At 41.2% G+C, this 62,795-nt stretch overlaps 1 protein-coding gene across 1 annotated transcript; it reads right to left on the bottom strand.

Moving 5' to 3' along the window:
* Positions 1-21,867: 21,867 nt before the first annotated feature.
* Positions 21,868-51,278, bottom strand: GAD2 (glutamate decarboxylase 2; the record flags this gene model as incomplete). The annotated part of the gene is made up of 8 exons (XM_039220509.1): positions 21,868-22,206; positions 29,552-29,641; positions 30,213-30,320; positions 36,753-36,902; positions 41,065-41,143; positions 47,186-47,250; positions 49,271-49,387; positions 51,224-51,278. Coding segments are annotated over 8 exons (838 nt in total), but the record flags the coding sequence as incomplete, so codon positions are not given.
* Between the last annotated feature and the right edge of the window lie 11,517 nt (positions 51,279-62,795).

Here is a 62,795-nt window from a genome sequence, read left to right as displayed (position 1 = left end):
TCTGTGCCTTTTTGTGTCAGTTGGCGGCTGTATCCTAATTTGGGAAAAAAATTCAAAAGAAAAAAAATAACAATTCTTAATGGTTTTCAAGCCTGAGTTGTGGCTTCACTGAGAAGACATTGAAGGTCAATGCTGCCAGAGTAAAGTGATTCCACAGAACTAGAAACTCTCTCTGACCTTTCACTGGATCCATTAATAATGGAATAATTTTACAGCTTATATGAGTGGCTTTCTCAGAATTCACATTAAAGTAGTTACAAAAAGCCAACCAGTAAGAGGCTTTAACTATGCTATTTGAATTACAAAGCCTATTCTAAATTCATTCATTATCATTCTCTTCGAGTCTTGTGTGGGAATTAGTGGAACACTCCTGTCCTTCCAGAAGGTCCAGTTTAAGTAAGCTCTATGTCCAACATGGCACTCAAACTCAGGACTCCAAGATCAAGAGTCACATGCTGTTCTGACTAAGCCAGCCAGGTTATTGGAAGGCATGGCTTAAACTGAGAGTCTTACAGAGTGTAAAAAAAAATCAGCTGAACTCGGTCAGGATGAGGAAGAGTCATGTCATTTTATATCAGAATCAGTGTATGATTTAGAATTTTTGCATTCAGTTACCTGACACAGTTTGAATTTTTTAAAAAATGTTTTTACTTTTTTTTTTTGAGATAGAGAGACAGAGTGTGAGCTGGGGAGGGCTAGAGAGAGGGAGACAGAATCTGAATCAGGCTCTAGGCTCTGAGCGGTCCGCACAGAGCCCACTGGAGGGCTCGAGCTCAGGAACCTTGAGATCATGACCTCAGCTGAAGTCAGCTGCTTAATCAACTGAGCCAGCCAGACACCCCACCTGATATAGTTTAATAAAGCTTAATAAACATTTATTGAGCAAGGTATTTTGGTAGGCACTAACAGAAGTTCCAGAAATGAGTAAGGTGAAAGTCACAGCTCTCAAATGAGCAGGGAGAGGGGAAGACAAAGGAAACTTCTGAACTTGTCAGTTCAGATGATTCACATTGCTCTGAACTAGCTAGGCGGGATATTAGTATTTTACTACAGTCCACATGGACATCTGGTGATATTGATTATTGTTCTCAATTCTTTACTTTCCTCCTCACTTTAATAGATTTATATAAGTTTTGTATTTTGCAGTGTCTCCCATTGTATTAAAAAGTGTGTGTCTTCCTGCCCCATTGATGTTGGATTTAGCCAGGTGATTGTTTTGGCTAACAGACTGTTAATAGACATGACACAAATAGAGGCTTCACATGTACTTGAATACTGTAACTTGGCCTTTGTGTTTCCACAACTCGTCATAGAAAGAACATCCATGGTTTACTGTCAGCTGTAGGGTCAGAGATAGTGAAACATAGCTGAACCCAGGCAGCAGCCTGGAGACAAGTCCAGCCAAGTCATAGTTGACTTGGAGACCTGTGAGCAAGGAATAAATGACCATGGCACATCTAATTTCAGGGTCCGCCCCCCAGTCAATGGCATCTTGGCCATTCTCGATGGTGTTGAAGCTTTAGAACTTCATTAATCTTTATTGATGTTCTGGAATTGATTCAAATTGTAAAATGAAAGAAATTCCATTTCTGCCTGCAGGTATTCCCTTAACCCTGCCTTTATGTAGAAGTAAGATGGCCAGCAAAGTGGGATGCGGGAATATTCTAAATGACTGCAAAAGTCTAGCCATACTTCCCAAGTCAGGTTCTGAACCAAGATTCACATCAGAAACACATGGAGCTTTTTAAGGATGCACTTGTCTGGCCTTCTACCACCAGAGATTGTGATTCAGTAGAGACCAAGCCAGTCTTAACATACTTTTTTTTTAAGTAGGCTTCACGTCCAGCATGGAGCCCAACATGGGGCTTGAAAGCATGACCCTGAGATTAAGACTTGAGCTGAGATCAAGAGTCAGGGGCCTAACTGACTAAGCCACCCAGGTACCCCTGCACAGGTTTTTTAAAAATAAATGTGTATGCTTGGGAGTATTGCCAAAAATCCAAAGCTAAATAATCCCTGGATAGAAATTTGCTGTCAGAGTGAATCTACCAACACATTAAAGGTCGCCATGATCCCATGAGAGGGAGAAATGTGTGTGTGTGTGTGTGTGTGTGTGTGTAGGTGTAGGTGATAGGGCAGAGGGCAAAAGAATACATGCCTTGAGTATAATAATAACACGGAATTATCAGACCTCAAAGTACAAGGCTCTGAGCCACCTGATAGATCTTTTAAGCACCTTTGAAGTCAGGCTTAGTCGAGTCCTAGCAAATAGCTGTATAGGAGAGCATGGCAGAGCTCTAGGAGGTGATATTCATGTAGACTATGATATGGATGTTGCCTCCTGGGATTACGCAAAACAGCAGCTTCAGCATGAGGTCTTATTCCTCTTTAAATTCTCTGTCCCTGCAAACCAGCATTATACAATAAATCTCTGTTGAGTCAATCAAGAGTTTGTTTAGCTTTTTAAACAAGCAATATTGTCAGTTCCTTTCTTTAAATTTTATTTATTTATTCATTTATTTATTTTTAATGTCTATTTCTGAAGGAGAAAGAGACAGAGTGTGAGAAGGGGAGGGAGACACAGAATCTGAAATGGGCTTCAGGCACTGAGCTGTCAGCACAGAGCCTGATGCAGAGCTCAAACTTATGAGCCATGAGATTATGACGTGAGCTGAAGTCGGATTCTTAACCAACTGAACCACCAGGCACCCTGAGTTCCTTTCTATCACAAACATTTGGCTCATTCAACTAGTTTTTGACAGAGTTCAATCCTAATGAGGCATTTTAATATATCTCTCTCAAAAACTGACATACAGGATGTGGCGAAAAGGGAACCCTGAGCTCTGTTGGTGGGAATGTAAATTGGTGCAGTCACTCTGAAAAACAGTGTGGAGGTTCCTCAGAAAATTAAAAATAGAAGTACCATATGATTCAGTAATTCCACTTCTGGGTATTTACCTAACGAAAACAAAAACACTAATTCAGAAGGATATATGCATCCCTATGTTTATTACAGCATTATTTACAATAGCCAAGATATGGAAGCAACCTGGGTGTCCATTGATAAATGAATGGATAAAGATGTGGTATGTATATGCAATAGAATATTACTCAGCCATAAAAATAATGAAATCTTGCCATTTGTGACAACATGGATAGACCTAGAAGGGTTTAATGCTAAGTGAATTAGGCCAGAGAAAGACAAATCCCATACAATTTCACTTATATGTGGAATCTAAAAACAAAACAAATAAACAAACAACAGAGAGAAATAGACTCATAAATACAAAAACTGGTGGTTGCCAAGGGGAGGTGGGTAGAGGCATGCATGGGTAAGAGTTATGAACTTATAAAATAAACAATCTTGAGGATGAAATGTACAGCATTGGGATTAGTCAATACTAATTATAATACACTATATTGTATAATCCAATAATATTGTAATACATTAATAATGGTGAGCATTTTGTAAAGTTGTTATTATTGAATCATTATGTTATATAACTGAAACTAATTTAATATATGTCAACCAATTTTCTCTTAAAAATAAAAATATTTTAAAAAGAAATCACAATTAGAACACTGATATACAAAGCAGAAAATAAATGGATATTTAGCATTCATTCACTAAATATTTATTAGATGCCTACCATGTTCCAGGAACTGTTCTTTATGCTGAGTGTTAAAGCAAGGAAAAAATTATAAAAAATCCTTGTCATTGGGGTTATATTACAGTGAACATAGAGGATTTAAATAGCAAATTTTAGGGGCACCTGGGTAGCTCAGTTGGTTAAACATCTGACTTTAGCTCAGGTCATGATCTCATGGTTCATGGTTTCAAGCCTGGCGTCAGGCCCTGTGCTGACCGCCCAGAGCCTGGAGCCTGCTTCGGATTCTGTATCTCCCTCTCTCTCTGCCCCTCCCCTGCTTATGCTCTGTTTCTTTCTCTCAAAGATAAATAAACATAAAAAATAATAAAAAATAAATAGCAAAGTTTACAATTAGATTATATATACATGTGGATAAGTATCATATATAACATGCATATGTAAAACTTGGGAATTTTGTTCATATATAAATTTATGTACATATGAAATGGGAGTTTTTACATATGTGTATAAAATGGGAATTTACATATGCCTACACATAGAGAATTATATCTAAATCCATGCAAGTGACTATGAAATATCTATGGAAATCAGTAAATGTCACTATCATTCTATTATACAGCCTATGTTTCCAACCATGTCTCATTAGAATTAGAAAATAACGAGAGAATAGTCAAAAATAACTCATCACTTGAAATTTAAGAATACAGTTCTATATACTTCATTTATTAAAGAGAAAATAAAAACTAAAATTACAGGCAATTAAGACAAATAACAATGAAAATATTTTAAGTTAATATCTGTGAAAAGGGGAGAAAGCAGTGCTCAGAAAAAAATCCATACACTTGCATTTACTAGATGAGAAAGAAGACGAAATGGAAGTAGGGGGAGCAGTTAACGGGATTATTGCAGTGGTGTGGAGAGAGCCCTGAGGGCAGCAGGTGAAGGTGTTAAGGTATGGATATGGGTTAGATTTTGCAGAAGTGCTGAGTGAGTTGGTGAGGGAAAGAAAGCTTCAGTCATTGCGTAATGACATTTCAGTGAAATGAACTCCAGCCAATTTGATAATTAAAGCAAACATTTGCAATTCAAGCTCCCACCTCCTCCCATTGGAAGAGAAAGGCTTAATTTCTTTTTTTTTTTTTTTTTGGAAATTCTAAAATTTATTTTTATTTTTTTTCTTACAAATAGTTTATTGTCAATTTGGTTTCCATATAACACCCAGTGCTCATCCCCACAAGTGCCCTCCTCCATGCCCATCTCCCACCTCCCCTCCACATCCATCAGTCCTCAGTTTGTTTCTCAGTATTCAAGAGTCTCTCGTGGTTTGCCTCTCTCTCTCCCCCACCATTTCCCCCCTTCTTCTCCCCCACGGTCCTCCATTAAGTTCCTCCTAATCCTCTTATACGTGCAAACATATGATATTTGTCCTTCTCTACCTGACTTATTTCGCTCAGCATAACACCCTCAAGGTCCATCCATGTTGCTACACATGGCCAGATTTCATTTTTTCTCATTGCCTTGTAGTTTTCCATTGTATATATAAACCACATCTTCTTGATCCATTCGTCCGTTGATGGACACTTAGGCTCTTTCCATGTTTTTGCTATTGTGGAGAGTGCTGCTATGAACATTGGGGTACATGTGCCCCTATGCATCAGCATTTCTGTATCCCTTGGGTAAATTCCTAGCAGTGCTATTGCTGGGTCATAGGGGATTTCTATTGTTATTTTCCTGAGGAACCTCCACACTGTTTTCCAGAGGGGCTGCACCAGTTTGCATTCCCACCAACAGTGTAGGAGGGTGAGAAAGGCTTAATTTCAAATTGAAGGCGTTTCAGGCATCATTAAGAACATAAGTGAAACTTTGAGGGATGAGGAAGAGTGGAAGTCTCTTGAGATAACTCACCCAATTACAAGTTCTATCTGAAAGTTAACTGGACTTATTTCTTTCAGGATGAGATGTGGTCATGGTAGCCTGGGAGGTAGGAAACAGGGATAGAGCTGCTGTGTGGGTCCTTACAGAAGAGAAAGGAAGGAGAACGATGCGCAGGTGCACAATTAGCCCTTCCCTATCCTCTGTATGGCTGGAGCAGGGGTGCACCCAGACGTGGCTCTCAGATTTACTGGCTGTGAACAGTTTTCTGAATGGGGTCTTTCATGGGTTCTCCCTGGAGGAGGAGATGAAAGCTTTATTCTCTCTGAGGCTGCTTTCTCTGCTTCTTTCCCCATCTCTTGTCTGAATACATATAAACCATCTGCTCTTCAGGCTTCCTTCCTTCTCCCACAAGCTTCCCAAATGCGTATTCTTGTTTTCTTGCAAATCTGTATTATTTTAATTAGTATTCAGTAATTTCCCACACTAAAACCCCACTTACAACCATCCACGAATTGCTCTCTGACTCTTGGGTAGGAGATTCTGGTTCAGATGTTGCTACCCATTGGCTTGGTGGCCTTGTTTGTCTCCTGTGCCTCAGTTTCCCTATCTGTCACGAATGGGGTTGAGTCAGGTGATGTCCTCTCGAATGCCATCACTTGGTTTCCCACAATTTGGAATAAAATCTCTCAGAATGAAAAATTTGTTAGAAAGCATCCCATTTCTTCATATCATGTTACTGTAACCTTTTTAATTTGGCTCATTTTGATTTTCTTTGGTTTCCACATGATTTTTCCAATTTGAAAAGTCTACATGTAAAAATAGGAGGGGGAATTTTCCAAAAGCTGGTTTGGAGAAAAAAATGCTTGGGAAGAAAAAAAATTTTTTTTTAATTTCTGAGAGAGAGATAGAGGCAGTGTGAGCAGGGGAGGTCAGAGAGAGAAAGAGACACAGAATCCAAAACAGGCTCCAGGCTCTGAGCTAGCTGTCAGCACAGAGCCTGACGTGGAGCTTGAACCCACAAACTGTGAGATCATGACCTGAGCTGAAGTTGGATGCTTAACCGACTGAGCCACCCAGGCGCCCCGAAAATTTTTTAAAAAGAGCAAAAAATACTAGATTTTCCTTGTTTAAAGGAGAACAATTCTGAAAATAACTATTCTTTTGTCATTTATCTGTTTAGCTTACACATAAAATAACCCAGGGACCAATTACACTTACAGACAACCAAAAACTTGTGTCTAGGAAGTCTCTTTTTTCTTTTAAGAGTACACTCAGAACATTTACATTCATGAAAGTATATAGATGCTACCAAACTAAAAACCTTTTGTAAAATGGTTTTTATTTCAACCATAGCTTAATATTTTTTCTTTGGCTTTATCTTTACGATGATGCTTATCTGAATCTCAGACTTGATCCTATGCCTTTAGGATCACTGTGTTCAGAGCGCGTTAAAAATGCCTTTGGTTTCGTGGTGACACATTAAAGAAAAAAACCTGTGTGGAGTCTGCTTTGTTTCCGTACTTCAGAGTAAAACAATATACTCTTGGAACCTAGTAACTGAATGAAATGTATTTTGGAATTTCTTGCCATCATCTGGAACTCTTTTATTAGGCCACTCTCAGTAAAACACGGAAACGAATGTCTGTTTTTTGTAGTTTCCACTTTCTCTAAAGAAATTGTAGCAGAGGGGTGGGGGGCACCTGGGTGGCTCAGTTGGTTAAGCATCCGACTTTGGCTCAGGTCATGATCTCCCGGTTTGTGGGTTCAAGCCCCACATTGGGCTCTGTGCTGACAGCTAGTTCGGAGCCTGGAACCTGTTTCAGATTCTCTCTCTCTCTCTCTCTCTCTGGCCCTCCCCTGCTCACGCTATCTCTCTCTCTCTCAGAAATAAATAAAACATTTAAAAAAATAAAAAGAAATAAAAAGAAATTGTAGTAGAAAATATGTTCCTGTTGAGTGGGTATTCTGAACATAGTGCCCAGTGATGCTGCAGTGACGGTGCATTCACGCTCAAGTGCTTTCCACTGAACTTTCGTATCTACCTTCCACTTTTCTTTTTTCTTTTATAATGTTTTAAGTGTTTATTTATTTTGAGACAGAGAGAAAGAGGGAGACACAGCACAAGTGGGGAGAGGCAGAAAGAGAGGGAGACAGAGAATCTGAAGCAGGCTCCACGTTCTGAGCTGTCAGCATAGAGCCCGATGCGGGGATCAAACTCATGAACCATGAGATGATAACCTGAGGTGAAGTTGGATGCTCCACCGACTGAGCCACCCAGGCATCCCTACCTTACACTTTCCTTAACTTTTCCTCTCTTTATCTCTTCCTTATAGTTTTGGGGACAGGGACTTGACCAATTTTTCCAGGTATTGGTTGGTTCTTGGTTTGTATTCACTCTGTTCTTTAGCATATTCTGTTGAACACATTATTACAGTTATATATTTCATAACTTTTGTCATCTGGTTTCTTTTTGTAACTGTTTTCTCAATATCCTCCCTTATCTCTTTGAGGATATTTCTTAGGCTTATCTTTACTTTTTTTTTTTAATGTTTTATTTATTTCTAGAGGAGAGAGGAGACAGCGAGAGCAGGGGAGGGCCAGAGAGAGAGGGAGTCACAGACTGAAACATGCTCCAGGCTCCGAGCTGGCAGTCAGCACAGAGCCCGACGTGGGGCTCGAACCCACGAACCGCGAGATCATGACCTAAGCAAAAGTCGGACGCTTAACCGACTAAGCCACCCAGGCGCCCTTTTACATTTTTTTTAATGTTTACTTTTTTAGAGAGAAGAGGGAGGGAGACAGGGTATCTGAGGCAGGCTCTGTGCTGCCAGTGCAAAACCCAGAATGGGGCTCGAACCCACCAACTGTGACATCATGACCTGAGCCCAGCTGCTTAACCAACTGAGCCACCCTGGCATCCCTCTAAGGCTTATCTTTTTTTTTTTTTTTAAGGTTTTTTTTTAATTTATTTCTAGAGAGAGAGAGTGAGCAGGGGAGGGTCAGAGAGAGAGGGAGTCACAGACTGAAACAAGCTCCAGGCTCTGAGCTGGCAGTCAGCACAGAGCCCGACGCGGGGCTCGAACCCACGAACCGTGAGATCATGACCCAAGCGAAAGTCGGACGCTTAACCGACTAAGCCACCCAGGCGCCCCTCTCTAAGGCTTATCTTAAAGCTTCGGTTTGTCTGGGTTAATTATTCCTTTTCTTCTAATATAGGGTGTCCATTTTTTTGTTTTTCTTTTGTAATATCCATGCTGCCAAATATCTCATTAGTTTCCTATGGAGTGCACAGTCCCATCCAGCCACGTTGGCTTGTCAAGTATGCTATGACCTGGGTTCTCCTAGCCTCACCCCTTCAGATGCATTTGGGGATGTTTGCTTCACGGTCAGGTTTGCCTCATGTTAAAATCTGGGCTCTGTATCTTCCTATTTGTGCTCATCACTAGATACCACTGCCCCTCACACAATCTCCCAGTAATTCTACTTGAAGGGCTGCTATTTTCCAAAAGTTTCTCCCGTGCTTCTAATTACATGGCCCAGGGATCAGAGATGGGGAGGAGATGATAATGTCCAGGGTTTGCACAGTCTGCCTGTACTTGTTGTCTGATTCATACTCCAGTAGCCCCGGCCCTGCCCAGTGTGGCCCTGCTAACTCCAGCCAGGGCTGGACACATGCCGCTGTTTCTTTTACTCTACTGTGGAAATGAGTGAGCCTCTCCCATGGTCCTGCCAGAGGAAGAGAGGAGAAAAACAAGCTACAACAAAAAAGTTGTTCCCTTACGGGTTCCTTGTGTGTAGCTGACTGCATCTGCTCAAGGCTAGAATTTCTCCTCTGATCTGGAACTATCCACCACTTTCTCTCCCTCAGAGTTTATATATTTATTGATGTTTTTATTCTGCCTCTCATCTATGAAGTGGGGTGGGGAGCCATGTTTGTGCTACATATCTTGGATGTGACCACTTTGACGAGAGTAGACACTTGATCCATCCAAACAAATTTGCTCACCCAACCAGATTCTTCCTTATGAATAAGAACAAGAGACATACTGGGAATTCAGAAGTGGGTCAGGGAATCAACCAATGGCAGGACCATAGAGGGACCAAGCATAAATTCCTGCAGCTAGAGTCGTTGGAGTACTCGGATCACTGCCTTTCCCAAGTCCTGAGTGTTCCTGGGGTTCCTAAGACTCTATGAGCTTTTCTAGTATCCTACCAATTTTTTCCCTAAGCAAGTTCAAGTTGATTTTCATTACTTGTGAGCAAAAGAAACTTATCTTACAGAAGGTAACTGCTCTTGCAACATTTCTAGTTAGAAATTAGGGCCAGAACTGAGGTGAGCGGTAGCAATAATAGACAGGATGTGATGGATTGGAAGAAGTGGACCTGACATTGATAGAACTTGGTGACAATGGGGTATGGTTCAATGTAGTCCTGTCTGAAATAGAAATGATGATTTTTAAGATGCTCTGTGAGAGAGGAAGCCAGGAAGCAGCTCATGTGCCTAAAGGTTTATTGCCTACAAGTCTATTAGATTTAATTACGTGAAAACTATTTCACTAGATTTCATTTTCTTGGAGCCCAGTAAATTGATAAGGTTTTTCCTCCCTTTTTAACATGGTTGAACATTTCTTAAAGCTTATGGCACTAAAGGGGTTTGAACCCATGGCTGGTCCTAAAACTGTACTTGTTCTAGTACTATCTACCTTTGGGCGAAACATGGCTTCTAGAGAAGCAAAAAATAAACTTTTTAATGTTTATTTATTTATTTATTTATTGGGGTGGTGAGGGGCAGAGAGAGTGGGAGAGAGAGGCTCTTCACTGTCAGTACAGAGTCCAACACAGAGCTCGATCTCAGGATCATGAAACCATGACCTGAGCCGAGATCAAGAGTCAGACGCTTAACCGACTGAGCCACCCGGGCACCCCGAAAAGCAAAATTTTTTACTGAAGACTGCTGTCTGAGTGGTGCTCTCTACTGAATCAGGGTTCCTGGCTTCAAAGCAGATGTCAGAGTGGAAGTGCTGGAAAGTTCTCCCGAAGGCACTGCTCTGGGAAACCCCTACCCCAAATAAATGCAAATTTGTCTGCCAGCCTCCAGATGACTCCTGTTTCTCAGAGATGCTTCCAGGACAATGACTATCATAAATTTGCTTTTGAATGCCTATCATGCAACAATGTGCATTCAGTTCTCTTTCTAACCATGCAGGGCTGCCCGCAGCGATCTACAGAATTGTAAGCTGCACCCTCTCAGAGCGCTGTTCCTGGCAAGGGATGCCCAGGGCTTCCTCACGCTCTGCTCAGGACCCAGAAGGCCTCTCCCACTTGTTCTTTTGGAAAGCATCCTTCACAGAACTCCGGTTATTACAGTGTCCTGTGTGGGTTTGCCTCATTGCCCCTCCTGACACACCGTAAGCAAGTTGAAATCTGAGACCACAATATTTCATCCTAGCCCCCCCAGCAGCTAACACATCACAATTACCCAATGTTTCTGCTGACTTACTCTTCCAGGGCAGGGTCATGACAGCTGGAGAAGGGAAGTAGAGCCCAGGAAGTTTAGATGTGTTACATAGAGTATATATATGCTCTTTATTTTTGTTTAAGTTTATTTATTTTGAGAGAGAGAGAGAGAGAGTACAAGTGGGATGGGGGAGAGAGAGAGGCAGAGAGAAAGAAAGAGAATCACAAACAGCCTCTGCACTGTCAGCGCAGAGCCCTATGTGGGGCTTGAACTCATGAACTGTGAGCTTTGAAATCGAGAGTTTGAAATGCTTAACTGACTGAGTATCCATGTGCCCCTAGATATGCTCTTTAACACAGGAAATTTATATTTATATTCTAGGGCACCCTGATGAGTCATGCCTATCCCTGAAACACACTGTGTGTTATTTAACATCAGTGGGAATAATGACTAAGGCCCTTTTCTGTTTCTTTCCTCTCTTTCTGTTTTTCCCTTGTCTGGGCACAAGGAAGGTGAGATAATCATGTGTCAGACAGAACTTGAAAAGCCCTGGTGCCTCCTAGGGCTGTGATGGCTGTGATCCTGTTCAGGGGTCTGGGGAGACACAGGGAGAGCAGCTTTCTGTGGCCTGTGAGTGATGTGAATGAGGTGAACTGTGATTCTTCCCAAGTGCTAGTCTTGTGGTGTGGGATGTGGGAGACACAGCCTAGCTGATTCTGTTCCCTTGCTCGCTGAGGACTTCCACACCCCAAAGGAGTCAGCTCCGCAGCTGCCTTGACGTCTGTCAACCTGGGGTCTTCTGTCTCAGGTGTCTGCTGCTCATCAGCTAATAGGTGATTATCTGGTGTGTGCCTTGTAGGGCCCTATCTCAATAGAATCCAATAAAACCCTTATAAATGAGCTTGCTGGAATGAAACCTGCTCCCAATGTGCTCAAACCCGTGACTCCTTGTTCAGAAGTGCAAGGTCTCAGTTGATGTTTTGTTGAAACAAACAAGGAAACAAAAGCTCTCAGTTAAATGAAGAGCTACCCAGCTGGCACACACTCACATTCATAGTGAATATGTTGTTCTGGTTGATTCCCCAGCAGCTCTCTTGGGAGGCAATTCTAGTGCCATAGGAAGGACGAGCAGTCACAGGACAGGGGACACAGAAAGGAGGGAACAGTTTCACTGTCACCAAGGGTCTTGAAGATATTTTCTCATTGAATCCTTACATCCCTCTGCGACAAGTATCAAGAATCCGATTTTACAGATGAGGAAAAGACATTCAGAATTCATAAAGACAAGGGATAATATAATACTGGGGAGTAGGGAATTTTGTCATTAGTCCAAGAAGTAATAAAGGGGCTTCTGGAATTCTAGAATAGCTGTCTCAGATTCAGAATGAGTAAGGCAAAAGCACCGGGCCATGCCTTTGCCCATTCTCCCATCCCTTGATTCCTGCATTGAGTGTTGCTATAATTTCTAGGTTAATTGATGCCTGTGGCTTGGGGAACTTCATGCATTGCATTTCTTCCCAGGCTGAATGATCTCTTATGATAAACTTATATATAGCTCATCATGACCAGAGCAGAGATAAGGACTCAATGTCAGAATTAGACAGAATTAGATTTCCCACCCATGAATCACCATAGATGGTTCATCCTCAACAGATATTTTGCCTGAGATTCCATCCACCATTTGGAAGAAGTGAAGAGGGGATGATTTGTTTTTGCACCTTTAACAAGCACATACACAGAAAGAAAGAATACTCTTTCCTTACATCTTGGCTGCTATGTAATTATCAGAGCCATCTGCTCTTTCCTGAGCATAAACCAGCGTGGGCCCAGCTGGCTGTGGAGATGGACAACGAGGAATGTTTCTCTGTCTAGAATAGGTCCCAGTGGCACAGAATGTAAACGTTCCACAACAATCGAAATAAAAATGGACACTAAAGAAGATCCCTATTCTTTATTATCTTAATCTCAACAATCCTCAAACGGATGTCATAGGAAATAAGGATAAGGCAAAAGATTCAGCAGCAAGATTTCCTTGACTGACTAAATTCTGAGTTGAGAGAAGTCCTTTGAATCTCTCCTCTTCTCAAGTTTGTATAATTGAATTTTCTTGGGATTTACAAAGTTAGCATATTTAAATAAATTGGAATTCCACTTGAAGTCATTTTCTTGCCAACTGTGATAAGCTTTTGATTATTTTTCCACAGCCAGAAGCCTCAGTTCTGACACTCTTTGAGATCCCAAACATTGTTTTCCAAAAGTGCGTAATGAATCCAAGTAGAGAGTGGCTTGGTCGCCACGTGCGCGTGTATTTTATTTGTGTTTAACTGTGTATGTGCTACAGGCCAGGACCAATGACAGCAGATGCTAGCCAGGGAGAACCTTCAACTCGGAACTTGTAGTGCTTCCTTGCTACTTGTGTTTGAGGTGTTGGAAGCTCTTTAGTGGCTTGGGGAAGACAAAGTCACTTTTCCTTCAAGTATGTGCCCCAGTGATGCATTCTCATTGTATAAAAGAAAGCTCATAAGCCTTAGGTAAGTGACATATTAGCAATTCCAGCCAATTGTGATGCTGTCTGGCATTCTGCTATAACTCTGATGGGGGCCTGTCTGAGGCAAGGATGTGCTTTGGAGGATGGGGTTAGAAACAAGTACTGGGATACTTTATCCCAACTAGCGTACTTCCTCGTTCTCTGCCTCTTCCCTCAGCTATCTTGTCCAGACTGTCTGGGTCTCTCTTAGCCTCTATTTATGCTGAGACCAAGGTGACCGAGGCTTCCTCAGTCACTAGCCTGCTATTCTCACGGATGAGAATTCGTAGAATGGCCTTCTACAGGAAGATGCTGCTGTCACCTCCTCTGTGTGTTCAGGACAAACTTCTCTAGGGTAGTTAAGGATGAAGGACTTGCATCTGAAGCCTGGTCCTTACAGGCACAGAAGAAAAATAAAATGAACATGTACTGAATATTTGCTAGTGTTCCATGCATCTGGTTTTCTTCTCATTTGAATCTTCACTGTCACCCTATGAGATAGGTACCATTTTTGCCCTCACTTTATGGCTGTGTTAGACCACCTTTTCCAAAGGAGAATCACCGAAGACAAAGCCCACAAACACAAAAGGAGTTGGTTATTCAGGTTTATTTTAGTCCGGCCGGACGGCCCCTCCAGAGCACCCAAAGAGTCCTCGGAAGAGCGAGCCATCGAGCCATAGCTCAGGGTTTATATAGGGAGAGGGGCGAAGCCGGTGTACAGAAGCGAGAATTTTGTGTTTAGAGGTGGAGGGGGGATGGCTTAACAGTTGCTTGAAGAACATGTTTGACCGTTCTAATCACAATGTCAATTAAAGATTTACATCTCAGGGGCTTGCTGCAGCCAGGAGGAGCTAGGTTGCTCAACCCCTGACCTTTGACCCGAATAGAGTTTGAGATCATACAATGGTTGGTATGTCCTCATTTGCAAGCCCCTCACCTTTTGGCTCAAGGGAGTTTTACAGCTGAGAGAACGGGAGTTGAGAGAGGTTAAATGATTTGCTCAGGGTCACAGAGCTAATAAAAAGCAGAGCTGGCATATGAGGCCAGGCAATCTGACTCCAGCAGCTGCCTCGTTTGGAGGAATGTATGTGAGCACACGGATCTGACCTCTCCTGGCTGCCATAAGCGCACTCCCTTAAGACTCCTCCCATAAAATTAGAGTACTCATAAGCATCCCCATAGTAAATCAGATTTGGAGTTACTTAGCCAAGGAAGTCCTCGGGAAGGAAGTTAATAGGACTTGGTGCCTCTGTAGACGGCAAGGACAAGAAGAGGGTCCCATGGGAACCCTCAGCTTCCATAATTAACACTTCCAATTTGTTACTTTATCATAAATGTTGGGCAGATAATTTCAACACTGGTAGGGTTAGCATGGTGATTGGAATCCCTTTACTATTACACATGAAAGAAATATCAGGTGAGGATGTGGGAATGAGGACATGTTTTAAAATTTCTCATACTTGGGATAATACTGTTTTTTTTACAATTTAAGCAAATCCCTTCAGTTATTTGGTCTTACAATATTCACATTTACATATGTGATGAGGTTAATACAACAATAGAGCATTGTTTCTCTCCTCATATTTGTCTTCCTCCCTATTCCCTACAGCAGACTTCTAGGAATTTACTGTGATGGCAAGAATCAAGAAAATCCCGGAGTTTATACAGTCTTTACCAATCAGAGCTTCCTTCGCAAAAACAAAGACAGATGTTAAACCAGGTGCTTTTCTTAAATGGACATTTTGATGTCTGTTGCTGAAAATTGTCAGTTTCCATGCAGCAGCAAATGGTATCAAATGTGTAAATTTGTTTGAATCACAGACAAGGAAACTTCAGGAAATGTGAAATAGAAAAAGAACTGCTGTTCTACGCAGTGGAGCACAGGAAACATCCAGATCATGAAACAACCGTATAACTCACTCTCATATGAAGTCAACAGAGTAAAACAAAGAGATGGTTTTGATACTTCACGGTCAGAGCTTCTCATCCATCTATCAAAGACTAATTTTGAAAGTTTTTGTTTATTTGAAACATCATGACAGATCTTAGGTTCTAATATCCTTAAGAAGTTGCCTGGGGGGAGAAATTAAAATTTTATTATTTTGCATGGCCAGACTAAAGCTGAAGATAGCACCTACCTGGGTAAATCACAATAAATGCAAGGAATCAATGAGGAGTCTGATGCCAAAAGGTGTGGGGAAGTATGTGAATTTGAAAATGAAAACATTATTGATGGATAAGTAGACTACACCCCATTCCAGTCTTTCAAAGCATTTGATTCGACTTGCAAATACTCACTTCAATTTAAATTGCATTTATTAAAGGCTGATCAAGTGCTTTGAAATGGAAGTTGAGGTGGGGAGAATCTGAAAGATTTGATGAAATTTGTCTTTCTTGGATTTCTGGTTTACATAAAAAAATGCGGTTGGAAGAATTGGTAACTCTTTCTTTTGCCATCACTATCATTTTATAAATGATGGGGCGCTGATGAACAATAGCAACAACGGAATGTAACAAGGGCAGAATCTGAGATGAGAGACTGCCCTTCCAAATGAATGGCTTTCGTGGTACAAAACCCCTTCTTTGTTGTCCTGATCTTCCCAGATTGGAGAAGTCTTCATTCTTTTTGGGTCCCCCAGCCCAGGGCTTGTGAAACTATGGGCCAGATGACCTTTCAAGTCTTTCCAGATCTCTAAGCCTGTGATTAGGAGGTCTGTCCCTGCCCTTGAAACACGATGGAGAGACTAGAGTCACAGATGTCAAACAGCTGGATAACATTTCCAAAGCAACATGGATGCCAACGAGCATTACAGAGACAGAACATCTAAAAGCACAGTGTATTTGCTTAAGGTTATGTGAGGAAGGCTCTGTGGGAGGTGAAACTAAGTCAAGGCTTTGTGTTAATGGTGTTTTCTTCTGGTGACAGAATAGGCAAGTGACAGTAGTTCCCTGGCATTGGGCTACTGGTAGAGGACTCAGTGAGATGGGTGTGGAGCGGGGGCTCCAGTGTCCCTCAGCCAAGGTGCATGCAGATCTGGGATGGCCGTGGTCACTAACTTGGGCTTTTGTCTATTTCTATCCACCCTCTTGGCCCCTCATGTCAGCTGTATCCCATTTTTCCTTTCTCATTCAATCTTCTGTTCTCTCTATGATAGATGATTGTCCACTTGTAGTTATCTTACCTTTCAGTGCAATTTTTATTTTACCTTTCCTCAGATAAAAATAGCTCAGTGCCCAAGAGAAAGGTAAAAGGTGGCCAAAGAGAGTGTGGGGTGGTGCAGTTACTCCTGAGACCCTGCTACCCTCCCCAGCCTCCCTGTTCCCTGCCTTCTTCTTTTCTGGGCCTCCCCATTCGTAGGCACAAAGAAACAATTATACCTATTAACCAGCCAATTCACATGGTGTGTTTTTATAGCTCCCCTGCTTATTTCTTGGGAATTCAATCCCTCTAGTTCTCTTTAAACTTGGGCTCTGACCTAAATGTCCATAAACTGATGAATGGATCAAGAAGATATGGTTTATCTATACAATGGAATACTACATGGCAAAGAGAAAGAATGAAATCTGGCCATTTGTAGCAATGTGGATGGAACTCGAAAGTGTTATGCTGAGCGAAATAAGTCAGGCAGAGAAAGACAGATACCATATGTTTTCACTTATAAGTGGGACAGGAGAAACTTAACAGAGGACCATGGGGAAGGAGAAAGGGAAAAAATAGTTGGGGAGAGGGAGAGAGGCAAACCATGAGGGACTCTTGAATACTGAGAACAAACTGAGGGCTGATGGGGGTGGGTGAGAGGGGAAGGGTGGTGATGGGCATGGAGGAGGACACTTGTTGGGATGAGCTCTGGGTGTTATATGGAAACCAACTTGACAATAAACTATGAAAGAAAAAAAAATTAACATTATAAAAAAATAAAAAAATAAAAAAATAAACTTGGGCTCTGAGCTACTGATCATTTGGTGAGTGCTTGCTCCTATTTTGTGTCAACAACTCAAATAGATTTTAAGTTTTTAAAATGCTTATTTATTTTTGAGCACGTGAGCAGAGGATGTGCAGAGAGAGAGGGGGACAGAGGTTCCAAAGCAGGCTTTGCTCTGACAGCAGACAGCCTGATGCAGGGGCTCAAATTCATGAACTGTGAGATCATGATCTGGGCAAAAGTTGGGTGCTTAACCAACTGAGCCACCCAGACGTCCCTGAAATAGATTTTAATTTTATTGAGGTACCACTAAGTACATTAAATTTAGTGAATGTGTGTGTGTGTGTGTGTGTGTGTGTGTGTGCTTTTATCTGTATAATTACATATAAGTGTATGCGACTGTGTGCACAGATAGGATATTTACACAAACACACATATTTGTGTATATATGTTTTTAAAAAATTTTTTTAATGTTTTTTTATTTATTTCTGAGAGAGAGAGAGAGACAGCATGAGCAGGGGAGGATCATAAAGAGAGGGAGACACAGAATCCGAAGCAGGCTCCAGGCTCTGAGCTGTCAGCACAGAGCCCAACGCAGGCTCTGTTTGAACCCATGAACCACAAGATCATGACCTGAGCCAAAGTCAGATGCTTAACCAACTGAGCCATCCAGGTGCCCCTAAATTTTTTTTTAAAGATTGGATCAAGGGGGACCTGAATGGCTCAGTTGGTTAAGCAATCAACTTTGGCTCAGGTCATGATCTCATGATTCACGTGTTCAAGCCCCACGTTGGACTCTCTGCTGACAGCTCAGAGCCTGGAGCCTGCTTCTGATTCTGTGTCTTCTCGCTATCCCTCCCCTGCTCACACACACACTCTCTCTCTCAAAAATAAATAAAAACATTAAAAACTTTTTTTTAAATAAAAAGTAAAAAAAGATTGGATCTGATTGAAGGATTGAAGTCGGAGTAGTAAAACAATACCTTTCAGAAGGGACAGTGGGAGCAATAGCTTTTCCCCCAACAAAGACCCACAGTCTGAGCTCTGTGACAAGGAAAGGGCCTCTTATTCAGGCAATTCATTAAAACTTAGCTCCGCAAAAATGCAAAACCGGAAATAAGCAACCAAATCCTGAGGCATGTCCACATTTACACATTTATTTGGGTTTAGAGAGACAACACAGATAAAATACTTAGATCATACACAAGCTTATATTTGGTAAGAAGAACAGGTTGCCACATGTTTATATTTTTTAATTTTTTTTTTCTGTCTTTAGTAATGGAGTAATGTTGGGGAGATGTCGAGGTCTTCCAGAAACACCAATTGGGAACAGTATTTTGGCACACTTAACTAATAAATACATAGTGTTGGTACTTAGCATTTGAAAACAGGAGAGCACGTGCAAGATGATACCCAGCTGAGGGTCCTTGATTCCCTGTCCCGCTGCTATATTTACACCCGTGCATTCTTTGTCCATATTCTGAGGGGTAGCACCTGCTCCAAAACCCTGGCAGGGACAATACCTGCAATTTGGAAGGGTTGTGACACTCTATCCACATCGGTTTCTTCTATTTTCAGAGATGAAGTAGCATTCACCTTGCATTTTGTGAAATCACACAGTTCTCCAAGGAGATTTTTCAGTAGGGAGCTTAGCCAAGGGCTTGTTCTCTATTAGAGCTGGTGTGGAGGGCGTACAGTTTAGCAGAGAGGGAGAGGGTGAGAGTACAGGAAGGGAAGCGAATGTAGTTCTCATAATATCAGTACAGCTACCACACGGAAAACGACATATCAATAATATATTGTACAAGCTTTTACAGCAACACATGTTGATTTGCAACACCATACAGTTCAGATCTAAAGTGCGCAACCCCAATCTGAGGTGATGGGACAGTACTATCAATATAAACAAAGGCAACACAATTATACACACAATTGATTTCCTTTTCTTTCCTCACGAGCCTTGTAACAGTTCATGAAGTCAATACCATTTATGCATCTCAGATAAAGACATATCACACTTTTTTTCAAGTATTTAAAAATAATAAACACAATATTGCTGAATAAATGAAAATGGCCATGTCACTTCTGATTAAGCTGAAACCAGACTTTTCTAAAATTTGTAAAGGATGGTCCCCTATAAAGGCCGTCGGCACTGAGAATTTGAGCTAATGTTCAAAACAACCTTCTTTCCTTCCTCCTTCCTTCCCAAGTAGATTACAGACCACTTTAAAAGATATTTATTAAACTACTGGGACCTATTAAGCTTTTATTTACCTCTTTTTCTGGGTTATGGTTGGCAGGGATTTCACATCATAGGATTGAGCAAGGCTCCCAGTAAACTTAGGGAAGGATCTGGAAAGGGCAGGGGTGGGGGAAACAATCTATTGGTAAAAGTTATTTTGCTGGAATTTCATACCCAGGTACAAATGTCCCTTCTTTTAAATTCTGTCATACTATCAAGTTAATGAGCAGTAGCTCTGACAGAGGATCTGTACTGCAAGGTACAAGCATCCGGGAGTTAAGAGGGGTCTGTCTAGGTCAGGGCCCTGGGCTCCACCATCTTCTCCAAGCAGGACAGTGGGTTTGATAGTTAGTGACTCTGCCTCTGAGGTAGGACCTTTTGGCCTGAGGCTCACAATAGGTGGGCAGCTCTGTGCTTAGTCTCAATAGCCAATATCTAGAAAATCAGGGGATAGTTGGCCATTAGACATCGCCTAGAATGGGAGGCTTATTACTTCTTGAAATTTTGGGGCACAGATAGAAGTTTTCTCCTAGTCATCATAGGGAACCTATGTGCTTCCTAGACAGGAAAAACCCAAACCTTCCTGTCCAGATGTTCATTTCAAGTATCAGTGTTTTTGTAAATAATGTGGAGAAAGGAGGTAGGGGCAAGCTCATGTAGATTTCAGATGGTTGGACCTTGTGGTTATATTATAGGGCATTTCTTTTCTTTCTTCCCTTGTACACCTGAGTGTACTGAGTACTAATCTGACTGGTCCATATAGAAAGGATGAATGTTTCTAAGTTTCTATCTACAGTCTGCATCTGTGAGTCTGTAGTCATCATTCCAGTACTTGGAATCCAATAATCTGTGGCTCCACAAATATCTATGAGAGCTCTTGTTAGCTTGTGTCTCTCCATCAGGCTTACAGGGGAAGAAGAAATGCTTTCAAAATATTATCTTGAATTCCAAGAATCTTACTATCTCTGCAAACTCTGGTTACTTTGGATCTTGACGAGAGGCAGATCAAAGAAGGTCTTAAGATGCTGTCTTAAAATCTCGGGTGAAGTGCTCACTTCATGAGAGGAAAATAATCACCCATGGAATAGAAATTAATTATATGGGATTTCAGTGATGGGGGGCCTAGCAGGAGAGAACTTCTGTGGGTAGGAGAAGGGGAGGGAATGGGAATAAGCAATTAGCCAGGGAAATGACTCCTCCCCGCACAGTGGTGATATGGTGCCCAGGATGACATCATTGTTCTCACGCAGAGATCTCCTCTGTCAAGGCTGAGTTCAATTTTCTGAGCTCACCACATTTCTGGAGCATGCTTCATTCCTTTTTGCTCAGGCTGATTAGATTTTATTTTTATTTTCCCTAATTAATTCAAATGACCTAATAAAAGAATATTGTTTGGGAAGATGCCTCAAGAACCAGCATAAACCTTCTGTTCAAAACAAGCTGAATTGGAAAGCAGAGAACAAACAATTATCCTAGTTTCATCTAAGATGAAGCCGGGCTTGTTAGGCTTCCTGAGCAACTCTGCTCAGGGTCAACCGCGTGGAAGACTTAACTAGGAAGAGAATCTTATTGTCAATCTGGTCAGTCATTTTAAAGAACTTGAATATTCTTTTGTGTTTGTTTTGTAATACTAACTAGGGATGTGATAAGCCATACCATGAATAGAAAGAAGGCGAGATACCTTTTAAGAATTTTGTGGGCCTAGGTTTCAAAACAACTTTGCTAAGTGTTTATTGTGCCTCCATTAAAAGAAAGAGAAAAAAAACTGGCTTAGTTTTTATATCTGCCCCTGCAGTTTGTATAACCCATATAAAATAAAAATCTATATGTTACAAAATAGGATTTCTTTTTAATATATATATTTTCCTTTTGTAAAATTATATGTATTTAAATACATTTGAAATGTCGCTATAGGTAAATTAGAAATTTTTTTTCTAATACTATGAAAAAGGCAAGAGTTTTTATTGTCAACATACATTTTATATGTACTTTCTCCTTTTGACAGCACCCCAAAGAACCTTTTATGATTCAGGGGTAATTTGGCACTATTCAATCATACTACTCTGAAGTGAAAATAAAGTTTGATTTGCACACTATATTAAAAGTAAGGGAAATATTTATAACAATTTTAAGCTTCTCATTATTGATTAGAACACAGCCTTTTGTCACTAATTTTTAGAGAGGTATTCTAAACTTCAGAAAGGACTTTTAAAAGGAGCAATGGTTTTTTTGGTGTGTTTTTTTGTGTTTTTTTGTTTTTTGATTTTTAAACTGTACTCTACATTGACACCACAATAGAGAAATAGATTTACTTTGGAACAAACTACAAATACATTCACACAGTGACAACTTAATTGTCTACCTAGGGAACTGAAATAGCTCAGTGAGCTACATTATTATAAATCTTGTCCAAGGCGTTCTATTTCTTCGATCAGGAAGTCAATGTCTTGGTGAGTTGCTGCGGGATTTGAGATGACCATGCGGAAGAAATTGACCTTGTCTCCCAAGGGCTGGTAGCTGACCATTGTGGTCCCATACTCCATCATTCTGGCTTTAATCACTGGGGCCACCTGTAGAAGAGACCAGATCCACATAGTGACTCTTAACCAAACTCACACTTGTTTTTCTTAAAGGGATTGTCTCCAAGTTTTTTGGGGGGGGGATCAGGGGACTAGAGCAGTTTAATACATCCAAAATCTTGAAAGTGATAAGATGAATAATAACTGATAGGTCCTCAGGTGCTTGCCACCGTATCCTTGACTTTGTTAAAAAGAAAACCGCAGGCCCAAAATGGAGTCACTTACGCTAGGCCACTTAACCAAACCCGAGCTTCAAAACTAACCTACTTGCACTTTCAAGAATATAGTCTTAACTGGTCAGTCAGGAATTTTCTGATCAGCACCAATAAAGTACTCTGTCACATGGGCCCTCATCATCCCCAAAAGAAAGACGAGGTAATTCACCTAATAAAAGCGTTTTCCCCAAAGGAAGGTGACCTCCCCTAAAGTAATTCTTTTTTCTGTTTGTGACTTCCTTGTCCTGCTTTTAAAAATCTCTCCCTTTCTACTTGCCAGATGGGATGCTGCCTGATTTATGAACTGATTCAGAGACCAATTAGATCTTTAAAGTTTACTCAGTTGAGCTTTTGTTAACAACTTCCTAGTTACTATTTTGAGAGAATGGGAACAATTGAGTGTTATTTCCAAGGCTAAATAGTTCAGCAATATAACATTTGGTTAAAGGCTTGTTTCCCCCCTCAGTAAATGTAAAAACACTGAAAATAAAACATAATTCAGAGAATGGTTATGGAGAGGTAAGCTTCAATATCAAGCGATGTCTGAAAATAAGCAGACTTTTGAAGCCCTAAAACACTTTTCTTTTTGATATCCCAAAGCTTTATTGTTATTCTCCTTTTGAATTTTCTCAGTTTATAAGGTATTTTGAAATATAGTCCTTAATCATGATGAAAATCAGCAGAACCCACAAAGACTTAACATTACAGAAGTGGATCACAGACAAGATCTTACCACTTGTATGCCAGTCTGATGATTACAGAGTTCTCTGACTACTGTGTATGAGATAAAGTTCAAACTCTTTAGCTCAACATAAAGATGGTTTGTCCTCTGGCTCTGAGGACTCATCGCCCAGTGCTCACCAAAATGAATCTTCAATCTGACAAGACCTATAGTCAATAATCCCTTGAATATTGGGATTATTGCCACACATATTTTTCTTTCCCATTTATCCTCAGTCTTACTGTGTCACACTTGTTGTCTTGGCTGAGAGTCCTCTTTCTCTTCCAGATCACATCCGACACATACCCCAAGGCTCCACCACAGACCTACAATCACTCTGAAGCCTTTCCTGACTCCCCTTGTCCAGTTGCATCTTTTCTCTTTCAAGTTGTAAATATATGATCCTTACCCATAGATTCTGTCTACAGAAAATTTCCTATTGTCCTCTTACTTATGAGAAAATACATTTCATCGTTGTAATTTCAAAACTGTAAGCTCTGAAGGGCAGACACAGTGTCTTTTACTTCTTTTGTTTACCAGCAAAATACTGTATGCACATTGAGGGCCCCCTAGCCCTCATTGATTATAAAGAATAGAATAACAGGGACAGCTATCTAGGAAGAGGAATATATTTAGGTTAGGTATAACTTGTGTATATGATCTGTTCATGTATTTTACCATTGGAGTTTATAAAAATAATATCTGATCATTTAAGTCCATTGCTGCAAATATGGAACCAGGAATGGCAGATGTCAGGGAGCTTTTGATTTATTTAGATATACCTAGTAAGTAACTCATTTCAAAATGGGGACCATGCCTTACATCACAGTTGGATTCCTCTTCTTTTAAATTAAAAAAATTTTTTTAATGTTTATTCATTTTTGAGAGAGAGAGAGAGAGAGAGAGAGACAGAGACAGAGCACAAGCCAGGGGGGTCAGAGAGAGAGAGAGGGAGACACAGAATACAAAGCAGGCTCTAGGCTCTGAGCTGTCAGCACAGAGCTTAACCTGGGACTCAAACCCACATACGGTGAGATCATAACCTGAGCCAAACTGAGCCATCCAGGAGCCCCTGGATTCATCTTAAATGAAGTGGAATGTCATTATGAACATGTGACTTTTGAACATCAACACTTAAATAAGCATTGGTTTACAATGAGGTTTTCATCTTCAAAGTATTCAGTGTGCAAATGACATATCTGATAAAGGGTTAGAATCCAAAATACATAAAGAACTTCTAAAACTCAATACCCAAAAACCAAATAATCTAATTTAAAATGGACAGAAGACATGAACAGACATTTCTCCAAAGAAGACATCCAGATAGCCAACAGACACCTGAAAAGATGCTCAACATCACCCATCATCAGGGAAATAAACGCAAACTAAAACTACAATGAGATGTCACCTTACATCTGCCAGAGTGGCTAAAATAAAAAACACAAGAAACAACAAGTATTGGTGTAAATGTGGGAAAAAAGGAACTTTCTTAACACTGTTGGTGGGAATGCAAACTGGTGCAGCCACTGTGGAAAACAGTATGGAGGTTCTTCAAAAGGTTAAATATAGAACTATCCTAGGATACAGGAATCACACTACTGAGTATTTACCCCCAAAATATAAAACTCTAATCCGAAGAGACACATGCACCCCTATGTTTATAGTAGCATTATTTACAATAGACAAATGTGGAAACAGCCCATGTCCTTTGATTGCTGAATGGATAAAGAAGATGTGGTATATATGTACAATGGAATATTATTCAGCCATAAAAAAAAGAATGAAATTTTGCCATTTGCAACAACATGGATGGAGCTAGAGAATATAATACTAAGCAAAATAAATCAGAGAAAGGTAAATACCACATGATTTCACCCATATGTGGAATTTAAAAAACTATACAAAGAAGCAAAGAAAAAAAGGAGAGAGGCAAACTAAGAAACAGACTCTTAACTACAGAGAACAAAACTGATGGATCCCAGAGGGGAGGTGGGTGGGGGGAGGGGTGAAGTAGGGGATGGGGATTAAGGAGTGCACTTGTCATGATGACCATGGGGTAATGTATGAAGGTGCTAAATCACTGTATTGTACACCTGAAACTAATATAACACTGGATGTTAACTATACAAATTAAAGTTCAAAAAATAAATAAATGTAAGCAAAACAAAACAAAAGAAAGCATTCAACATGCAAAATCAACATATTTCCCATCAGGCCCAATTATTTGTTAGTTACCAAAGAGAAAACCAAGGAGTTCACCTTAACCTTCATTTCTCCTTCACCTCACATCCAGAACCTAATCTCCTCACCTAAAAACGAATGTGCAAGACAATTCTGCACTGTGATTTTCTGAGTCTAGGTTAAGTCTCTTTCTGGGACTTAAACAAATCCACATTTGTTTCTCCAGGGAGAACTCAGGTTAAAGCATCACAAAATCACAGAGATTTTTTTTTTTCATTATGTATTACAAAACCTTTTGTTGCTAAATCTTGGGACCATGAGTGAAATTTTGAAAAATGAAAAAGCAGAAAAACCATAAATAGGAGTCCCAACATGTTAAAATTTCACTAAATTCCTCATTACATTCAATAATATAGACTTTGGAAGAACATCACCTTACATATAAGGCCAGTCTACTTCCTTGCCAATGTAGTTTTATTTTTAAAAGTTTATTTAGTTTTGAGAGAGAGAGAGAGAGAGCACACATGACCACGTGCATGTGCACATGCATGAGCTGGGGAGGGGCAGAAAGTGGGGTGGGGAGAGAGAGAGAGAGAGAGAGAGAGAACCTGAAGCAGGCTCCAGGCTCTGAGCTGTTAGCACAGAGTCTGATGCAGGGGTTCGTGAATACTCCTGAACTGTGAGATCATGACCTGAGCCGAAGTTGGATGTTTACCCAACTAAGCCACCCAGGTGCCTCATCCTTGCCAATGTACTTTTAAATCCACTGTGGACTTTTTGGACTCCATCAGTTGGTATAGGACTGGTATAAGTGGGGATAAGATACGCAGATAATGATAAAATACAATGGAATAGAATACAAGATGATGATGAAGAACAAGGATTCGTGTCTGAATATCTTCATAGAAGGGTCCAGAATTTAACTTAATTCTCATTTGCCCACAATGGCACAGAAGACTCTACATTTCCTCCCATTCTGGGTCTATATCAGCACTGACCAAGAGAACTTTATGTAATGATATAGATGTGTTATATCTCCACTAGCCACTGGTCACACTAGCCACTGGTCACAAGTTGACCACTTGAAATGTGGCCAGGGTAACTAAAGAAGTGAATTTCTGGTTGAATTTAATTTTGATTGATTTAAATTTAAATGCCAAATATGGCTATTGATAATATATTGGATAGAACAAATAATCCATTTTATTTTATCTCAGCTGTTCTCCCTCTGGGATTGTGTGTGCATGTGTGTGTGAAGATTTACTGATCCCTGGACATTATACATTAAGGGCTTTATACTCAAGAGGAAACTCTGAAAAATTATTGACATAAAAAAAGTTAAGCTTGATATTTTTTGTGGTTCTATTGTGAACTCCAATGCTGAATTGCTGAATTCTCTATATTCTAGTCAGGAAAATGAAATTACAGGAGAGGAAAAATTTAGGATTCATTTTGCAATCTTTCAAATTTGAATCACCAACTGTATAAAAATAGTGTCCTAATATTCTAATGGCTCTCTCCAAGAAATAATCTTCATGCCCATCACAGTTTATGTGTTTTTGCTAAAACATGAGAAGCATTGGAAGAGAGCTGTATTTAAATAGGGGAGATTTAGAGTTGATTTTTCCTCAGAAAGTGATGGGAAAAATCTCTTTCTGTTCTGTATTCCCATCTTGTCCCATCCCTCAGCCTTGTAACAATGCACTGATTCAAGGAATGAAATTGGCCAAACTACTCCAGGGATTCTCTCTCTGGTCAATGGATTCATTAAAGAGGTAGAGCCAATAAAAATGGAAACATCTAATTTCTAACTAAACTTGTTAAATAAAGTTAGTCATTGGTAAAATGACACACACTATGGAGAAGCCACACCATAAAACTTCAGGAAAAAAATATGAATTCTTTTCTCTCAAATCACTGCAGGCCCCTTTTTGCCCACCTGTCACCTCCAGTGTGACCCACACCCTCTCTCTCTCCCTCCTCTTGGGCTTGATTTTCTGGAATGAACAAATGAGTCAACTTTATTAACCTTCAAACATGACCATAACCCCTCTTCCTAGACACATGTATTGATGGATTCCCCGTTCTAGAAGCTTTCTTCCATGCATTCATCTAGGTCAGTGGCTCTGATCCTGGGCTGTACACTGGGATCGTCTGCTGAACTTTTAAAACCATTCCTAAGCCCACCCCAAACCAACTGCATTAAATTCTCAGGGTAAAGACCTGGTCACCAGTGTTTCTTATAAGACTTCAGGCTGATTCTAATGTGTGGCCAGGAGGCCTCCTCTAATTAGGAAGCTTGATTTAAATACCTCAATTATGTGCAAGTTTCCTCCCAAAAAGGGTTTGATCCTGGATTGCCTATGGACAAGTATTCATATCTATAAGCCCTTCTGGAGGTTTGTTATCTATACAAGGGGCACTTGGGTGGCTCAGCCAGTTAAGCATCCGACTCTTGATATCAGCTCAAGTCATGATCTCACAGTTTGTGGGATTGAGCCCCATGTGGGACTTTGCACTGATTAGTGTAGAGCCTGCTTGGGATTCTCTCTCTGCTCCTCCCCCATTTACACACACACACTCTCTCTCTCAAAATAAACAAAAATAAACAAAAAAAATCCACACTCAAAGAAAGTACTGAAAATTCTGAAAGGTCAGTGAGGGAGTCCGCCTCCTGCACAGAGGGGGAGAGGGCCTTCCGTGCTCCTGGCAATGACTGGAGGAAGTCTCGTCCTTTGTGGTAAATGGAAAACCAACCGACTACCCCACCCTCTGAGATTCAAATACACACAACCATCCCTAGTGTGCTATTCCTCAGCACTGGGATGGGGCCCCGCATTTACCTCCCTTCAAGACTCTCTGGTGTACATCATAAACCAAATATCACCCATGTATAAATGACAGGAGCAGGAGAAGAGAAAAGATAAAGGATCTTACCCGACACAGAAAAATTTGAAGCTCAAGCCCTGCGGCTCTGGAGTCAGTGATTTTGAGAAAGTGATGTTTTCTCCCCACGATTTCATGCCCCCATCAGCATAAGGGAGAGACAGCAATGCTTCCTACATTAGGTTACTTAGGTTGAAATACGTTTCTAGGCCCCATGATGGAGCTGCTCCTTCCCAGGATGTCATTCAGGAAAAGGACACTTAACTTTCACATCCCTGTAAATGCTCTGCTTGACCAGAAACCAGGAATATCCAGTCAGCCACTACCCAGTGCCAAACCAGCTGGGACTCCTTGTTCCTCACCCATTTTCTTTCTCTTCCTGTTCCTTATTCTTTACCCTATAAAAGCTTCTTGCCTTCCACCCATTTTGCAGTTCTCTGGTGCCCTGGGAATGGAGGCTGTCTGCTTCATGAAGTGTTAAATGAAGTTTGTTTCTATCACCTGCATTGTCTTCTTCAGTCATTTTTAACACTTATGAAAGTTAAGTGACCTAATGCTAGATCAAAGTTGAGTCTGGGACACAATATGCACTCTAAACGGTGGCCATTATTATTGTTCCCTACTCTATTACCTTCTGGGGTTCAGCCAGCTCCACACAGTAGCCTTGACCTTGGCATCTTAAGAGGGTCAGCAGCAGCTCTGTTTCCTAACCATTTCTGGTGCCTGAAATCTCTTCTGTGCTTACAACTGAGTACAGAAGGTTTCACTTGGTGGGTCAGCCAGCTTTGGCAAGGTTTCTTGCTGCATCGTGAATGCCAGCAAAGCTAACACCTGATTGCTCATTTTAAGATATCATAAACTTGCCCTCAGAAAAATGAAGCAAAAAAAAAAAAAAAAGCGGGGTGGGTGGGTGGGTGTTGCCTGGGTGGCTCAGTAGGTTACACATCTGACATCCGCTCAGGTCATGATCTCACAGTTCATGCATTTGAGCCCCACATCAAGCTCTCTGCTGTCGGCACAGAATCTGCATTGGATCCTCTGTCCCACTTGCTCTTTCCCCTCCTCTGCTTGCATGTGTGCACACGCTCTTTCTCTCTCACAAATAAACATTAAAACTTTTTTCTAATAAAAAAATTTTTTAAACAGAAAAAAGAAGCAAATAGGGCAGTTAAAAGTCTGGGTATGCCAGTTCTTGTCGGAGCCCTCAAGAAGGAGAGTGGGCCTGCACACCAAGGCAGAGGTTGGATTTCTCCTAGAGGCATATGCGTGCCATGCATATGAAAGGCTCAATGTACACATCCATGTACACACCAGAGAAGCCTGTATCACTGACCTTTGAGAGGTGGCTCATTCTCTCTTCATTGTCTTCCAGGACACGCAAACTTGGGGGCACGTACCAGAAGCAGACATTTGTGTGCTGAGGCTACAAGGAGGAAAGTGAGAGTCACACTTAGCCCATGGGGCAATTTAGAAAATTCCAAGGCCATTCAAATCTATTCTGCAACTTCTGAATAGAATTCCTACTTTTAAATCCATAATCACTTTTGGAGTGCCTGACTCTCACAATATACAGAGTTATTGTTTTGTGAGTTTGAGTTTTTACTCCAGCTCAGAACCCCAGCTTCTCCTTTGTAATGGTCCCCCTTACCTGAACAGTACATGAGTGACACACAAAAAAATCAATGATAAGAATTATAGTTGGGGTGCCTGGGTGGCTCAGTAGGTTAAGTGTCCAACTCTTAATTTCAGCTCAGTCACAGTCTCATAATTCATGAGATCGAGCCTGGCATTGGGCTCTGCACTGACAGCATGGAGCCCACTTGGGATTCTCTCTCTCCCTCTCTCTCTCTGCCCCTCCTCTGCTTTCTCTTGTGCTCATGCTCTATCTTTCTAAATAGAAACTTTAAATATAAATAAATAAACATTTAACAACATTAAAAAAACGAATTGGAATTGACTAAACTTTTTGGAATCATATAGATCAGAATACATACCTTTCCATCAAACACCATTTCATATCCCTCTCGGTTTTTTATGATGTTGTATAAATATTCTGCCAGCTCCAAGCACTTATCAATATGTGCTTCAAACCCAGTGGTGCCCTGAGTAAGAGAAGAGGAAAGCTTATCAGGCGGGCTGAGAAAGGCGGGTGAGCTCTTTGGGACCAATCCCTCTGGAGATTGAAGGTCTTTCTGCCACTTCTGGCTCAGCTCTGCTCCACACTATCCTTGCACAAGATTGTGTTTCCAGAGGCTTTTCTGGTGATTACTTCTCTTTTAATGCTGTCCCCTCAGGTGTTTTTGTTTCCTTTCATGTCATCACAGCTCTTCACGGTGGTTTCCTTTTCTTTTGGAGCTCCCATTCTCTAGGCAATTATTTTGATTACTCAAGGGGAAAATTTGCCTCTGCCATTCTGCGGGGTGATTATGGAAGTCATGAATGACTGGAGACTGGGCTATTCTCTTCCTGCGGGTAAGAAGCATCATCAGAGGCCCCCCAGCATGCCTGGTTAGCTCCTGCCCGTCATGAAAATTTACCATTTCCAGACCACACTTTTGTTCACCAATGTACCCCCATTACGAAACAAATAGGGTAGGTAGTCAATGAATATTTGCTCAACAAATGAATGTATTCATCTTAAGGGGGCACACAGATGCTTTGTCCGCCTGTCATTCTGCAAAGCTCATTAGATTTCTCCTTTGGGGACAAATGATTTACATGCTTGTAACAGGCCAACATTTTCATAGAGGTCTTTTAGTTACTGGCTCTGGAAGCCCAAGATCTGGACTTGTGAGAAACAACACTACAGCCTTAGACTGGTGCTGTTTAACTAGTCTCAGGACACTTCGGGGACTTACTTTTCAAAATGGCTTTCTTCCTCACTCTTTCAGCATTTATGGAGCGCTAATGGAAAGCATAGACAAACAGCTAATGCTCATCCCAGGAGCACTTAGAACAGGCCAACCAGTGACTAATCCAACATGGAAACTAGAGGAAGAAGCTGTAATGGACATGAGATGGGCCCATGTTCGTATTTATAGTCTCATCATCTCAGCTAAAAGGGGGATGTAGCATGGCCAGTGACTTTAACATCTGAAGCAAAAAAAGAAATCTGATGGGTTAAGAAATAATTTCTATGGAGATTGCTGCCCTACTTGATTGGCCAAGGAGTCTGACTTGTTCCTGATGGCTCCAAGGAAGGTCCCTGAACCTGAATACTCAGACCAGACCATGCACTCTATGACTCTATGGTACCAAGGATTTGGGGTTGGTTTGGACTGACCTGGCAGTTTGGGTACACTTGGGGATGGACCCTAGGTAGGAGGGAGGGAAGTTAATTGTTCTCCAAACTGGATCCTTTGGAGCACTCCAGAGTTGGAATTAAACTTACACTTATCTGATCCAAGATATAGCCGGGACCAGCAGCACTCTGATCCTGTCCAGGCACATGGCCTTGGCTAATCTTACTGTTCTCATGGGAATGGTGGTACCTGCCTGATCTCCCATACAGGGACATGGTAAGGTAAAATGGATGCTCTGAAAATGAGTGTGAGTGTATCGAAAGGTAGTAGGATTTTCAGAGACTGGAATGGGAGTCTTCTGGCCTTTGCTAGTCTAGGACTTCACTTAAGATGATAAACTGATTATCTCATTAATTGAAAGCTAAAGAGGTACAGGGGGGAGTGACACAGGGAACTCTAGTGTGCCTTTAGAAGCCTGGCCTCTCTTCATATTGGGTACTTATGGGAAAAAGATCCATGTTTTATTTCCATGGTTTAGAAGGCTTTTACGAGATTCTCCAAAATGCATTCATTCATCAAATATATGTTGAGTGCTTATCATACGCCACACAGTTCTCATTCTGAGGATGACAACAGTACATGGAAAACTTTATCACCAAGACCTGGGTTGCTATGAAGGAGGCTAAAGGCTCTGAGGGGCATGCCTAAGTGGAAGTCTGGACCCCAGTATCAGAGTTATGCTGAGGGAGCTTTGGGAGAGAGGTGGTTTTACTTTCTCCCTCATTGCCTACACACTTAGGATTGGTTTAGACTGATCTGGCTGCAATGGACACTCCACAAAGGCACAGATTGGTATTTCCTTTGTTCACTACAGTCTCCATCATGCCAGCAGGGCTGGCATACATTAGGGGTTCAAGGTACATTGGCTGAATGAGTGGATGAATGAATGGAAGTGTAACTTTTAATCCCTGGGGCAGTGTTTTGACACAGGATGTTCTGAGGAACCATCTGTATCAGCACCAGATGAACTGCATTATTAATGTAGATTCTCAGGTCCCACCCCAGACCCCCAAGTTGGAATTTCAGGATGATGAACATGGTGTGTATTCACATCTTCAGTGATGCTACTGTCTCCCAGCATTCAGCTACTGCTGCTGTGTGGTCTCCGGGGCCTGACAGCATCAGGGCTACTCACGAGTCTTCTCTACTTCTTAAAACCCTTGTCTAATGCTCTCATACCCCAGAAATGCTGGGTTTGAAATAATGATTGAATCCTTTGCTACCATCTCCATTTTTACAGCTGCCCCCCTACCTAGGCCCTATTTTTATCTGGGTGATAACTCCCTAATTACTTTTCCAGCAACCTGGACTCTCCACTACCATCAGAGTATGCAGGAGAGCCCCTGCTAGACCTGCGTCCCACAGTCTCCTCCCAGCTCCACTGGCTGAAATCCTATGTATTCTACCTGTCCTGTTCTAGACCTTTCTGGAAGGTGACCCATTTTAAAAAAAATTTTTTTAAGTTTATTTATTTGTTCTAGAGAGAGTGAGAGCAAGTGGGGAGAGGCAGAGAGAGAGAGGGAGATAGAGCAAGAATCCCAAGCAGATTCCACACTGCCAGTGTGGAGCCCCATGCAGGGCTTGAACTTATGAACTGTGAGATCATGACCTGACCAGAAACCAAGAGTTGGACACTTAACCAACTGCGCCACCCTGGAACTCATTGAAGGTGACCTCTTACTATATCATTCTTGGCTCTCAAACTTGGGATGGGCTCCCCATTCTCAAACTTCTGGGGAGGTGCATCTAGGTTTCTTTTACAACCAGTTATATTCTGTCTTCTGTGATGCTTATCTGTGCATTTATCTTATCTCATCTGGAAAATTGTGGCCCCCTCATCCCATCCAGCATCAGGCACAATAACAGATGCTCATTATCTAACTTATTAAAATAAATTAATATTTTAAGAGAAAATGAACATTCAGTTACTCAGCAAAGAGTGAGCCAGGCATCAATTTCCCTTTAATAGTTTTATCCGGGTATTTTTTTTTTCTCAGCCATTTGTTAGTCCCTCTGTTATCTACATTTTCAATGAGAGAGGCCAATCACAGAAAACTATAGGGAAACCTGCTAATTTGTATAATTTGCATAACTATATACAAACAGAGATGTACTATGAAAACTAGGTAGTTATATTATTAAGCCATCCTTTCAGGCCTAAAATTAAGGTTTGTTCATCTACCTTCCTTTCTTCCTTCCTTCCTTCCTTCCTTCCTTCCTTCCTTCCTTCCTTCCTTCCTTCCTTCCTATCTCTCTATATCTATCTATCTATCCATCCATCCAAACTGAGTTTTTAAAATTTTTTAAAAAGTTTATTTTGAGAGAGAGAGCACACTCATGCAAGCAAGTGGAGGAAGGGTGGGGGGGGTGGAGAGAGAGAGAAAGAAAGAGAGAGAGAGAGAGAGACAGAATCCCATGCAGTCTCCACTCAGTCAGCACAGAGCCCAATGCAGGGCTTGATCTCATGAATTGTGAGATCATGACCAAAACTGAGCCGAAACTAAAGAGTCAGCCACTTAATCAACTGAGCCACCCAGGCACCCCTATCTACACTTAGTTTTAACAACTATGGAAATCTGTGACATCCGGAAAATAATCATCAAATTTTAGCATTCTCTAATTAAATGCAGACAAAATGAAAGGTCTACTCAGTAAGAACAGAATTGAGGGCAGGCGGGGACTTTGCTTATGACAGGCTTAGGTGTCTGTCTAGAATGCCTCCTAGCATCCACATCAAGAGGCTTTTTTTTTTTTTTGCATACAGTTGTTCTCATCAAGTTATCTTGGACTTAATCTGATGCTATCATCAATGCATTTAGCTCCATCAGTCATTAACAGATTAAGCAATATTTATACTTAGGTTACTGTGTTTCTTGTGGTTTGTACTGCTAAGGAGAAAACTATGGGTTCACCTTACTATTGCATTTTCCAGGTAGATCTGATAACAGACTGATGCTGGCTCCTCTTCAGCATTGGTTTGTCATTCCTGAGGGGATACAAGATGGAAGGTCATACGAACTCTTTCACAGTTCTTCTTAGGACAGGAGGACTTCTTCCCTGGCTGGCATCAGTAGGGAGCTGGGGACACAGGAGGGTGATTACCTTCGCCCCTCATCTGGATTGTAGGACTGAACTTATGGCTTTTATAATTATTATCATTTCATTTTGCAAAACGTGCAGCTTTAAGTTGAAAAGCAAATGGCAGTTTCTGCTATTTCCGTGGCTAGATACTTAAGGTTTTGCATGAGAAGTTAAAGGAATATGTATCTATAAACTATGGGGTTGCTGGGATTGTTCTTTTTTCCCTTCTTATTCCCTCTTCTGGTGCCTTTATTTCAGCCCATTAGAAACTGGATCCTCTGCCTATTTCAGGCTTCGATTGTTCCTGTTGTTTAATTCACACCTGATGTCCTCCAAGTTATTTCTCTTACAACCAACCGCTGCCTCATGCTGGCGAGGCGGCTTCAGACAGAAACGGAGCAGCGGGAACTGATGAACCATTAGAGGAACATTTCTGTGTAAATATAGCTAATGATCATCATCTTAACAAGAACACCACAGGAAAAGGAGACAAAAAGGATGATACTGAACAATATTTAGAGCTCAGGCTTTCCTCAACTACCTAGCTGATATTTATGTCCATCATTTTTGATTCCCACCAATCAATGAAATGAAAAACCTACTCACGTTAGAATAACTTGAGAGTATGGCAATAATTACCATTCTTGATTTATTTATGTTTTGCCCAATGAAAGTGTCTTTGCCAACAGAATGAGTCTTGTCTTGGCTGGTGGGGTACAAGTCAGTGTCCTTGCAGGCTCTCATCTTTCAAGAGAGGAAGGGGCCCCTGGCCAGCTCAAGGGATGGAAGCCCACCCCTCATACCACCTTTACGAGGTAACAACTGCCGGTGGCTGCTGGATACTTAGCAACACTTAGAGGAAATTCAGAGAGAGCAAATACTACTATGGAGGCTTATCTGAAGAATATGGAGCCCAGCCATCCCTGGAAACCACGGAAGAGTTATTTTTGCATTAAATGAGACCATCTTTCTATTTAAATTGCCTTTCTTCCTGGATGGATTTAAAGAAGATTCCATAAAATCGCTGTTGACTGCACTATTTCACTGCCAAGCCCCCTCATTTTCTTGTTACCCACCCACCTCTCTAACTGTTCAAGGAATTCAGTTCTACTTTGAAACATTTTATAAAGAATAACACATGGAATTCGTTGCTGTAGACATGGTTCCTCTTCACACAGACAAGGGGAAGAGAGTGCTCTGGCTTCTCCTTCCTGATGTCTTCTGTCCCCTGGGATTGAACCGTCACCTGCTTGTGGAGGCTCCTGAGAAAGCTTATAGCTACCTTTGGGGCCCTGCTCCCAAATGTACCGGACCTCGGGGCATGCCTGCCTTCCTCTAAACTCTCCCTTTCTGGTTTCCTTTGTCAAGTTGCCCTTGTGCACTCTTTTGGTAGTTGGGTTTTTCTAGCAGTTGGATTTTTCTGGCGTGTCCAGCTGGCTCTGACCATTCCCTCCTGTGGGAGGTAAATGAAACCAGGTGGGAAGTCACTGATTTGTGACATTGAAATTAGGAATCTGGTCAAAATTAAAAATAAAATCTTGGACCTTTCCAGCACGCTTACATTTCAGCATTCGGGTATGTTCTTTGAGGGTGCCAGTTAGGTCCAGCCAGTACTGCGCACTCTCACTTACAGAGTCTCTGTTTCTGAGACAAGTGATCATCTATAGTTCAGTGCTGGGGTCAACAGAGAAATTGAACAAATGGAGGTTACTGGGTAGTTTCAGGGTTTTTAAAAGGCTTTATAACTAGAGGTTATCCCTTGAAATGTCAAAAGCAGGCTTATCATGGTGGGGTTTTGACTTTTCATTTTTGTCCTCCAAACAAAAATAAGGCACCAACCGCCCCGAGGGATCAATCACTAGGTAAAAACCAAGAGTTGAGAGCCAACAACAGCAAGAACAAAACACCTCTTAAGAATCCATATGTCCTGCCGTATAAACCAGCCCGGACTTGTTTTCTAGATGAGTGAGCATTAGAAGCAATGTGGCTTATGTTCTCACCCATGTAGAAGGCAGATATGTAGATACAGGGTTAAAGAAACTTAATCGTGGGTAATTTGCAACCTGGAAATCAGTTTTTAATTTCATAATAAGGGTCACCAGATATAGTTTCTGTCTTTAGTCAATATGCAGCCGATCTACACATGCTCACCTTTGCCCTCCACATTAGCCATAATTTAAAAACATCGACGTGGCGTCCACACTGTAAGGCCTTGTCTCCGGTGTCATAGGACAGGTCGTAGTGTTTATCTTGCTGGAAGAGGTAGGAAGCATGCATCTGGTTGCAACTCTGCATCAACCCCTAAAAGAGATGGGAAAACTTAGGAGACTATACTGACTTGATCAGGTATTCTGTTAGATTTACATGGTGGTGAAAACTACTAAGAAAAAAATTTTCAAGGGACACTGAATTTCCTGGAGAAAGAAAGCAGTAAGAATCAATTTTTTTTTTTAAATGGGGCCAATATCCAGACAGTATGAGCTGTTGGGATAGGCCAGCTTTGTGGGATAAAGGGCTCAGGGTCAAATGTAACTTCAGGTTAACAACAATGAACTGTATGCTTTTACTCTCCTTTTTATGAGACTGCATTTATTTAAAAACAATCATAACAGAGTATAATGTTGATTCTTTGAGGGAACGTCTTGATGTTTTGATTTTATTGTAATTAATATTTTAGAAACTTTCGTTCTGTAAAATACTAATAGCGTGATTATTTTAGTGTTTCGTTTGTACTTAGTTAAAGTACTTTATCATCTGGCTGTTAGGGTTTGAGTCCTTTTTGGAAGTCATAGCTTTTAATATAGTTTATTCTTATTTTTATATGCTGAAATCTAAAAAAATAAAGCCATTGTTATTCTGAGATGTCTTATGTAACCAATCTTTGTTTTTTTAAAAACAATTTTAGTGGCGCCTGGGTGGCTTAGTCGGTTGAGCGTCCGACTTTCACTTAGGTCATGATCTTGCGGTTCATGGGTTCGAGCCCCGCGTCGGGCTCTGTGCTGACTGCCGGCTCAGAGCCTGGAGCCTATTTCAGAGTCTGTGTCTCCCTCTCTCTCTGACCCTCCCCTGCTCACGCTGTCTCTTTCTCTCTCTCTCCTAGAAATAAAAAATATTTAAAAAAAAAATTAAAAAAAACAATTTTAATGTTTTATTTATTTCTGAGAGAGAGAGACAGCGTGAACAGGGGAGGGTCAGAGAGAAAGAGGTAGACACAGAATCCTAAACAGATTCCAGGCTCTGAGCTAGCTGTCAGCACAGAGCCCAACACGGGGCCCGAACCCATGAACCGCAAGGTCATGACCTGAGCTGGAGTCGGACACTTAACCGACTGAGCCACCCAGGTGCCCCTATATAACCAATCTTTGAAATGCCATGTTCTCCTCTCAAGAGTAGTTAGAACATCAGTACTGCATTTAAAAAACAAATGTTCATTCATTTATTTGGAATTTATGCAAGAGAGAGTGGGAGCAAGATAGAGAGGGAGTAATAGGGGCAGAGAAAGAGTGAGTCTCTACACTCAGCTCAGGCCTGACATGGGGCTCAGTCTCATGAACGATGAGATCATGACCTGAGCTGAAACCAAGAGTGATTCACTTAACTGACTGAGCCACCCATGGTCCCAAGGACCCAGTAGAAGCTGGTCCTCACTACCACCATTCCACACTCTGGGGGTGGGGGGTCTCCCTTAGGACTAGTGGCACCTTTTGTGAGCTTGCATGCCAAGTTTCTGTGACCATGAAACAAAACAAAATGGAATCCAATTGCAATTTTCAATCGTATTGGTCTTCAAGTGAATTTCCTTTTTCAAATCCAATGTCATTCTACCACGCCATTACAATTATTTGATTTAATTACTTAATTTAATTTCCCTTTCTCTCAAAAGAATAACAATGAATTCCACTGCAAATGGAGCCTGAACTATAGGGTTGAGACCAGTTTTATTGCCTACCATCTGGTTGTTCAGGTCCTTGTTATGATTTTAGTTGCATTACATTTTGTGTGAGTTTGGATAAATTCTTTTTTAAAGAACTCTCACTTCTAACTTCAACTAGATGATCACATTTTAGTCTTTTCTTTGCTTTCCATGAGTCACAAGAAAAAAAAAAAAGCCAAGCATTCTGTAAAAGCACAATTGTACTGTAGATAAGGAAAGAGTCAGAGGCTTCCTGTGGTTCGTGACAAATTAAAATGTGGTGGGGTTTCTGGCGAGGAGACCGGCAATGCTGCTTTAGTCAGACAGCATGATTCATTCAGTGTTCTTTGGAATAGTTCTGTCATTTTGCCACCCATTTTCCATAGGAAGCTTCTGGTGTTAGGGCAAATTAATTATCACTGTCAATGAAATATCCCACTGTAACTACCACAAACAGTGGAGTATAAAGATGCGGTAATGGAGTGCCGGTACTTGGGATTCTCTCTCTTTCTCTGCCTCTCCAGCTCCTCTCAAAATAAATAAATAAACATTAAAAGAAACCAAAACACATGACCTCTCAAAAGTTGGCCAGCAGCAGTCTCATTACACAAAAAGATAAGTAAACATGATGTTTTTCACGTAAAGAGTCTTGATAATATCCTGATTCCAAGCCATTAAAAATTATAGACCATTTATGTTGCAGGTTACTTTGGTTTAAGTAGGCTCCACACCCAGCATGGAGCCCAACATGGAGCTTGAACTCAAGGACCCTGAGATCAAGACTTGAGCTGAGATCAAGAGTCAGATGCTTAACCAACGGAGCCACTCAGTCACCCCTGTTGCAAACAATTTTAAATACACTAATAGTTGCAATGTGATGATATAGTTGTAATAGAAATTTCCATGGTCAAATAAATTTAGGAAATTCTACCTCATAAATTCCTTCTTTAAAGATATTTGCAATATATATCAGCCTATTAAAGGCTCTGATGTGCCCTGAAGTAATGACTCTTGCTTTTACCTCTTTTTAATCTAAAATATCCCATTTAAAATTTATTTTTACTTTAATGTTTTTATTTATTTATTTATTTATTTATTTATTTATTTATTTATTTATTTCTAGGAGAGAGAGAGAGAGAGAGGGAGACAGCATGAGCAGGGGAGGGTCAGAGAGAGAGGGAGTCACAGACTGAAACAGGCTCCAGGCTCTGAGCTGGCAGTCAGCACAGAGCCCAAAGCGGGGCTCGAACCCACGAACCGTGAGATCATGACCTAAGTGAAAGTTGGACCCTTAACCGACTAAGCCACCCAGGCGCCTCAAAATTTATTTTTATTTTAAAAATTTGCTTTAATGTTTATTTTTGAGAGAGAGAGACAGAGTGTGAGCAGGGAAGAGGCAGAGAGAGGGAGACACAGATTCTGAAGCAGGCTCCAGACTCTGAGCTGTCAATACAGAGTCCCATGTGGGGCTCGAACTCATGAACTATGAGATCATGACCTGAGCCGAAGTCGGACGCTTAACCGACTGAGCCACCCAGGTGTCCCTGAAATATCTCAAGATTTTTCAAACCCAGAACTCTCTTATCACAGAATACTTAATATGGTCTTATACAATGATCTTATTCCTTATATCTCCGTAAGGGACATGCTGTCAGAGCATATAAACTCTTGGATTTGGAAGGGATCCTAGAGCTTTTATTCTGTTCCTTTTCAATGAAGGAATCTTTTCTCTCCCTTTACTAATAAGTATCTGTCCAATCTCCAGTCACCTCCCCCTGGTGGTGAATTTATTCCTATGCAAAGCATTCACTAAGTGGGGGAAGCTTAATTTTTAGAAAAGCTTTCCTTTTATTGACCAAAGTCAGAAGTTCAATTATAGAGTATTCCAATTATGCCATCAAATCATTACACCCAGGGCTACAGACCCAGGTCCCTGAGGCTGCAAGAAAAACAAACAAATCTCTTCCAATTGAGGGTCATTTAAACTCAAAGGCAGAAGGCTGCCATCTTCTCAGCCTTTTAAGTTTCTTTTTCTTTTTAGAGTAAACATCTTTAGTCATTTCAACCACATCTCTCACACATTCACCAATTGTTGCTCATCATTGGAACTCTAGCCTGATGAGGCCCCATATGCAATTTGGCACTGACCTAAGCAAACAACTCCAGGCATGGTTTATCCAGAGGACAGGGGGAGACTACCACCTTCTTCATCTTGGAACTCTACTTTTAAACCCATTAATTTTTTTTTGAACGCTAAGTTTCTCTTGATGCATTGTTGACCCTGCTGAGTACAATGTAACATTCTACGCCTTTTTCACAAGTACAGTTTAGCCATGTATGAAACTTGCCTGTCTTATCAACTCAAAATATAACTCTCCTATACTTGGACATAAGAGGATCTCATAATCATCCTCATTAACAATTTCCCCTTTTGGATATGGCTCACTGTTCCAGGCTGTGAAATCATCCTGTATTAGGATTCTGACACTACACACATTTACTCTACAGAACTCCATGGGTGGACTGGGCTGTGAGTCAGGAAAGACATACCTCTTCTCTAACCAGGAGAGCGGAGCACTGTAAAGGGACGCCCATCATCTTGTGTGGGTTCCATGTCACAGAGTTGGCCCTAAAGGAAAGAAATCAAGTTAAGAGGGTGGCGTCCATGACAGGCTCAGACTACAAGGTCTTGTGCGGGGACAGCAGAGCTTCAGGGTTCTTAGCACTGTTTCTCAGACTCCTGGATGATACTAACTTTGCAAAACAAGAAGTGGCCTCTTCATTCTACACTCTTTTCTTTGTCTACAGAGAGAGTCGGTGAGGGCAGTCACCTTCGTGTGGTTCCCCCTTTGCTTCCATGCAGGAATTCAGCCAGTCTACATGTGGTCTGAAAGCCCCTTCTAGGGATGGGGATCAAGCAGTTCAGGGTCCTGTCTCTGGCCACCAAGGAGCAGAGCACCATGCAGGTGAAGGGACTGTCCTTGTGTGCCTCCATTGTTCCTGTTTCTGACACTACCATAGTGGCTCAGAGCTCAGAGTGGTGGCTCATTTCACTGCTTAATTTTGTTCTCCTCATTCAACTTCTCCTACTCAGTTGATCATGACGTTTCTCCTATGTGTCTTTTCATAACAGCTTCTAGCTCATCCATTTCCGTCTCTTCTCTAACCCACAGACATCCTTCTGGACCACAGGTGGGATATGCTATGGCCCCTACAGCAGTTTTCAGTCTATTTTGTCCTGACACACTTGAGAAATACATGCTTTCCCATCAGTAATAGCGATTGTCCAGGATTTATGCTATCGGAAAAGTTTAACCATAGTTCTGGGTCAGATGATGATAACAATGATAATAATAATAATGCCCTCAAAGGTGAGCCCAGGCCACGTGTTTAGTGTTGTGTTCTTTCACTTTCCCATACCCATTTTCATCACAATAGACTATTTCATTTTCATTCTCAGAAAATTCTATTCTCATGCTCTTGGGTCTCCTTACTGCCATTTCCTTTTCCTGGAATGTCATATCTCTTTGCTTCACTTGGTTAAATCTTACTTATTCTCCAAGACTCAGATCAAGTGTTATTATCTCTGCAGCCTTCTTCAAGTTCATTTGACTTCTCTCCCTCACTCCCTCAGGTCTGCTCCAACCAGCTCCTCCCCCAGCTCCAGGGAAGCAGCTGTTCCTTCCATGAATGAGTTCCCATTGCAAGGTGAGCCTCTGTGCGTGTCTTCTGAGAGCCTGAGGGATCCTTGGTGAGGAGAATCATGAATGTGACCCTGGTATGAGGAGACTCACAGGAGGAGGGAAAGGAGGACAGCCAAGGCGGCTGCCTGCAGAGTGTGGCAGATTACTGCCCATCCTCTGGGGGAACAACAGCCTTGGGCTCACCCTCCTCCCAGCTCTCGAAGTGCAAGAACCTTGGGAAGAAATGAGAAGCTGGGACAGATCTCATACATTTGCCTGACGAATGGTGGGTGTCAGCTGGCCAGTCGGAGAACGCTTCCTGGCCTGGGGACTTCATCTGACTCAGTGAACAGACCTGGCTCATCTTCTGATACACCGTAAGCATTAAATAAGGCTGGCTCTTGCTATTGATTTCAATTCTATCATTTACACGCTTGGTGACATTGAGCACCTATACACCACTTCTATAATCTTCTACAGGCCTATGCCTAATCCTGATGAAACTCAGCATTGTCAATGATGACACCTGATGGAAAAGACAATAGCTGTTCTCCACTTATCTGATGGGAGGCATTTGTTTTTACGCAGTGGCCAACTTGTCCTTTTAGAGTAGAAGCTGCTTGAGGCCCACAACTGTCCAACGTGGAGTCTCCCGTCCTGCCTCTATCTTAGCGGGGCTGCCTCTCAAACATGGCAAACAGCTGCACACAGTGATTCAGTGATGTGCCCTTAGTTTATTTGAGAAATGTTGGCAATTTATGAAAAACAACCTCAGGTTCATTTCAAAATGTTTTGCTGTGAGACTCAGTCACGGGGCTTCTGTGATTTACCGTAAGTTAGAGAAAACTGAATCCCTTAAGGCTGTTTTAAGACATATCCTTGTGCCCATATTTGTGCCTCAAACTCCGCAGACCCCACACGAGTTCATTAACTTGCCCCCTCCTCATTCTTCCAGATCTATCCTCTCTCATCTGTTCCGTGCCTCAGTGCTTCACACTGTCTTCCTCCCACATACCCAGCTTTCAAATCTCAATGTTTTAGTATTATTTTCTTCTTCCTGCTCTCATGATATCACCTCTTGCAGCTCTATCTAAAAAAAAAACAAAACTCTGTATAAAGTGTTTTATTCTGTAGTCCTTGGTGCTAGATTTTGTTGTAATTTTTGAGGAAGATGTTTCATATAGTACAACCAGCTAATGCCAGCTTGGTGAAAGATACCTACAAAAAAAAAGTGTTCCCCATACTTTTTAATGTGTTATACAAGACTGTAAAATCTGTCAATGTGGAAAGTCTCTAGAGTTTCTTAAAGTATTGGAAAGTAAGGCAAAAGAAAATATCATATACAAATAACATTGAAGCATTCTCTAATATACAATGCTCTTCGTGTAATTAGAGTGACCTATCTATCTATCTATCCACACACACAATGTTTCAGAAGCAAGGGAGATAAACAGAAGGCCCTGTTCTTTAAATTACATTTGGTCCTGGGGCGCCTGGGTGGCTCAGTCAGTTAAACATCTGACTCTTGATCTCAGGTTAGGTCATGATCTCCTGGTTTGTGAGTTCAAGCCTTGCATGTGGCTCTGCGCTGATGGCACGGGGCCTGCTTGGGATTCTGTCTCTCCCTCTCTCTCTGCCTCTCCCCTACTTTTTCTCTCTAAATACGTAAATAAATAAATAAAGTTAAAAAAAAAAGGAACCAAAAACTTAAAAAAAAAAAATCACACTTGGTCCCATAGATGAGCAAGTCTCTGTGATAGTTTGTTCCATTCTGTGGAAGTGACACCCCTGGGTTCCTTCCATCCTCTCCGGCCCTGCTGCTACCACCCAGCTTTGCACCCTAAGCTTCTCTCACCTCCACTGACCACCCTCATCTGGACATTCTCAAGAGCTCGATGGCTTCCACCTCCTCCCGAATCCAGAGCTGTCTTTCCAAAGGGCAGGTGGGATAATCTGCCTTGTCTCTTCAAACCCCCACTATGGCTGCCACAGCCAGGGCTTTCATTTTCATCCCCCCAACCTGAGAAATACAAGGCCCTCCATGCAAAATAGGAGCTCCTACAGCAGTGATTCTCAGCTTGGGGGTTTCAGTTAATCCTGACGTGGCCCAGGAGGCAAGCCCTCCACTGAGACTCCCTGGGCAGGACTTGTGATGCTCTGTGAGCTTCCTAGTCACTGCCATGAGTCCAGCTAAGTCTCCAGCCAAACTTATCTGGACTTCCTCCAAGGGCTCTTTCAAACCTCCATGTCCTAGCTAGCTCTTCACCTTGAATGTCCTTCTCTCACTTCTGTCTCATGAAGCACCAATGCCCGCCCCTGCGTGAAGCCTTCCTGTAATAACCCTGTTGAGCAGGAATCATTCCTTTCTCTGTGCTTGCCACTCGGCTCGCTCATCTGTCTCTTGAGCCTTACTTCCTCTGCCTTTAATATTAATCCATCATTGACTGTCACTCTTCCCTACTAGATTCGAAACCCTTCAAAAAGAGGCTTCACACCATATTGGTCTTTGTGCTCTCACTGGGCTTTGCATATGGTAGAGGTTTAGTAACTACTGAATGAAATTTCTAACCCCCCAGCTCTCAGCGCAGGAGTGAGGGCAATAGTCGGTAATATAGCAGAAGCCATTTTGGGACCTTCAGCTGGGCCAGAAAGCCTAGAGTGGGCCACCACAAAGGGTTATCACAGGTGAGCAGCCACCTGCTGTTGGGAGGGGTTAAAGGAGTCAGTTCACAGTGCTCAGAAGCGTGCTTTGGAGTGGTAGGGCTCTTGGCACACCCTCTCAGCTACACCATCTCTAGAAAGCTTGACACCATTAGCAAGGAAGAAGGTTGCTTTCTGAGAATTTGGTAGCTACTCCAAGGGAGCCCAGGCAGGCTCTGGTTACACATGCCATTTTGTTATACGGATATCATGGGGCGGCCTGTGACTGCTGGGGAACCTCTTGATCTGGGGACAAGAACTGTCCATGGATGTCCTAGACTTTAGAGTGACTCCTTGAAAAAATCTATACTCCCAAGTGAGACAAATTTCTTTCTTCAACTTTAGCCCATACACATTATGCCCAGGACTGTCTGCTGGCCCTACAACCTTATTTGCCAAAGATAGTGTGCCTTTTGCTAATAAGTCAGCAAGATGGATACTCTCAGGTAGGTCGGTGGGAGTCCCTCATTTTTGGGGACTTCCTATTTGGCTATGCCACTTAGTAGATTTAGTTATGATACAGTTTGAAGAATGATGGCAATTGGAACAGACTCTGTGTTTCACAGTGAATGTTCTAAGCTTTGCTCCCAAATAATAGTCTTTAGTACAAAAGTGTGTGGGTGTTATTTTTCCAAGGCCCAGGGGAGGTAATTTAGTGAGCTTTTAAGTCATTGTTGGCAGAGGACGCTCCAAGACTCTCAGCACTTGGGAGTCCCAGGTGTATTAAAGGGACAATAATAGATGCTTACTTTTTGTGCCAGCCAGAAAGAAACTCAAAGAAGAGAAAAGTACTGTGTGCAGGTCACCTCTCTTGAAAGCACGAGAATTTAGTTCTTGTTCTGATCATCTGAGCAGGCATCTTCCAAGCTGTTCTTTTTTTTTTTTTTTTTTTTTTTTGCATTGTCTCTCCCTGCATTGCCTCCTCCTTATGCATCCCATTCTAGACAGAGCTTCACGGTGGGGGCGGGGGGGGGGTGGAATAGAAACTGGGCATGGGAGAAGGGCCGGAGGGCCAGAGGCAGAGGCCAAGACTGGCTCCCTCTGTGAGGGGGTTATGCCTGCCTTCAGCCTCCATTACCGAAATGGGTCCCTGCGATCAGAGTGTGGGCGGTCCTACATGGCAGGCGCTGACCCCAGCCAGCAGACTCAGGGACAGCTATCCTGCTGACATGCGCCTCAGCTGCTCTGACTTGAGTCTTCCATGAACTAGGCAGCATGCCCCTGACTCTGCCTCGGTAACTCCCGCCCCGTCTTTCTAACTTGCAGGTTCTCTGTGTGTGAGCCGGCCTGGGTATCGCAGAGCATGCCTTGCGCGTTCATTCTGGGCTGCCTGCACAACCAGGGCTGACAGATGCTCCCACACCCCAACGGCCTCTCCCCTCATCCCGGAACAGGGGTTGTGCCAACACGTCCAGGGGCAGAGCTGGCGGGAAGCTCTTCCTGGGCAGCACCTGGCTACCTGGTGGGTCGTGGTCGGCACTTGGCCTTGGATGAACTCAGGCTCTCCAGCCGCCTGGAGTGTCACAGCTCACCACTGCTGTTGACCTGCCATTGCATAATGGAACTGGGGACACCGAGCTCCCTTTGTGCATGGTCAGCAAAGCCTGGGGCTGCTTTTGCATTCTATAATTTTTTTCTTTTCTCTTCAGACCTGAATATGTCTTATGCTAATCAAATATTATTTCCTTTGCTTTTCTCAACCACCTACTGCTTAGTCTCTGGGTGAAAAATAAAAGGTGCTTTGCTAGGTCAATCAGAACTATGTTAAAAAAATTTTCATGGGAACGAAACCATTAGATGATGTTATCACACTATCTTGCTTTCAACAGGCTGTATTAAACGCTAGACCCATGCTTGCAACACTGATAAATTATAAGGTGCAAAGGTACTTATTGGTTTCCTTAAAGTGGTGGATATTACCCTTTTATGGAGCATGAAGGCTATAGACCCTCTCCCTGGAACACTATGACCTGCTAATAGGTTTTAAACAACTTTGGTAGTTGGTTCAGAGATTCTAGGAAGGTCATTCCTGAGTCTCCTGGCCAACTGCGGATTGTAGTTAGGAATCTCTGTTGAAGAAACATTCCGCTTGGGCCACTTGATAAGGGATTTGGCTGCTTTTTGTTGTTTACACATGATGCTCATGTGTCTATGACCACCCAGGCGAGGCACACAAGCACTGCACAGAACGGGCTCACCTGTATTCCAAGAGTTCTTAGAGCTTGTATGTAACTTGTTTATATTTAGCTTTCATGCTTTACGTTGTTAACAAGAAAAAACGGGCGTACCTCTCCACGCCGCTCAGTTTCCACTTGTGTTTCCGGGACATCAGTAATCCCCCACCCCAAGCTGCCTGCAAAAGGAAGATCATACAAGGAAAAAGGTAGCGGGTTGTCATTGCCTACATGTCTACAGTTTGGTGTCTTCCAGAACAGTGAGAGTCTCGAGGGGTGAAAGTGATCTCTTCAACCCCAGGCAGTTTAGGGGGTTGGCCACCTTCTTCTGGCACTAGACTTTCAAAGTTTAAATTGGGGGCTGTTCTAAGGTTTCAGGTTCCAGCCTACATTTATACAAGTGGAAGGAGCCAAAATGGGGGCACATTTCTTCTGTCTGCATAAGAAAAAGATCCTTTCCCCATCACCACCACTCTTAGTGCTAATGAAACTCATGATCTCTGAACAAGAAACCCTACTGTTCCCCAGTTGGCATTACAGAGGATGGGCCAGGGACCCATTAAGCTGCTTCTGAGTTGTAAGGAAAACTCCTTTGACAAGTCTGGATGATTCCAGAGGAAATAAGCAGCTTCCCAATCCTATTTTACTAATGTGTACTTTTGGATAAGATAATTTCTCTGTCCAAAAAAGAAAGAAAGAAAGAAGCAGGAAGAATTTGTACCAGTCAATTCACTGAGCGATAGAAATATGCCTTTTAAAAGTCTGTACTCAAGTTTGAAGGTTTGGATTCATGTACTGATGTAGCGATCTCCTTTAAAAATAAGATGTCGAGATGGAGATTCATTGGAAAATGTTGACATTCTTTGTGGGTAAAAATAATCCTGGGATAATTTTAAGGAAGAAATCCCCACCTGTTAGGGTATAATTGCTTCTTTTTTTTTAGTTTGCTATAATTTCAGTTCTTTTACAACTTTGAAAAATTATCCAATTTTCTAAACGTGTCCTATTTTAAGATTTTTTCTAATCTAATTATAAAAGTATAAACATGTAAGGTAATACGAGTAAGTGCTAAACATGATATGTTTCAAAGAAAGCAATACAATTGGTTAAAAGATCTCAGCTCTATTTTGAGTAGAAATCCTGGAGGGGAGACCACAGCAACTGCTGGCTGAGGACACACAGACATTATTATTTTTAATGCTGTCAGGTTAATCCTTTTCCTGAATCAGCTAGCAAGGTTTAGCAGGCTCTCCAGTTCTGAGACCCAGGTCATGATGCTACTGAAATTACTCAATCTTTTCTTAGTGTCTTCATTTCTAAAATGGATGGGGTCATTGGTAGCCTAAGGAACAACTCACTGTGAATCAAGGAAGGAAAAGAAGCCACGAAGGATAACACTGGGATGATGGAAATTTACTAGGTTCAGCCTTAGTTAGTAATAATGGATTAGTAACACACATTTTGCAGGTAACAGCTGAATCTTTGAGCCAGACTCTGATTTACATGGATTAAATTTAAATCTTTTCCAGTTGTCCTTGTAAAACCTGACATTTTTTCATTTGACAATGTTTTGGTGGGCACATCTTCATTTTAGTGTGACCCGGTCTGGAGTCAAAACATTTCAAATACAATGTATCTGCCTAGCTGACCCAGCTAAGAAATTGGAAATGTGGCGGCCCATATGTCCTAGCAAGCTGTCAAGTCTGCTTTCCTCTCTGAATACACAAACACTTGACTTGAGTTTGAGTTTTTTATCCTCTGGGTTTCCTATGTAAGGGTAACTCCTTTAGGCCTTTCTGATCATTCTCACAGGGAAGGAAGCGCAATCTGCATGTGTATGGCTGTGTACGTATGCACGTATGCATGTAGGCTACATTCCCCCATGGATGTTATGGGCCAATGGATAGAGAGCTAAGTGCTCAGTTTGGGTACTGATCATAGAAATGAGAATATTATCATGTTGGGAAGGTTAAGGCATCATCAGCCTCCAACTTCCTCTAGTCGCCTTTGTGTCCTATCTGAGTTGTGTGATACTGCTCTCTGCATCTTAAAATCGTAAATATCTCTATTCTGAAAATAAGCTCCCAAAGGAAAAATAAAAACAAAACAAAACTAGAGAAACGACAGATTTCATTCCATAAGCCCCAGATGAAGAAGCATGCAAGGACATTTTAGTGGCAGCTCCTATGGGATACTCACATCCACATGCATCCAGATCTTGTACTTTTTGCAAATGTCAGCGACTGCCAAGAGGGGGTCAAATGCTCCGTACACAGTGGTCCCAGCGGTGGCGCTCACAAGGAAAGGAACAAATCCCTACTCAAACGAGAAAGCCCCAAATAAGGTCAAGTAGGGCTTCAAGAATTTTTTCAAAAAGCTGATAAAAACAGTAGAAATTCTCCCCTGTCAAACACATCTGCAGTTCTGGAAGCATTAGAAGGATCACCGACCCCTTGGAGCCTGGAAGGATGTTCACACTCTAGGATCTGAGCTCTCCAGGCCATTCCGTTGGACCCGCCAGTCAACCTCATGAGAACAGACGCTCTGGTTCTCAGAAGAGGCTGCACTGGACCCAGAGGTGAAGAAGCGTGAGGAAGTGTTGTGCTGCCCACAAGCCATTTGTATATTCCAGGTAGATTTCTTCCCCCCCACCCCACTTTGCCCACTTTCTAGTCTTCCTTTTCTGTAACAGTCCTTTAGACTGAGCAGAAAAGAACAAAGAGAAGGAAATCTGACTGGCCCATTATTCCCAGTTAGAAAATCCTCAGATAATTTATTTGGTGTCTTGGGGGGAAGGGTTCATGTGGGACTATGTAATAAGCCACGGCTCTTATCCACCTGAGTAGTTCTCTGGCCCTGGCTAAGTGAAAATTGCCAGAAGAGGGTAGAATGTCTCCCACAGGGTGAACATAGCAAGGGTGTGGACAGGATGTTACAGAGTCAGTCTTTAGGTGGCAGCAAAGGTTTAATCTTGTGGTTTGTGCTGCCAGCAGTAGTTCTACCTCAGAAACAAGGGGAACCTCCTAATGCCACTGTGTGGGAAATAAAAAGGCATATGAAGGAATCATTTCCCCTGAGTTGATAATAATAAAATGTTCTGTTGAACTAGGAACTGTAGGTCATATCCACTAAAAGTTACATTTAGGGGCACCTGGGTGGCTCGGTCAGTTGGGCATCCGGCTCTTGATTTTGGCTCAGGTCATGTTCCCAGAGTTGTGGGATTGAGCCCCATGTGGGCCCCTGTGCTGAGCATGGAACCTGCTTAAGATTCTCTCTTTCCATCTTCCTCTGCCCCTCCCCTGCTCTCTCTCTCTCTCAAAAAAAAAAAAAAAAAAAAAAAAGTCACACTAAGGGAATTCTACAAACAAGCTCTCTGATTTGCAAACTATCCAGAGATGTAAATGAGTTTCTAGAGCTCCAGACTTTCTTTCTTCTTTTTGTTAGTTTTTTTAATGCTCTTATTTTATTTTTGAGAGAGACACAGAGCATGAGCGGGGGAGGGTTAGAGAGAGCCAGAGACAGAATCCGAAGCAGGCTCCAGGCTCTGAGCAGTCAGCACAGAGCCCAACACAGGGCTTGAGCTCACAAACAGTGAGATCGTGACCTGAGCTGAAGTCAGACGCCCAACTGACTGATTTGCCCAAGAGCCCCTAGAGCTCCAGACTTTCTAGGTCTCCAGAACTTGCTCCTTCTAAGACTTCTAAACTTTTTCCTAAAAGTTAAGATGCTTAGAGAGCCAATTATAGCCATATTCGTAGGCAGAAAAAATTGGCCCCTTTCAAATAACCATACAGCGGTAACTCATGCTGCATTAATATTGTGATGTTTTCCACCTGTGAAAATGATCTTTCAAATGTATGTCTGCTTAATGCCAACCTTCAGCACAGAGAAAGACAAATGTTTTAGAAGTTCTTATAGCATCACCGTGTATATTACTACAGGGTATACTATTTAATGAACAAGTTAGACCTTTCCAAAGCAGAGTCTAAAACTCAGAGAAATAAACAATGACTAGATGCAAAACCCCCCATTTTCAGTAAGGCTCGGAAGTTGAGAATTGGGTCCGCTTTAAGACCAAGCCAAAGTGTGTTCTCCACTGGATGGAAATAGAAATATGTACCCTTGGTTTGTTAACTCCCTACAAAAACTTACTTTCTGTTTGGCTTCAAGGATTCTTCTTTCAAGATCAGATGGGATCATTTTCCCTCTGAAAGGAAAAATAAATACATTAAAAGTTTGCTTCAATACTTTACTTTGTTGTCCTTATAAGCAGCCACATTAGGATAAAAGGTTCAACCCTAAACTGTTGATAAGAATGATCAGTTAATACAACTCAGTGGCTGTTTCCAGGCGGAAACGCAGTTCCTCCCGGAATGATGCAGGACTGTGATTTCTGAGACATTTAGGAGAGTCCTGACCACATGTCCCTTCACTCTGCACAGAATGTGCTTTTTAGGCCATCTTCTTAACTCGGCTGAAACAAGCCTGCTTCAGAGCAAGACAGTTGGCAATGAAAAGAGAGTGAAGAAAAAAGATTTGCATTCCCAGTCTTCGAATGAATGGAGCTGCAATTTCACATCTAGATGACATGCCAAGAAGAAAAAATCCATTCTGAAACAACTGAATGAAAATATTAAGTAAAAAAAGCTACCCAATTATGTGCTCAAAGCATAAAGCAGGCCAAGAAAACATGGGCTCAAATTTCAAACATATAGATACGCGAGTTCTGGAGAAAGAAACATCCTTCATCCCTGAAATGTTTCTTTCCTAAAATGAAAACACAGATGGTGCTTTGCTAACTATAAAACTTCATCATTATAGGAGGCTCCTGGTTGGAGGCTTAGTCGGTTGAGTCTCCAGACTCTTAGTTTTGGCTCAGGTCATGATCTCACAGTTTGTGAGTTCAAACCCCACATCAGGCTCTGTACTGACAGTGTGGAGCCTGGTTGGGATTTCTCTCACCTTCTCTCTCCGCCCCTCCTAGGCTCTCTCTCTCAAAAAAAAAAAAATAAATAAATAAACATTAAAAAAAAAAAAAAACCATTATTATAATGATCAAAGGAGTTGATTTCTATAAGAAGCCGGATGTAGCTAGATGTATAATCTTAGTCAAGTTGCTTAATTTCTCTGTGTCTATTATGATTATCCCTGGAACATAGTGATAACAATATTACTTATGGAATTTTGAGGTTTAAATAAATTAATACAGACAAAATTATTTTAAAAGTGCTTGGCATGTGGGAAGCATTCCATAAAGTGTTAATTTGTATTGATGAGATCGTTTTGCACTGTGACATTCATATCCCAAGTCTTCGGGGCAAAAATAGGGAAAGGACAGAGTAGTTGCCAGAGGCAGTAAAATATTCTTTAAACCAAAATAGCTCTCTTGAGATTGCTAAACTGGATAAACTTCTCAAATCATTATCATCGATCTAGGGTTTTAAAAGGAAATTTGGAAAAATAAATTATGGGCAGGAGGTTATCACAATAAATGGTTGGTAGATGCTACTGGCATTTAGGGAGCTGTTAGCAGGGTTTGGTATTTGTCGCTAGTTCAATAATCTGTTCGTGGCTGTCCCTGTGACTTTAGGTATAGAGCAAACATTGAGCTACTTTATTACATCTTCTAAGCTTTACTTATTGAAATATATTATTTTATTAGAAGTTACTTTTCTAACACCCGTTTGAGAAATGTTACTTTTCTTTAAAATTTTTTAACGTCTATTTATTTTTGAGAGAGAAAGACAGAATGCAAATGGAGGAGGGGCAGAGAGAGAGGGGAGACACAGAATCCGAAGTGGGCTCCAGGCTCTGAGCCATAAGCACAGAGCCCGATGTGGGGCTCAAACCCACAAATTGAAAGATCATGACCTGAGCTGAAGTCAGATGCTTAACTGACTGAGCCACCCAGGCTCAGCTGGAAAGTTACTTTTCTAACTACCATTTTATAAAAATAATTTGGGCATTATATAGTAAGTAGGTAAGCTGTATTTTCTGTGATTTTCATTTCAGGCTCATAAAAGAGATGTCACAAAATAGCCGATGTCACAATATAGTTTTCTATTTAAAATAGACATAAGGCCTGAAAACATTAAGAACCACTGATTTATGTGAAGCTGTTTTCCAAAGGAAGGCAGTCAAAATGCAATTATCTGGGAATGGGAATGGACAGGTTACCAGTGGTCAGTCAGGCCGGCTTGGAACAAAGGAGAATAAACATACATTTGGTGCTGAGAGTATGATTCCAGTTGAGAGCAGCCCACCCTGGGGAACTTCTGTGAGAGGGGGCTTCTGTAGGAGGGACAGAGGGAACAGAGAGGCAGGTGTGGTGCTGGGAAGAGGAGCTCACCACCCACATTTCTCTGTAGGCTTCGCAGCCTGGCCCCAGGGCATCCCGCAAAGCAGTGATTTTCAGTCTCTCCTAGATCAAGCTATGCAGCACCGAGATAAACACAATGTGCAGATTTCAGAAGAGATTCGGGTATTATACTCATCCTTTGCGTAAAATTTTCAGCCCATTAAAATTGCATAGTATTTTTGTAGGTAAACATGGACTCTGAGAGACAATTCTCAGAAACTGTTGCAAATCCTGAATTTTATGGACTCTTCCACATGCCAGTCACCTCTGCTTTTGGAGAGTTTTGGGTAGACTAGTTTGACAGCTGCTATTCGCTCGTCTAATCACATCTGGATAGTTTTATTAAGCAGGAGGCAGTAACGTGTCACCAAGAAGTCCCATATTAGGGCATGTTATAATTGGAAGGGGCTGAAGACCTGTTTCTAGTCTAATTGTCTCATTTTTCAAAGGAGGAAGTAGGCCAAGAGAAGCCAAGTGACGGTCCAACATCAAATGGTGGTAAAAGGTTGGTTGTCAATAGAAATAAAACACTAAGCTTCCTAGAAGGGCCAAGCAGATAGGAACAAGCCTATTTAGAAAGATTGGAGTCTTTAAAGATAAGATAAATTCTCGCAGATAATATCTGACTTTCATGGATCAGAGGTGTCTTTCAAGTCTGCCAGGAAAGCAGTAATGAGCAGATAGTCTGTTCCATTTCCCAGTCAGGGAGCTTTGAGGCAAGCTTGTCAAATAATCAAGTTCAAGTGGAAATCGATGGGTGTGGCTCTTGACAGGGCAGTTTCCAGCCTTTCTTAGATTCTGTGCTTCCTTAAGATAATCTCTTTTATCTACTTAGGAACCCAGAGAGCTCCTCCCCTGCTCCCCCCACCAACCCCCGCCCTAGTGCCTTACATACTGAAGGTGGCCAGCAGATCAACCTTTGTTGGAGGTAGGTGACCAGAAGGCAGAAGTTTAACTCATGGATGGGATGACATTAATACCATCACTTTACCTTAATGACTGGCCAGACAGTTGGTGTGAGGGCCTCTAGACATAAAACTTGTCATCTTTCTATTTATCTGGGAATTAGTTGAATTACCTTAGAACAATGGTTCTTGCAATTTAGTGTGCATAAAAATCACTTTGTATGTCTTTAAAAGGAAGATTCCGTGGCCCTGCTCTTTGGGATTTCAATTCAGAAGGTTGATTATAGGGCCCAGGGATTAATTCATTCTACATATATGTATTGAGCACTTACTACGGGCTAAACACGGTCAGGGGTACTGAAGTACCAGGGTAAACAGACCAGTTTCTACTCTTCAAGACTTCGTGCTAACAAAAGACACAAATAGCAACATGGTAAAGGAGACAAACATGCACAGGAAACTGCATTTCTAACAAGCACCCCAGATACTTCTGACTTGGGTCTACATGTTGAGAAACATTGCTTTAGAAATGGAAAGAAAGTTTAGGGGCGCCTGGGTGGCTCAGCCAGACCCTGATTTTGGGGCAGGTTATGATCGCACGGTTCATGAGACAGAGTCCTACAGCAGGCTGTGCACTGACAGCAGGAGCCTCCTTGGGATTCTCTTTCTCTCTCTCTCTGCCCCTCTGCCATGTTCTCTCTTTCTCAAAAACAAATAAATATACATTTAAAAATAAAGAAATGGAAATTTTAGTCTGATAGGCATCTTAAAATAATTGTGTGACATACTAGTCAAGTACCACTCATATGACCTATGGTTCTGAGCCATCACGGTTGTAGGGTGGGGGCAGAAGGGGCTCCAGATATGGATTGTGCATTCCCTGCCTGTCCATGTGCTGGGGGTGACAGAACACTGGGTGACAACCAGCATGGTCCTTTGAGACTAGAAGCTGTCTGGCCAGGCCTGGCTCTTCCAGACAGGCATCTATCTCGGTGCAGGGAGGCTTTGGATGGTAGCAGTTGCATTCTGTACGTCTGGCCTAAAAGTCACTCCATAGTGAGGCAGCTGGGTGGCTTAGTCGGTTAAGCGTCTGACTTCTGATCAGATCATGATCTCCCAGTTTGTGAGTTCAAGCCCCACGCTGGGCTCTGTGCTGACAGCTCGGAGCGTGGAGCCTGCTTCGGATTCTGGATCTCCCTCTCTATCTGCCTCTCCCCCGCTCATGCTCTGTCTCTCTCTCAAAAATAAACAAAAATTAAAATAAATAAATAAATAAATAAATAAATAAATAAAAGTAGCTCTGTAGCAAAAAGGTGTATCTTTAATGTTTACACCTCCCAGCCATTAAGTGCACCATTAAGTAGTGACTGATGCTTTGTATTGCTGCTCTCTGTTAGTTGTTAGCGTTTAAGAAAGGACTGCCATTCAAGTGCAGACTGTTGAACCAGACTTTTGCTTTGGATATGGCTGCTTTGCATGGAGATTTCTGATTTTGCAACAGTCCTGTAATGCTGTAAGTTCATATAACTTGACAAAGTTTCCTGGGAAAAACCCCACAGTAGCAGCTTGAGTTGCCAGCAGGAAAATCTTGTCTTTGTGTGAAGAAGCTAAAGACACAGATTATACCTTGTGTGGATTTTGGACCCAGATTCATGGCTATCTTCCCATCTGAAGGAGAAAAGCTATCTTACTGAAAGGAGCATGTTACTAGAGAGGTGATATCTCTAGGCAGGCATCCAAATGGTCACAAATCAGGTGCTTGAGTCATTGGTGACCCTGCTCATTGGCCCCAATGAAACTATAGTAATTCTACCAGCTTTTCTTAAGTGAGTAGAGCTTGGCTCTGCTCACAGAGATATGTGTACAAAGAAGAAAGGATGTGTGAATCCTTCCTGTTAGAAACTGATTAATATTACAATCATTGCTAATAGCAATACTACTGGCAGCGATGATGAATTGCTAGCTTCAGAAGCAGTCACTGCAGTGTGCCTTATTGCACGACCTCTGAGCCTCATGCCAACCCTATAAGAGAGTTATTGTTCTTCCCTTGCAGGCAAGGAGACTGAGGCTCAGAGAGGCAGGTGAATGTGGCTAAAATTTGGCAGAGACAAAACGGCCAGCATCTTGCCCCAGATCCTATGCTAATCGTGTGTACTTGAAGAATTAATTTCTCCCTTTACTCATTCATAAAATGATAGTAGTACCTCCATCACAAGGTTTACATGAGGATTAAATGGGATAATAAATATAAGACACTATAAAGCACTGAGTATAAAACCCAATACATATGAGATAGTCTCGTTATCACTAGCAGCAATTCTAGGAGTGTGTGACTTGTAGGATGCCACACAGTTAGCGGCAGGCAGACTGCAAACCTCAAGCTGTCTAACTTCGGAAGCTAGGTTCTTAGCATCATACAACAGATGCCTTCCAAAGCTTTTATGGGCTTCAAACAAAATATCTGCCTCTCTGAAAGCTGAGTTCTAGAACTGTAATGTATGTCATATTAACACTATGGTTTTTTGGAAGCCCCTCAAAGTGAGTAGTTCCCTGATTCCAATTCTATTTGCTATTTGCAGTGTTTAGTAAAGTAAAAGCCTATCACCTCCTACTAATATATACTGTTCCATCATCTCTGATGATATTTTCCTTTCATGTATAGCATCCAAATGCTATAGGATTAATCAAAATCTGTTAGATTTTCTTTTTTTTTTTGTCTTTAAACATTTTTAAATGTTTATTCATTTTTGTGAGATAGACAGAATGTGAGCAGGGGAGGGGCAGAGACAGAGAGGGGCAGAGAGCCTGAAATAGGCTCCAGGCTCTGAGCTGTCAGCACAGAGCCCTACGCGGGGCTCAAACTTAGGAACACTGAGATCATGACCTGGGCCAAAGTCAGATGCTTAATTGACTGAGCCACCCAGGCACCCCTCATTTTTGTTTTTTTACCTAGTCAGTGCTAAGCAAAACTATTTATTCAGTATAGACTGTGATACAGGGATGGTAAAAGGAGCTCATCGACCCAAGCACATTTTCAAATTGCCCGGACTCTGTGGTGACTTGAAAATTCCATGGACTGCCTGGAGAAACAATGATTGCCGGAATTGTGGGGCAGCAGTGAAACTCACCAGAGCAATCCCCTGGGGAAAACAGTTCTATGTGTCTCCACATGGCTGCTGCCTGTGGGTAAGCTACCCTAGGACAGGCCCATAAGATAGACCAGCAAACAAAAGTCAAACAGATCAGGGATGTCTGGATGGTTCACTTGGTTTAAAACATCCAACTCTAGACTTTAGCTCAGGTCATGTTCTCATGGTTCAAGAGTTTAAGCCCCACATCAGGCTCTGTGCTGACAGTGTGGAGCCTGCTTGGGATTCTCTCACTCTGCCTCTCCCTCCCACATGTTTGCTTTTTCTCAAATAAATAAACTTAAAAGAAAAAGCCAAAACAGTACTTGTATTACAAAACCAAACCCTCTGCCAAAAATTTTACCATTATTAGAAACAGTGAACTTCTTTGGTTCCTTTTTTTTTTTTTTAATATTTTTATTTATTTCTAGGAGAGAGAGAGAGAGAGACAGCGTGAGCAGGGGAGGGTCAGAGAGAGAGGGAGATACAGACTCTGAAATAGGCTCCAGGCTCTGAGCTGGCAGTCAGCACAGAGCCCGACATGGGGCTCGAACCCACGAACTGCGAGATCATGACCTAAGCAAAAGTCGGACGCTTAACTGACTAAGCCACCCAGGCGCCCCTTCTTTGGTTCCTTTAATATGTAGTTTGATTTGGAAAAAGAACTTTATCTTTAACAGATAATCATATTTTCCTTTTAAGATTTGTTTCCCACTGTGCACAATGAGATCACTGAGCATTATGGCCAGGATATGGGAGCAGGATATTTTTGCATCTAATTTTAATAATTAAAAAAAAATTTACCTTCTCCAAAGGCATATACTTCACAGACACACACACACACACACACACACACACACTCACTATGCAAAAAAAAAAAAAAAAAATTCAAGTGATGTGCAATTAAGGACCCCAAACATGAAATGAAAAGGAGCTACTTTTGTTTTCATATGAAGCCTCCCAATAGCTACCATTGGGTGTCAGGCTGAGAGCGCAGAGAGAAGTGTGTAACAAGGGAAAGTGTCTGTGGGCAAGAAGGTATGCCAGCCATCTCTCAACACTGCCTTAACTCCCCAAAACTGCCACTCCTCTTCCCTGAACACACTGGTAGAGAAAAGGAGAGGATTATGATAAGAAGTACAATTCACCACGTAAGAAAACATACTTGTCTATTCCAAATAACTTTTGAATCAAGGATGAAATAAAAACTACAATTACAGAACATTAAAAATTAATGACATGGGAATACTACATGTAAAAATATAAAAAGCATCCTAAATCATTCTCAAAGGAAAACTGATAGCCTGACATGCTTTTGAAATTAAATAACAGAGAATAAAAATAACTAAACTAAATATTTAATCCAAGAAGCTAAGAAAATATAAACAAACAATGTAGGCAGAGGGAATAAATGAATTTTTCAATGAATTAGAAACTTTAGAAAGTAGACTGGATTAATAAATTCAAAAGCTGGTACACTGAAAAGATCAGTGAATATAGAAGTATCTGATTAGTTCAGTAAAAAGAAAACATGTAGGGGCACCTGGGTGGCTCAGTCAGCTAAGTGTCCAGCTCTTGTTTTTAGCTCAGGTCATGATCTTACCATTTGTGGGATTGAGCCCCATGTTGGGATCTATGTTGACAGCATAGAGTCTGCTTGGGGTTCTCTCTCTCCTTCACTCTCTGTTCCTCCCCCATACCTCAAAATAAATAAAGAAGTATTTTATTTTATTTTTAATTTTTTAAATTTTTAAAAATGTTTTTATTTATTTATGAGAGAGAGAGACAGAGAGACAGCATGAGCAGGGGAGGGGCAGAGAGAGAGGGAGACACAGAATCCGAAGCAGGCTCCGGGCTCTGAGTTAGCTGTCAGCACAGAGCCCGACGCGGGGCTCAAACCCACGAACCATGAGATCATGACCTGAGCTGAAGTCGGACATTTAACTGACTGAACCACCTAGGCTCCCCATAAGTATTTAAAAAAAAAAAGAGAGAGAGAAAATATAACATTTGAAATAAGAAAAGAGGTTATAGAAAAAGATATTTTAGTATTATTAAGAAATTCAATGTAGAGCTTTATGCTAATCTTAAAATTTTTGAGTAAATAGATAATTTTTCCTTACTAAAATGTAAGTTAAAATAAATGATTACAGAGTATGTAGAACATTTGAAAAAACCCAATGACCAAGAAATAAATGGGAAAAAAGTTGCCAAAAACCATCACCTAAAATGACAGGCCCAGATGTTTTAATAGTGAATTTGAACAATTCTACTATGGGCAGGTAGTGCCCTCTAAACACTTATAGAGAAGACAGTGGGGAACTGTTGGATCATTTCTAGAAGGTAGCTAATACTAAAAGCAAAATCTGTCAAAGGTAGTTCAGAAAAGCTTATCAGTATATCTTATGATATAGCTACAAAAATCCTGAGTATGTTTTAAAATATAATATAGAAGAAGTTACAGATTAATATGGAGACTAGTATGATCTGTTGCAAGAATACAAAGAATGGGAGGGAGGGGTAAAATAATAATTACTTTCTGAACCTATAAATGAGTAAACTGAAAAAACGTATAAGAAGAAAAATTCAGATCTTTACCTAAGGATGCAAAAAAGATTTGAATAAATGGAGAGACACATGTTCTTTGATGAGAAAACGCAACACTGCAAATACATAGAATTGATCTCAACACAATTACAACTAGCTCCACCCAGGAGTTTTAAGGGAATGAGAATCTGAGAAAATAATTCTAAAGTACAAGTGGATGAAAACAATATTCAGAATATTTAATTTTAGAAAAAGGGCAGGGGATACATTTTTCTTTACTAGAGTGTAGAACATATTATAACACTATAGTGATTAAAAAGTATGGCAATTGAGCCAAATAGGCAAATCAGTGGAACAAAAATAAGACTAGGAAGATTTTTTTTGATCTCCCATGGTGTTGGGACAACATCTGGCAAAAACTAAGTGGATAAAAAAATAATTATATATCTCTCAGACATCATATATCAAAATAAATTTCAGTTAGATCTATTAAATTTTAAATTATTAAAATAATAATAAAAAGGTTCTAGGAAAAAAGATGAATATTAACATGTACTCAAAATGAGGGAGAGATACCAGTGGTAGAAAATGGATAATTGATGATAGCTCTGACTACCTAAAAATGATATATTTTTACAAATACCATAAATAAAATTAAAAAGCAAATGATACATTTTGGAAAATTTTTACAACATATACACAAAAAGTGCTTTGTGTTCTTTTTTTACTAATGAATGGCTGAAAAAGGTAAAATGCTCAACTTTGCTAATTATCAAAAATGAAAATAAAAATATAAATAATTTTAAAAAGTTTCCATTTGTCAAACTGACACAGGTTACTTAAGGTTTTAGTTCCTAGGATTAGTAAGAATATGGTGAGTAGTCAGCCCTGTACACTGCTTGGGGAGAGTATAAATTGGCTGGTTATTTTCTGAAGGGCAACATTCCAGCAAGTATCTTAACTCTCAGTGCTGACAAAGTCCGGGGCTCAGAAGGTCTATTTTTAGGAATTTTTCCCAAGAAAATAATATGTTTGTATGCAAATATTTAACCTCACTGATATTTACATTAGCAATTCTTTATATAGTAAATATTTAAAGTAGCCTAAATGTATAACAACAGATTTGTTAAGTAATATAAATTCCAAACAATAGATTATTAAATAGTAATTAAAAATGATATCGGAGGGGTGCTCGTTGGCTCAGTCAGTTATGTATCCAACTCTTGATTTCTGCTCAGGTCATGATCTCATGGCTTGTGAGTTGGAGCCCCACTTCAGCCTCTGTGTTGACAGTACTGAGCCTGCTTGGGAATCTGTCTCTCTCTGTCTCTGCCCCTCTTTCTCTCTCTCTCTTAAAAATAAATAATAAATAAACATTTAAAAATGATATGAAAGTTGTTCATTGTGTTTTATAATGTAAAAGACAAATAGCTAATCAGTACATTTTATATTTAAATATACATAATATGTTTGGAACTATGTATACCAGAGTATTATGAGATTATGTCTAGGTCCTTCTATTTTCCTGTTTTTCTACAATGAATATGTGCTGTTCTGGAATAAGAAAAGAATCTTATACTTTTTTTTTTCTTTTTTAAAAGAAGGGGTTATCCACTACCTAACACCATATACAAAAATTTACCCCGAATGGATCAGAGGTCTGTATATAAAATCTAAAATTATAAAACTCTTAGGAGAAAATATAGGGTAAAAGCTTCATGAGACTGGATTTGGTAATGCATATTTTCATGGATATGATACAAAGGCATAAGCAAAAGAAGGAAAAATAGATAAACTGGACCTCATTAAAAATTAAAAACTCTTAGGACCAAGGGGGAGAAGAAGGGGGAAATGGTGGGGGAAAGGGAGAGAGGCAAACCATGAGAGACTCTTTAATGCTGACAAAAACTGAGAACTGATGGATGTAGGGGGGAGGGGGGATGGGCATGGAGGAGGGCACTCGTGGGGATGAGCACTGGGTGTTATGTGGAAACTAATTTGACAATAAACTATTTGTAAAAAACAAAATAAAAAAATAAAAATTAAAAACTCTTGTGCATTAAAAGATACTGTCAACACAATAAAAAGCGTCCCACAGAATGGAAGAAAGAAAATATTTCCAAGTTTTCGCAAAACTTGATAAAGGACTAACATCCAAAATATATAAAGCAATCCTTCAAAACCCAAACAACCCAATCAAACATGACCAATTGGACCTAAGAGACACATGTATGACATTCTATCCAATAGCAGCAGATACACATTCTTCTCAAGTGCACATGGACATTCTCCAGAATAGATCCTATGCTAGACCACAAAACCAATATTAGCAAGTTTAAGAAGATTGAAATCATATCAAGTATCTTTTCCAACCACAGTGGTATGAAACTAGGAATCAATTAACAAGAGGAAAATTGGAAAAATCATAAATATTTGGAAATGAAAACCACACTGCTGAACAACCAATAGATTGAGGAGATAAAAAAGAAATCAGAAAGTATCTTTAGACAAATAAAAATGAAAATACATCATAACAAAACTTATGAGATACCGTAAATCAGTTCTAAGAGAGAAGTTAATAGTGATAAATGGCTGTATTATGAAAAAATCAATATCTCAAAATATCTAACTTTATATCTCAAGGGACTAGAAAAGGAAGAACAGACAAACCTAAAGTTCGGAGAAGGAAAGAAACAACGAAGATTAGAACAGAAATAAATGGAAAAACTAAGTTGTGGAGGGGGCAAGATGGCGGAGAAGTAAGGAGCTCCATACTTGCACTCGCG

Source organism: Hyaena hyaena, unplaced genomic scaffold (assembly GCF_003009895.1).
Source record: "Hyaena hyaena isolate Hyena2069 unplaced genomic scaffold, ASM300989v1 scaffold_896, whole genome shotgun sequence".
Taxonomy (NCBI): Eukaryota; Metazoa; Chordata; class Mammalia; order Carnivora; family Hyaenidae; genus Hyaena; species Hyaena hyaena.
Note: the sequence above shows the minus strand (reverse complement) of the source record. Positions and strands in the feature narration are given on the sequence as shown.